The 72,089-nt window shown below is 40.5% G+C and overlaps 1 protein-coding gene and 1 long non-coding RNA gene across 6 annotated transcripts; one reads left to right on the forward strand and one right to left on the reverse strand.

The window, feature by feature from the left end:
• Positions 1–16,728: 16,728 nt before the first annotated feature.
• ZBED5 (zinc finger BED-type containing 5) lies at positions 16,729–22,122 on the reverse strand. 5 transcript variants are annotated; one of them, XM_032360473.1, is made up of 2 exons: positions 21,989–22,122; positions 16,729–20,208 (listed from the first exon to the last, which is right to left on the reverse strand). In XM_032360473.1, exon 2 carries the CDS (start codon positions 18,884–18,886, stop codon positions 16,802–16,804), a length of 2,085 nt encoding a protein of 694 aa, XP_032216364.1. In that variant the 5' UTR covers positions 18,887–20,208; positions 21,989–22,122; the 3' UTR covers positions 16,729–16,801. The 5 variants fall into 5 exon arrangements, with proteins under 5 accessions (XP_032216364.1, XP_032216360.1, XP_032216362.1 ...); XM_032360469.1 differs by lacking the exon at positions 21,989–22,122 and adding an exon at positions 21,763–21,982; XM_032360471.1 differs by lacking the exon at positions 21,989–22,122 and adding an exon at positions 21,609–21,982.
• Positions 22,123–22,615: 493 nt separating this feature from the next.
• LOC116600309 lies at positions 22,616–58,279 on the forward strand. The gene is made up of 3 exons (XR_004289579.1): positions 22,616–23,362; positions 32,303–32,449; positions 57,503–58,279. It is a non-coding gene; the product is annotated as an uncharacterized LOC116600309 (long non-coding RNA).
• Positions 58,280–72,089: the final 13,810 nt, after the last annotated feature.

Here is a 72,089-nt window from a genome sequence, read left to right on the forward strand (position 1 = left end):
GCTTAAGATTCTCTTTCTCTCTGCCCCTCCCTTGCTCTTTCTTTAAAAAAAAGTACCAAAATTATCATCTGGTGTTATCTAGAATGAACTGCCTATCAAAAGTAAAACTCTGGTGGACCAAATGGCTGCTAAATCAGATTATTATGAAATGCATAAGGAATACAAGTGTAGGGATTATGTCTAATTGTGCTAGAAAACCTAAAGAAAATTATAGGCTCAACATTTCACATTTTTAGCTCAGGATATGTTTAAAAAACCAGGGGTTTTCTATGACTGCCCTAAAAACATCCTTTATCACTTAAAAAAACAAAAGATTTATTTATTTGAGAGAGAGAGAGAGTGCACACACAAACAGGCAGAGCACCAGGCAGAGGGAGAGGGAGAAGCAGGCTCCCAGCTGAGCAGAGAGCCTGTGGTGGGGCTTGATCCTAGGACCTTGGGGTCATGACCCAAGCCAAAGGCAGATGTTTAACCCACTGAACCACCCAGGTACCCCATATATCCTTAATCTCTTAGAGCCACAGGCCTAACACACTAAAAATTAGAAACAGAATCTTTAGTAAAATGCTATGTTATGATATAGGTAGAATTAAGAGCTTCACTTGATCTCTCATGTGGAGGTTTCAGTACCGACAGAGTTGTATTCCAAACAAAAATGGTATCCTGTACTGCCAAACTTCACTGAGTGTCCCTTGCCTGGAGAAGTAGCTCCCTTCTTGCCCTGGTCTATCTTCCTTGAAAACTCTAGAGACCTTATAGTAACCAGTCTCCAAGAAGATCTCAGTGATTTGTACCTGTTAGTATTAAATGCCCCTAGTAGTCCCTTCCAACAATGAATATGGCTGACTTTTATATCCTGTAGGAGATCACAGAAATGATGATGTGTGGCTTCCAACTGCAGGCCATAAAAGATAGAAGTATGAAATCCAGGAAAAGGTTTGTGAAGAAAGAAATATTGAAAAGGGTTGTTATTTGTATTGGCTCATCCACCCCTAATTATAACCCCAAAAGGACCTAGAGCACACCCTCTCTTCACTCTACAGCATGAACAAATAGATTGATGAGTCCAGCACAAGCATCCTTGAATGTTACCGTAATAGCTGTCTTCTGGGGATGAAGGTTGCATGTGTTGCCATTCAAATGGGTTTTCTAATCAAGATCAGGTAGCAGAACTTAACGGCTATAGACACAGTGGGCACAATTACCAATAAAAGAGTATAATACTACTCCAAGAGTAGTAAGTGAAAGGTTTTGACCTACAGAGATCTTTGGTGGTGGTTAACTTTATGTATAGAGTTTCCAGTATTAAAATAGAAGAATAGCTGGCTAAGGTCATACATATTTATGTGACTGAACAATCCCTAGGTTGGGAAAACAGTGGCTAGAGATACCACTAAGAGTAATGCAGTAGCTTTCACCCATTTCCTAGTTCTGGAAAGTTCACAAACCCAGAGGCCCTTGAAGACAGAATATGCTAGGTACCTATGAGAAAGGACCACACATCAAAAGAATGATGTGTGAATCTCTCAGCCTTTCCCCAAAGGGACATACAGTTATTTCCTAGCATAAAACTGCACTGGTAGGTGGAAAAAGGGAAGACATGGACAATAGTGTTAATCCCTTGTGACCCAGAATACTATGCACACAAGACTCACTGGTCTTATTGTATATCCTCATCATTCAGTAGCAGATTGCATTTAGAAACTCTCGAGTGGTCTTCTGAAGACTCAGTTCCAGTGTCATCAGAGAGGGAAAAATTTGCAAATTATTGGCCTACAGCAGAGATTAGTAAATTAGAGTCTGAGGGCTAAACCTGGCCCATATCCTGTTTTTGTAGTTTTAAGAATGGCTTTTACACCTTTTTACATTTTACATTTTACTTATTTGAGAGAGAGAGACAGAGAGAACATGAGCAGGAGGGAGGGGCAGAGGGAGAAGCAGGCTCCCCACTGAGTAGGATGCTCAACATGGGGCTTCATCCCAGGACCTTGGGATCATGACCTGAGCCAAAGGCATATGCCTGATTAAGCCACCCATGTACCCCGGCTTTTACATTTTTTGTTTTAGACAAAAACAAAAAACATGTGACAGACACCATATGTGATCCTAAAACCCTAGAATATTTACTATCTCGCCCTTTGTAGGAGAAAGTTTGCCAACTCCTGTTCTACAGTATTATTGTAAACTAGCAACTAACACAGTGTTGTTTATCCCTTATCTGCAGCACAGGAGCTGGGGAGCCTTGAGTGGGATAGACACCTCCCGCTCATACCTATTGATCTATCCATAAAATGTTTTGCTTCCAATTGCCATAATTTTGAGGTTTGACCATTTAAAGAGCTCAGTATCCAAGGGATGAATATGTTTCCCAGAAAACAACGGTTCCACGTAACTGGAAGTTTATACTACAAATTGATTATTTCAGGCTTTTCTTAACAGAACAATAGGGGGAAAAAGAGGTTATATTGTAGGCTAGGACAACTTACCCTTGATACTAAGGGTAAGTATGACTGCTGCTACATAATAGGAGCAAGGATGAGAATGTCTTGAAACCCAGGAGATGCTTTGGGTCACCTCCTAGCATTGCTATGTACAGTGGAAAACAGGAAACTATAGTTATCAAATTCAAGCAGAAGCACCAAGGACTCATTCCTGAAGAATGAAAATTACCGCATCATGTGACAACCTCAACCAGCTGTACATGCTGGCAAAATGAATATGAAATAATGAGGGATGTTATAAAAAAAAAGCCTCAAGACCAGTTATAGAAATGAGGATATAGTAGCTACCCATCTCCTTTGTTCTGTTTTTTATATATCTATATACATTAATCATACCCATTGACATGTTTTCATCCTATTTGATATAAGGTATATTTGCAGTTTAATTAATGGTATTGTATTGATATTAATTTATTAATTTGTGTAATTTTAATACAGTGAATATAAGATGTTAACGTTATAAGAAGCTAGGTGAAGGACATTGTTACTATGTTTGCAGCTTTTCTTTTTTTTTTTTTTTTAAAGATTTTATTTATTTGACAGAGAGAAATCTCAAGTAGATGGAGAGGCAGGCAGAGAGAGAGGGAAGCAGGCTCCCTGCTGAGCAGAGAGCCCGATGCGGGACTCGATTCCAGGACCCCGAGATCACGACCTGAGCCGAAGGCAGCGGCCCAACCCACTGAGCCACCCAGTCGCCCCTGTTTGCAGCTTTTCTGTAGGTCTAAATTTATTTCAAAATAAAAAGCTAAAAAGCACAATTGTCATAAAAACATATGTATTACAATTTAGAAATACATATAATAAAGTGATAAAATTTTAGATGCAACCTGGCAATAAAAAATAAGATGCACTTACTTAATGTTTGACCTTTTTTAAAAATATAAATATCATTAAATTTTTTTCTCAATTACACTAGTTACACCAGGATTTTCTTCTATTATTTCTTCAGTTAATGCTGCCTTAAAATTCTCTCTCATCTCCTCTTAGGAACTATGAGAGAAATATTGGAATCTCTGGATTTTTCTTTCATCTTAAATGACCTCTCCTTTAGTATCTTTGTTCTTTTGGAATAATTTTTCCGCTTATTCTTTCAGTTTTGCTAATTTGCTCTTCATCAAAGTCCACTTGCAGCTTAGACCATGCTTTAATTTTTTAATTTTAATAATCTTTAACTCAACCGTTTTTCAGGAAATTTAGACACAATATTCTCTCATAGGCTCTCATATTTCGCTGGGCATATTCTGCATAAGGATTCAAATTTTAAAGTACACGTAAGGTGCTTATTAGAACAATGCCTGATACCACACCTATTATGCAGTAAATAATTATTATTTCTAAGATCCTCCTCTGCTTTGTCTAATAACTATTTGCTTGGGTGTTAGTTCTTCTGTTGATTGGTGTCAGCCTTTCACAGCATTGGTTTTCCTTGGATATTTGGTGGTTCTTGATTTTGTGTTCATCTTCCTTCAGTATTTGGTGGTTCTTTGTTTTGGTATTCCTTGTTCTCTGTGCATGATGCTGTTCCTTTGCCATAGTTTGCTCTGGTGATTGTGAGGGAGGGCACAGTAACTAATATTCTGGATGTGAAATGAGGCTTCTTTTCTTGGTTATAACCTCCTGGGGTACTGCCTGGTTCATCTGCTACAAGTTTCTAGAGTCACTGAGCTAGTTTAGGGGCAAATACCATTCCAGAGTACCTCTAACTTTGAAGAATGAATGGAAGGAGAAGCCAACTCGACCAGAGTTTTCAAATTCCATTCCCTTATGGTTGCTCTAGAACACTGTGCCCTTCCCCTACAGCCTAGCTCCCTGTTATCCATGGGCTCTGAAGCCTGACTCTTGCTCTTATTTCATATGCCCTCTGACTTTCAAGGAGTCCTCAAAATTCCAAAGCTGCTGGCAATCCTGAGGTCCAAAAATCTTCAATAATCTTGATTGGGTTTTTGTTTGTTTGTTTTTACAATTCTGTGCCTTGGTTCACCCGGCAAATTGAGATTCATACGTTAAGACTCAAAGTACATTTTCTTCTTTGACTCATAATTCTTTAACCGTATTTCTTCTCTGAACTTACAGTTTCTTGTATACACCTTTATTGCTATTTACAAGTCTGTGTCCTCTCCTACTGAACTGAATAAATGAACAAATAAAAGATATGCTGTCCAAAGTTCTATCAATGACACTAGTGTGCCCACTAGATTCTTTTCTTTATGTAGTCTTGAGAGGTGACTTACACTTCATGTCCTTTTTAGATGATAAACATTCTGATATTACTAAAACTTGAAATTTATGGTACAGTGGACCAAAAATGAAAAAAGTTTATCTTGTCCTATGTATGAAGAAAATGACAAGGATGAACAATCCTAGGGAAAACCATTAGGATGGAAATGGCTTATTCTTAGAGAATAGATAATTTTAACACTTTAGAATGATTCATTTCTAGACAAGTTTATGCTAACCCTACATTATTATTATGTATTCAATGGGAAAAGAGTAATAGAATACTGTGGGCTCTGTCTGGTAGATGTGATTTGGACGCATTTGCTACTTACTGGCTTTATCAAACTGGATAAGCAACTCAAACACTCTGAGCCTGTGGGAGGGCAGTCTTCTAAAATGGCTCACCGTGCTCTCTGCCTCCTGATACTCATGCCTCTGTGTAATACTTTTTTGGAGGGTGAGGGTGGGGGATATATTCCCTATGCTTTACTTTTCATCCCTGTGACTTATAATTAGAAGTTTGTATCTCTTAATCTCCTTCACCTATTTTTCCCATTCCCCTAAAACCACTCTTCTTGGGCAACCACCAGTTGGTTCTGTGTTTATGAGTCCGTTTCTGTTGTAATACTCTCTCCTCTTGGATGTGGGCTGGATCTAGTAACTTGTTTTTGGTCATTAAAAATCAATAGAAGTTTAGGGGCACCTGGGTGGCTCAGTGGGTTAAGCCGCTGCCTTCGGCTCAGGTCATGATCTCAGGGTCCTGGGATCGAGTCCCGCATCGGGCTCTCTGCTCAGCGGGGAGCCTGCTTCCTCCTCTCTCTCTGCCTTTCTGCCTACTTGTGATCTCTGTCAAATAAATAAATATAAATCTTTAAAAATAAATAAATAAAAAAAATCAATAGAAGTTTAGGGGCACCTGGGTGGCTCAGTGGTTAAAGCCCCTGCCTTTGGCTCAGGTCATGATCCCAGGGTCCTGGGATCGAGCCCTGCATCAGGCTCTCTGCTCAATGGGGAGCCTGCTTCCTCCTCTTTCTCTCTGCCTACTTGTGATTTCTGTCTGTCAAATAAATAAATAAAATCTTAAAAAAAATCAATAGAAATTCATTTCTTAACAGTTCTGGAGGCTGGGAAATCCAAGATCAAGGTGCTAACAGATTCAGTGACTGGTGAGAGCCTGCAACCTGTTCATTTAGTGACTTGCTTTTAATGGAGAAGACAAGGAAAGTGATAGGATAATTCTTCCAAAATTAGATTGTAAAAGTTTGTGACTTCTGTCTCACTGGCTGGCACTCTCTCACTTGCTCACTTTGATGAAGCCAGCTGGCATGTTGTAAGCAACCCTATAGAAAGGTCCATGTGTTAAAAAGCTAAGGGCAGCCTCCCATTCAGTCCAACAGCCTGTGAGAAACTGAACCCTGCCAACATGAGTGAGTTTGGAAGGGATGCTTCCCCATCGGACCCCTGACTTGACTGTAGCCCTGGCCAGTAACTTCACTGCAGCCTGTGGAAGACTGAAGCAGAGTCTGAAGCTAAGCTATACCTAGATTCCTGACTTCTAGAAATTGTGAGGTAATCATTTGTTATATAGCAGATAATGCAAAGCCCTAGCTTCCTCATCTCTAAAAATGGAGTTGATAGCATACCTCACAGAGGTATCATAATTAAATGAAATAATATATGTAAAGCATTTGGCATCTAATTTATATTTTGGGGGTGGAGTGGGATGGGGGGATGGGGTAACTGGGTGATGGGTATTAAGAAGGGCACATGTGATGCACACTGGGTGTTACACACAACTAATGAATCACTGATTACTATATCAAAAACTAATGATGTACTATATGTTGGCTAATTGAACATATTTAAAAAAAGAAAAGATTTAAAAAAAGTTCTATAGTTGAAGATCTCTGGAAAATAGTGCCTATAATACACACCATCCTCTTAAAATTAAACAATGCGTGTAAGAGCCAAAATCCTGCTATAAAAATAGCAAAATTTAAAATCCTTAAAAAAAAAAAAAAATATATATATATATATATATATATATATATATATATATATATACTTTATTTATTTATTTTACCACCATTAAGTTTTGGGTTATTTATTGTGCAGGAATAGTAACCAGGACATTACTCATACCCTTGTGATAAACATTTCATAAAATATGTGTGAAATACTTAGAAGAGTGTCTAGCGTATGTTAACATTTACTAAGTATTAGGACTTACTCTCCAGGTTAGATACTATTACAGCACTAGAATGCAAACATTCAACTTATGTTTCCCTTTTAAAAATTTGAAAAACTATCGTCCTAAACTTTTTTCCTCCCATTTCTGCCATTTATTCTTTTTTAAAAAATTAAATTCAATTAATTAACATGTATTATTGGTTTCAGAGGTACAGGTCAGTGATTCATCAGTCTTATATAATACCCAATGCTTATTATATCACATGCCCTCCTCAATGTCTATTACCCAGTTACCCCATCCCTCCACCACCCTCCCCTCAGCAAACCTCAGTTTATTTCCTATGATTAAGAGTCTGTTGTGGTTTGTCTCCCTCTCTGGTTTCAACTTGTTTTCTTTTTACCTCTCTTCCCCTATGATCCCGTTTTGTTTCTTAAATTCCACATATCAGTGAGATCATATGATAATTTTCTTTCTCTGGTTGACTTATTTCGCTTAATATAATACTCTCTAGTTCCATCCACATCATTTGCAAATAGCAAGATTTCATTTTTTTTGATGGTTGAGTAATATTCCATTGTGTATATATATATATACCACATCTTCTTTACCCCTTCGTGTCAATAGACATGTGGGCTCTTTCCATAGTTTGGCTATCGTGGACATTGTTGTTATAAACATTGGGGTGCAGGTGTCCCTTCAGATCACTACATTTGTATCTTTGGCATAAATCCCTAGTAATGCAGTTGCTGGGTTGTAGGGTAGCTCTACTTTCAACTTTTTGAGGAACCTCCATATTGTTTTCCAGAGTGGCTGCACCAGCCTGCATTTCCATCAATAGTAAAAGAGGGTTCCCCTTTCTCCAGATCCTTGCCAACACGTGACTTTGACTGATTTTAGCCATTTTGACTGGTGTGATAATAGATACATTTAAAAAGGTAACTATTAACTCAAGCCCACTAAATTTTATCTCTACCAGGTAATGTCTTGTTATAACACTACTTACATTAAAATAATGACTTTTTAATAATGCTATAGCATTTTATAGTGGTTCTACATACATATCTTATTTCTCAGAGTAGGAACCTGATTAAAACTGTGGCATAAGAAATACATGGTTTCAATCCTGGGTTTCTGCCACAGAGTTCCTAAAACTCAGGAAATTTTTTGTCCTTCATTAGGAGTCCTTTCTCAGTTTATGTTAAGGAAGTAACTTAGATAGGGCCCCCAGATAGCCTCAGGATGGGGCTGGTCACCAGAAAGACCTAGTAGTCAAAAGATTGGAACTTTCACACCCACCCACTGACCTCTGGGAAGGGAGAAGTAGGGGAAGGCTACAGATTAACTCTCTGTAAAAACTTGTGAACAAACTGAGCTTCTGGGTAAGTAAACACATTAAGGTGTGGGGAGAATGGGCTGCACAAGAGCCTGGAAGCTCCTTGCTCCAACCTATATACCTTGCCCTGTGCATCTCTTCCATCTGGCTGTTCCTTACTTACATCTTTCTATAATAAACTGGTAAAGGTAAGTAAATTTTTCTCTGAGCTCTGTGAGCAGCTCTAGCAAAGTAATTGAACTGGAGGAGAGGGTTGTGGGAATATATGATCTTTAGCCAGCTGCTAGGTTGACAACCTGGACTTGCTATTGGTATCTGAAGATCCGTCTTGTAGGATTGAGCTCTTAACTGTGGAATCTGACACACTATCTCCATGAGTAGAGCCACGGTTGTTTCAGTGTTTGACTGGCTAAATATTAGATAAATGCTCCATGCATACACCAAACAATTCTTCAGTGGTTTTCATAACAGGGTTTAAGAAAATAAAGTTTGAACTTCAGGCCTTTCTTTCATAAGCTCTATTCATCTCTCATTTTAGCAGAGTTTAGTTGATAAAAGTCTGCTTTTTTAGAGTACAAAATTAAGTGAAACAAGTACGATTTATTGGTGTTGCACTATTTAAGGAGTGCTGGACTTATTAGATGATTTCAGGAACACTGAGAACCTCCTAAGTGGTAATCAATTTACTGTAAAATTAATAAGACTCAGAACTTCAAGCTCACAACAGACTAGAGCTCTGTCTGTATTGTACCTGACTTGACACTGAAGCCTTGAGAGTACCTTGTTTTCTAGAACAAGTACACAGTTTGTCAGAGAAAAATTTCTTTCCAAAGCTTTCCGGGAAAGGGATATTGGCTTAGTTCCCAATGACAGCTGTCTGGTCAATTTATGGTGCTTTGATAGACCATATTTATATTTAAAAGCTGGAATGGGTACTTGAAAGTGAATTGCTGTTAAGGTAGACCTGTTCTAGAGTGATCTTTACTGCTACCTCCTTAAATAGGTGCTTGGGAAGGGGAAAAAGAGTGAATGAACCAATGTTGCTGAGTGAACATGGGAGCTTCCAAAAGTATTTGAGGCTTTGACAATATACATGACTTCTTAATTCTTTTAAAAGATGATGTCTAACCTTTTCATTTATGTAGAATAAAAATTTGCATTTTAAAGGGCCTTCTGTAAACCCAAAGTACTCTATGTTAGCAATTAATTATTCCATAGCTGTATCATGGTTATATAACCTACCACAGAATTGCTTAACACTTATGAAGTGCTCGGGAAATTTACATCAAGAGTGATCTTTAAAAAAATAATTTCTTTTAAAATCATCTCTATATCCAATGTGGGACTCGAACTTACCACCCCAAGATCAAGAGTTGCGTGTTCCACCACCGAGCCAGCCTGCTGACCCCAGAGTGACTTTTTTTTTTTTTAGAGAGGGAAGGAGAGAGCATGCGTACGCAAGAGTGGGAGGGCATAGGGAGATGGCAACAAGATAATCTTAAGCAGGCTCCACACTCAGAACAGAGCCCAATCTTGGGCTCTATCTCACCACCCTGAGATCATGAGCTGAGCCAAAATCAGGATTTGGATGCTTAAATGACTGAGCCATCCAGGTGTCCTCCAACAGTGGTTTTTAAAGTATTGTTTTTGGAGGCACCTTGCTGGCCCAGTCAGAAGAGCATGTGACTCTTGATCTTGGGAGTTGTGAGCTCAAGCCCTGCATTGGGTGTAGAGATTACTTAAATAAATAAAACTTAAAAAATAGAATATAGTTTTTGTAGCATGGTGAAAAGCCTTGGAACAAAATCTTATTCTGTTATTCCCAAACCAATTCAGTGCTCTATCATTAAGACTAGAGTTTCCCTGCATATTTTGGGCAGGGAGGTAGGCGCTACTTCTTTATAAGAAATCCTAAAATCATCTGGTGGAAGGAGTTCAAAATAAAGTTTAAAAATAATTCCAACAGTGAAATTCCCAAGGGTGAATCCCTTTTGCTCTTCTACCAAAAATTCTGGAAGTCTCTTCCTTGAGGGACAGGGGAAAGGTGACAGCAAAAAGGACATGGTGGTAGCATGAAGAGTTTATTAGATGAGGCTTAAAGACCTAATATCAACTCTTCACTCAATAAAAACATATTTAAGGCCAAATCTGTGCATTTTTATACATCATGGACCTTTGTTTGATTAATGCATTACACTTATGACAAAATATTATCACCATTAAATTTTACATGCTTCCAAATTTAGATAGTTGGCAAATTTGTGCCAGAAAACCTAGCATGGAGATATATGGGATGAAAAGAAGTCCAACATATGTTCCCTGTTCTTAAGACTGGAAATGGAGAATCCTTCAACAAATACATACATTTTCTAAAGGGGTCTCTAAAGTCCTGGGTCTCCTCGGAAGTATATTAAGTGCCCAGTATCACCTAACTTTGAGCTCTTCGAAAGATAGGGTTCTACAGAATGGATATTGTCTATACTAATGATGACAACAGCTCTTCCCTCAGTGCCCTCTGACATATTTACAAATACCCCTTGGAGATGATAACCTAACTCCAACCCCTTCTCCTGTTTGAGAACCACAGTGGCTTCCCATTGTACTTGAAATAAAATCCATACTCCTTATACTGGCCTCTAATAACCTAAGAAATCTGATTCATTCCTACATCTTTGACTTCCATCATGCTCATGGTGCTCTTTATTCCATACATTCTAATCTTTCTGTTCTTCAAACATACCAAGCTCTTTTCTGATACAGGGTGCTTGCATTTGCTTTCTCTCCATCTGGAATATTCTTCTCCCAATCCTTCATTTGAAAGGCTCCTTATCGCTCAGGCTTCAGCTCAAATGTCACTTTCTTTAAGACTTCTCAGATTAACTCAGTTAATACTCTCTTATTAAACTTAAAAAAAAATCATACCGTATTTACAAGGGTTTTCAACAAATTAAAGGAAAAATAAACAAGTTTGTTCTCAAGTTAATTTCTAATTTAAAGCACATACCTGATTCACGACTAGCCTAATCTTAGCTAGTAAGTAAAATACATTTATCAAGCTGTCCCACTAAGAGAAATAAATGGCATTTGATGATACCTAATAATGTCAATATATGCATGGATTTTGTTTCTCATCTATAAAATAATACCCATGGCAGAATTCTGAATGATAAAACTATGGTAGATGGTTAAATAACAAGAGATCAGGCTATCCGTTTGGGATGGCACTCATCTCATCATTGTGGTTAAGGTGACCAATAAATTCTAGTTTTATATTGCTTTCCCTTTAGACTACTATGTTACGATGATTGTGCCAATATTAATAGAAAATCCAATGAAACTATCTTAAACAATAAAGGGCATTTATTAGCCTACATAACAAAAAAATTACAGGCAGGATAGTGATGAAGCATGGTTCAGTCAGGGTTCTGGTTTAATTTCTTACTATGTTACTGGCTCTCCCTTCTTCTGTGTTGGGTTTATCTTTGGGCTAGAGAGATGCAATTCTAGGTCTCCCAAGTACATACGACCTTTATTAACTGAGGATACATCTTTTCTCAAAGTCCTTATAATAAACAATCTGCCCTTGCTTTTCACTAGACTGTACTGGGTCACATGATATTCTGAACCAATTCCTGCGGTCAGAGTAATACTATGCCTTAGTAAACTTTGATCCAGGCTTCTGAACAATTTTTGTAAGTGCAATGGCATTACACTGACCAATGTTTTTCAAATGGGGGACCGTAACCCAAGAATGCATCATGAAATTAATATTTGGGTCCTAATCATCATTTAAAAGATTAAATAGATTTGAGATTGCATTGCACATATACTATTTTATGAAACTGGTGCTCACACATACACATCTGGATCATAATGTAAAATCTGTTTCTTATGAATTGGGGTAAAAAAATGTTTGAAAGCCACCATCTTAGGCATAGTAGGTTCACTCCCTAAACTGTAGTGGAGTTAGTTAGCTGTCGCTTAAGTACACTGATTATGTAAGGAAAAAATGGATACCTGAAAGAAAACTGATACAGTTTGGAAGAGGAAAATAGATGCTGGGGATAGCAATTTCTATTGCAGCCTGTCTGACACTTAATTATTTAATCTATACTGGATCCCAATACAGTCATAACCAAGCATATTTTAATTCTTCCAATGTTTTCTCAATTTCAAAGTATATCTCCCTTCCAAAAAAAGCACTTCATTCCCTTCCCAGTTAAGTTTCCATGGTGGGGCAATATATAAATTTTTATCATTTGGTTGGTAGAAAGTATTATGGTTAAAGATTCATTGAAAAGCTTGGCTTCTCCATCACAAAGGATGAATACCCAACTTTTGTATGAACATGGACGGGATTGGAAGAGATTATGCTGAGTGAATTAAGTCAGGCCGAGAAAATCAATTATCATATGGTTTCACTTATTTGTGGATCATAACAAATAACATGGAGGACAAAGGGAGATGGAGAGGAGAAGGGAGTTGAGGGAAATTGGAAAGGGGAGATGAACCATGAGAGACTATAGACTCTGAAAAACAGTCTGGGGGTTTTGAAGGGGCAGGGGGGTGGGAGGTTGGGAGAGCCAGGTGGTGCGTATTATGGAGGGCACATATGGCATGGAGCACTGGGTGTGGTGCATAAACAACGAATTCTGTTACACTGAAAAGAAACTAAAAAAAAAAAAAAAAAGTATAAGTGTAAAAAAAAAAAAAAAAAGCTTGGCTTCTAGGGAAAAAAACCCCATATTCCAAATAACTGAGCAAATCTTTATTGAGGCTTAAATTTAGATCCTATTTGACAAGAACTTTAGAGCTCATTTTAGTTTAATCAAAAACTAAGGACTACAGAGGATGAACTTATCTAAGGTAGTTAATTAGTTGCAGAACCCAAGTCTCTTGACACCTGCTTTAGAATTCTTTCCATTGTACTAATTAATAGTGTAGCTATACCAACTTAAAAAAAATGAAAGTACTGAACATGAATAAATTCCAGAGGCACCTAGATTTACACTGCTGAGAGATTCTTTCAAGAATTGTAGATAAATTATATTTTTGGAAGTAATACTGCATTTTTAGGGAAACATGGGAGCTTACTTACAAAATGTCACTTCTGTAGTCTTTGATAGGCAAAGAATAGTTATTGCTTTGCATTGTTAAGGCAGCCAAAGAACTTTAAAGCTGATTTTTATAATGTTACAGTATAAATTGTATTTCACTTAATACTTTAAGGTAGGGAATTCAATCACTGCGCACGTTTTTTACGATTAGAAACTAAGTTCTATGAATGATTCTAAAGAAGTCCTAGAAACAAAAAATGACAATCAGTGGATTTATATGTGTGTGGTACTAGGAAGCAATCCTCATTAAGAAATCAAGACAATTTCAATTACCTTAATTTTCCTTACTAGTATTTTTTAAGTAAACTGTATGCCCAATGTTGTGCTCAGACTCATGACCCTGAGACAGAGTCACATTCTCTACTGACTTAGCCAGCTAGGAACCCTACAATTTCGGTTACTTTAGATTCAAAGTGGAAAAGTCCTTTTGGGTTAGATAGCACTAGGTGAACTATGTTTCATGCATAGGCAGAAAGGTTAGCTGTCATTTGAGGATGCCCTAAGAGTCTTTTTTTAGTCCCCAAATCTCTTCCTTTAAGAGTTGTTTCCTTTCTTGGGTGAAAGGATTTATGAGACTTCCCTCTAGCTCCAGAAAGAGCCTCTAGTATCTGGAATCTTAAGGAGTACTAACCGTGCTCAAGATTTGCTTTGCTTTTATTTAAGAAAGGCAAAGTCTGAAGGGTAGATAGGGTTTAAATATGAAGGATAAGAATCTTCTGTTCTGGGATTCAGTCATGGTACCTACAGTAGGTTAGGGTAATAAAGAAGTTGCTGTCTGGAACTACATTTGCCCATCATCCAACAGGTCCCAGGCCCACCTTCAGGTGCTAAAAGTCCACTCTCAACTAGCCATACATGGTATCCATAGGTTAGCCTGAGAGGTTACAGAACAGATGAGAAATTGGCATTGAGAATCAAGTTGGGTGGGGTTGGCAATAAAGTAGTCTATTATCAGATAGCAGGGTCCCAGTCAACAGACTTGGGTTTAATGAAGGATCTAGACCCTCAGAGAAGGAGGTTTCAAGTAAAGAACCGGAAAGAAAGAGAGATATTATATCTCAAGAGGATGATACCCTAAACAAATAACTTAAGGGCTCAGGTTCAGTAATCACGAGTCTCATTATCAAACTTGAGGTATCAGCCAGACAGGGATATTATGGTATTATGTGTGCCTCTCAAATTAGGGTAGATTTAATTCTAGGATTAGCTGACAAAAAGTACTGCATGTAAGAGCAATTATGAATCTTTCTTGAGAATAATTTTCCTTGACGGCAACTTAATCCCTATTTTTACACAGTTTTATATTAAAGTAAGCAGTCATATTTTGAAGTAGACAGCTAATTTTATGTGAATCTGGAGAAGAAAATACAGGATTTCAAAGAAATGCCCAGACTTTAGTAGGGAGTTTTAGCTATGCTCCAAAAGTCACTGTTTGATGCTCTTTATAAAGTTTGAAAGGCAATGACCATAAAAAGTACCTTCTATGGGAAAACACTGTTCTTTGTTTTGTTTAGTAGGCTCTATATCCAATGTGCGCCTTGAACTCACAGACCCTGAAATCAAGAATTATATGCTGTGCTGACTGAACCGGTCAGGGACCCCAACATTTTAAATTACATTCTGTTACTTCATATGTGACCTTAGGCAAATTCAAAAATTACTTAATCCCACAGGATTGCTATAAAGATTACTGAGAACATACAAGCGTCCAGTAAGATAAAATGGGTGATTAATGTGACAAAACCTGGGCTAGCAATGCTTAATCTTGCTGCCTTAGATTAGGTCAGGTCCCATGGACTGGAGGACTGTTAAGATGCCAGAGAACAGGGGCACCTGGGTGGCTCAGTGGGTTAAGCCTCTGCCTTCAGCTCAGGTCACGATCCCAGCGGCTCTCTGCTCAGCAGGGAGCCTGTTTCCTCCTCTCTCTGCCTGCTTCTCTGCCTACTTGTGATCTGTCTGTCCAATGAATAAATAAAATATTTAAAAAAAAAATTAAAAAAAAAAAAAAGATGCCAGAGAACAAAAACCCAGACTAGAAGTTAAGGTGTAAGTAAAGTTTAAACGGGACATGATTGGATATAGAAGAGAACTAATATCCGCTGTGTATCTTTTCCTATGACCTGTTAGGAATTTTAGATACATACTCATTTAACCCTATTAATAACCCTCAAAGGCGGCATAATTTTACAGATGTGAAAACTGAGGAACAGGAAGGCTCAAACTACCCAATGTTAAATAGCTAGCTATGCAGAGAAGCAAGTCCCCCAATGTAGTCATGCTACCACATTCTGCTTTGTGAGGGGAGGTCCTTCTACTCTCCAAAATGAAAACTGGGTTTGAATAAGTGAGATTAAATATATACTAGCTACCTACATAGGAGAAACACAAAATATAGGACACTGAGCTGGTGACCTGAGATATGTAGATGTGATGCAGAGATTGTAGGGACAGCAAAGTCAGACCTCCTTCATAGAATTCTAAGGATAAACTGATAGGGGTTTCATATCTAATTATTTTCTTTAAGTACAGTAAAACCTCATTAGTCTACAGTATATGGAATTTACAATACTCTACATAGGAACTGAGAAACAACGAAAATATCTGGTAACATTCTTCATACTTCCCTCCCCCAATAGCTGAGCTCGGATCAAAGATGTGTTATTATTTAGTGACTTCTGCCTAATGACCTGAATTCTAGGTAAAAGAATAAATGAGCCAAAACCACAAAGTGTAACTAACATTCTCTACAATGCAGATATACAAATATAAACTACCATATCCTATTCCATTTTTTGTTGATTCACCAGAATTTTTTCCTTTACTGGGAATTTTACTTTAATAAGGCCTTTTGCTAGGCAATGGACACACAGAGCTGAGTAGACCTTGTAAGAGCTTAGTCCATTTAACACTGGCAATCATGAGGCCACCAAGAGTTCACAACTGGGACACCACAAAAAATAGGGCCAAAACAGAAAGACACAGAGAATTAAAGTACCAATGATAAATTAGGTCAAACTATTCAAAAGCAAATAGGAGTTTATCAGGAAGCAAAGGGAAGGAATATTTTTTGAGACCTGAAAGCATGCAACAGTGTGATGTGTTCAAGGAATGGCAAGGCATTCCATGTGATTGGAGAGCCGGGGGTTTGGCAGGATTCATAGTGATTAGATCCTAAAGAGATACATTATTTTAAGACATATACATTAAGTCTTGTGGATCAACCTTTCCCACAGTTAAGACCATGGATTCTTTGAAATCACAATGTGAAGAAGAAATAACAATAATAATACATACTTAAAACTTCTGATTCTTTAGCTTAAAATCTAAGAGGTATAAAAAATATGAATCATTTTATTTAAAACCCCGAAATAGCAGAGATGAAATCATCTTTTATTTTCATCTTATATTTGGTTATCAAGAGACATGCAAAACCCTCTTAATTTTAATGAGAACAGTGTTTTTGTGTCTTTTTATCACATATCCGCTTAATATTAGGTGTAATGTTGCTAAGTCGAATCCGCATATGAGGTGCAGCATCAAGTCTTTTCCTGTATTTCGTTTTTGTTGCAGCATAATATGAAAATCCCGTTTCACACAGGTGCATTGTAGCAAAAGGAAGAAGTACACGAACTGCACGCCTCGCAATGCTTGGGTACTCTTGAATTAGGCTACTCCAAAAATCATTTAGTGAAAGTTCACTGAAATTTTGTTTCACTTGAGAATCAGATGTTAAATCAATCAGGCTCTCATAGTCCCGTGCTACTAATGAGACTGGCTTAACAGTTACTGTAAATGGATTTCTAACCCAAGTGTTATTGTCATTTGTTACAGGAAAATATTTTAACAGAGTAGAGCGCAAACCCCTTAGGTGCTGCACAATGGCACTACAAATATCTTTATCGACTGTAGAATTAATTTCAGTCAAAAAGTCACTGAGTGTAGGAAAACAATCAAAATTTTCTTCTTCTACAGATGAAGCCCAAAACTCTAATTTTCTTAACAATGATGACATTTTATCAAAAACTGTAAAAACTGTTACATTTTTTCCTTGCATTGATAGATTAACCTCATTTAATTTAGTAAAAATATCTGCAAGATATGCAAGTCTTAGCAGCCAAGATGAATTTGTTAAACAATCAGATAGTCGAAAAGCAGAATCCATGAAAACCAAGAGTTCACGACGAAGCTCAAAAAGTCTTACGAGAACTTTACCTCGGGAAAGCCACCTCACCTCTGTATTCAGAAGAAGTGCTGTGTGCTGGGCACCCATTTCCTCACATAAAATTTTTAGTAGCCTGGATTGATGTGGTCGAGCTTTAATGTAATTGATGATTTGTACTGCCTGATCTAGCACATTTTTCAGAGATGCAGGCATTATTTTAACCGCTAGTGCATGTCTATATAATAGGCAGTGACTACTGGTGCTTTCGGGAGCCACATATTTTATCAAGGTGACAGCCTCAGCAATTTTCCCGTCCATTGCCCTAGAAGCATCGCTACAAACATCAACACATTTTTCCCATTCAATTTCATGTTTCTGCATAAAACTGTTGATGCAGTTGAAAATTTCTTCACCAGTAGCATTACTTTGCAAAGATTCACATAAGAGTAGGTCTTCCTCAATAGATTTATTAAACCTATAACGAACAAACACAAGCAGCACAGCCAGTCCTGACACATCAGCTGATTCATCTAGCTGCAGTGAAAACCCATCACAAATTTTCAGTCTACAAACAAGCTCTTCTTCAATGTCAGCAGCAAGATCCTTAATTCGACGTGCAACAGTACTATTTGATAGTTGTACTGCATCTATTTTTTTACTGTATTGTTCATCAAACATTCGCATCACAACATCTTTTGCACAAGGCTTGATAAGCAATTCTCCAATAGTATGAGCCTCTCCACTCAGGGCTATATGGTAACTTACATTGTATGATGCCTCTGTAGCACTTTCATTATCTGTATTGACGATTTTAGGTGTTGGAGGTTTGTTATTTTCAGGCGAATCAAGATGTTGCTTGAAAAAGCTTATGTCTTTGTCTTTGTAGGCAGCATGTTTAGTTTCCAAATGTCTTCGAAGTTTACTAGGGGCCAAAGAACTATTTGATAAAATTTTCTTACATAACACACACTGAGCATGAGGTGCATCTCTATTTCCAAAGTAAGTAAATCCAAAAGACAAGTAACTTTCATCATATTTTCTTCTTTTTGGTTTCTTACTAAATGTTGTTATTTTGTTGGAATTGGACATAAATTTGACCCTGGAAAGCTCACCTTCTGATTTTTTAGAAACTGAAGGCTGCAACTGTTCATCCTCGCTTTGTAATATTCCAACCTTTTGATCATTTGATTCAGACACAATTTGGTAACAAAAAGATTCTACTTCTTGTTTAAGACTTCCTTGTTTCAACAACAGATCCATAGGCAATGTGTTTGTGGTACAAAACATGGTTAATTTAGAATAAACATTGAGTATCACAAATGTGTTGAAATTATACAACAGGATACACAGAAGATGAGCAATCATCAAAGAGATGATACAGAGCAACACATCAGTTAATTTGTAAATGCTGCCTATGCATCAATGCGCAGATGGAACATCACACGTTCGTGTATCAGGTGATTTCTCATGCGACTTCCTGGTGCTCTCAGGTATGGCACACCTTTTCTTAAATGTAGATTATCACATAAAAATAAAGCTATAGAAATGAGTTTAGTAGTCTTAAACTTATATTTGAAAATAAAGTATAAAGAAAACGATTGTTAGCATTGATCTTTTTCTCAGAACACTTATTAACGTAGAGAGTATTAATGTTCTATAAAACACATCTTGGGAACCACTGGGGTAAGAAATAATGAAGTAAGTAAGTACATTTTTAACGAAGGGACCTTGAGGAATATGTCCCACAGCAGGGGTTGGCAAACTTTTTCTGTAAAGAGCAATACAGTAAATATTTTTTACTTTATGGGCCATATGGTCTTTGCTGCAACTATTCAACCTTGTAGTTGCAGCATAGTAGCAGACATATATAATACAAAAAGAATGGACACACCTGTGGTCCAGTAAATCTCTACTTACAAAAACAGACAGCATGGGCCATAATTTACCAACCCCTTCTCATGGCATATAGCTTTTAGCTTCTGGATACTTACTGCCACTAGATACATTCACTATGGATATTATTATACATCTGAAGCCTCCTACCAGGACTAGTGACTATCTTGATAAACTATATTAAAGACACACAAACGCAGTTCAAAGTTTTGCAGGACACCGAATTCTGTATCCTAAATACTGTGCTAACACTGAAAAATACAATGTAGACCAAAAGTTAGCTACTAATTCTCTGGAATTAAAATCACATAAATACTTATATCATCCAAATTAATACCCATTGAAAGTAATGTATATTTTACTGATTATTCTATTATAGTACATTCTGTTATACTATAGGTGAAGACTTTACCAGGACCTAAAAAAAATAAACTCTTATTTTAATAGGTTTATTCCTCATACAGTTTTTAAAATCATAATTAAAAGAAGGGTAATGCAAATTTTAAATCCTTTAAAGATGACTAGTAACTCTGCAGGCTAAGGCATACATATTTAGTGTATATCCAAATATATCTGCTTTGATTCCTATTTTATGATTGGGCTACAGAGTAAGCTTTGAATTTTCATGTCACATCCTACAGCAAATGGTTTTCCTATTAATAGCTAGATGGTAAGATACCTGAAATGAGAAGTACTCCCTTCTGCAATCACACTCTCCACCTTGGCAGCTTGACATGCAGACTCTTCAAAAGAATAAAGTTAAGGGATGGGGTGGAAAGGGAGTAACCAAAAGCCTAGAATGAGAAAAATTAAAATTAGACACTGTAAAAGCAGAACTAACTATAAACCCCTAAGATGATTCTTCATTACAATTTATTTTAGATCCAGGCAAATGATTCTCCACTGCAATGCAGTGGACTGAAACAGAAGAAGCCTAGCACAGTAAAAATGCTAGTATTTTCATCTCACTTAATACTCTTGTTCTTTCATTGTTTTGAGACACCCTCCCAACCACTGACTTCACAGAAACACGTTAACACTTTCAAAAACTAAATCTAACTTTTAAAAGTGGTCACATTTTAATGTCTCTAAAACCAAGCATTGAAAGTAATCTAAAATAGAGTTATACCGGGAAGTGTTGTATGAAGTACACATTTTTGCTATAACCCTTTTTGTCCCCTCAACCAATTTCCTGTTAGGTTACTAATGTTTATAGAATGATCATTGTTTACTATGACTGTAACTGCTAGATCCCTCATATAGATTATCTCATTTAATCCTTAAACTCGAGAGTCAGGGACTAGTATTGACCAAATTTAAGAGATGAACTAATAGACTGAGAAGTCATCTGCTAACTTAATACATCTTGTAAGTGAAGAACTAAGAAAAGAACCCAAAAAGTTGGCGCTGCAGAGCCCACGCACCTAGCCATTCCTTGTGTGTGTCTGAATAAATTTCCCAAGCACTAACGGGTGGCAGAAGAGAAATGGATTACAACTGCCAGACAGTCGAGGGTTTCAAACTGCAGCAGCAGAAAGCCCTACTCCATTACTGGGAGCAAAAGAGCAGTAGATTCTCATTTCCACAACCCGATTTTAATTTAACAACAGAGAACTTCGTGGAGCTGCTGGTTGGGGTTAGAAGCCCTCTCCCTGGCTACCCGAGGAGGACACAATGGAGTAAGAAGCTTTGTTTTCCTCACGGAAGGCCTCATCCCCACCTCTTCTAGAGGTGCTTTCCCGAATCTCTCGAGGACAAAGAGTCTAGACTCCCTCGAAAGTCAAGTTTCTATTCCATTACCCGAAAAGGCTGGCAGGCGTTGGGGGGTGGGGAGAAACCCTGTTCTTTTGTCTCTTCTCTGGGTTAAACTGACAGGTAACACCATCCCTTCACCCCCACCTTCGGGCTGTTCCAGCTATGAACACCACCCTCAGGGACAGGAGGGCCGGGTTGAGAGTGCAGTCCAGTCAGAAAGCCCAGGCAAAGGTGGGGGCGGTTGCCCTTTCCAGCACCTACATGCTTCTTTAAACGGTCACTTCGATGTGCTGCCTGGGCCAGCTACGCCTCCTTGTCACAGGTGCGCGCTGCCAGCAGACCCGCCACATCTGGGGGCTCGCCCACCCTCGCCTCCAAAACTCTTCTCTCGCGTCCCCGGGCGGTTTCCTCAGCACCCAACACTATCTCTCTACGTCACCTCCATCAGTGATGGAGACCGGTCTTCGCTGCGGCTGGGCTGCTGGGCTGCGCCGCGGTCCCCAGCTGAGTCTGCGGCCGCCATTTTAAACAGCTCAAGGCAGCAGCCATTTCAGAGCGCACCGCTCAGCCGCCGTGGCGGCTCTGGTCCTCACCTTCACCGAGGCCTGAACAAGGTCAAGAGCCAGTCGTCGCAGACTGGAAGGGGAGAGGGAGGGAGGGGGGAATGAAAAACAAAACAGAGGGAGGAAGGATTCGGGGACAGGGTGATGCTCTCAGCTCGGGGATACCGCCTATGCCACCTCCATAGAGATCCGGTTCGCGGCTGGCGCGGTCGTTCCTCTGAAGATAAATTTAGCACTCTGGAGCAGACGAACTTACGGTCTCCACGAGCGGCTCCTCTACCGCCCAATCAGCTCCAGAGCTGCTCTCCGCCACCAATCCACGCGGAGCAGTGGGGCGGGACCAAAGGAAAGGACCAAGCTCGGTTGATGCGCGCCCCGGCTGCCGCGGTGGTGCTGGGTTCGGGCGAGCGGGGTGTCTCCGCTGGTGCAGGACGTGAAGCGATTGTTTTCAAACTTCCCTGGGTTCCCTGTAGCCCGGTTGCTTGTTTAGGATGCAGGTTCCCGGGTACTGCCAGACAGAGTTAGTTGTCCCATGAGGTTGGACTGGGCTCCGGGAATCTGCATGCTTGTAGCACTGGCGTTCTGCCCAAGCGGCGGCGATTTGTGTGATTCGCAGTTACCCCTAGGAGCGCGCGGAACCGCGACTGCGGCTGCTTTCACGACCTCTTTGTTTTCCGAGCCGCACCCTAGGCTCAGGTTTCGCAGCCGCCCCCTCTCTCCCTGGTTTTCCTTCTGGAGTGGGGCTGGAGACGCCTTCTCCTTTCCCCGTGCCTCCCGACGCTGCTATGTAGGGGGCTCTCAGGCGAGCTGAGCCTCGCGCCGGACGGAGCTCTCGGGTGACCCCGGATGCAATCGGGGCTGCCGTGTAGGAGTGTGTAGGGATAGTGGCGTCTCCGCTGTGTCCTACGGCGGGTCGCTTGGCACCCTCCGGGAGGGGGCCTTAGGCCGCCTGCACGCGCCGACCGGCCCGCAGGACTACACCGTTTGCTCTCTGCCGCATTCGGGCGCTTTAAGCCTGCTGCTCTCCCACGCCCCACCGCTGTTAGGAAAAACAGCATAGCAGAGGTTGCGGGCTGTGTTATTTCTCCCTTGGCGATCTGTCGTGGAGACCAGGAGCTGGGTTTTCCAAATTGGCCCCTTAAAATACATACGCGTCTAGGAGTAATTTGTTTAAGTACGAGTAGCATTGAACAGTAGGTCCCACTGTAATATTTTTGCCTTTGTCGGCCCCTGAAAATAGCTAAGTGAATATTGGGTCATGTTTTCAGGCACTGCTCTCAAAGACAAAATCCCCGGCTTGTGGTCAAAAGCAAGGCGGCTTCTGTTTTTCTTAAACACGCTTCTTCCCATATGTGAACAAATCTCTTAGGCGTAGGAAGAAGCCCACCCTTAAAATTTTCAGGAGGACGGTATAGATGATCTCCCTGGACGATAATAGAAGACAGCATTTGGTCCTAAATATTTTTAAGCCAATTCAGCGTCTTCAGATTTTTAACCTATAATAAGCTATCCGTGTATCTTCATTATTAAAAAAAAATTATTTCTGTGAAATCAAATAATCAAAGTTTCAAGTTTGAACTTCATGGTCAAAGGTAGGATGGGAATCAGCGACACCTCGGTGGCTCAGTCGGTAAGTGGCTTTCTTTGGCTCAGGTCATGATCCCAGTGTCTTGGGATCGATTCTTGTATTGGGCTCCTTGCTCTCTGCCTGCCGCTCTGCCTACTTGTGCTCTCTCTCTCTCTCTCTCTCTCTCAAATAAAAAAAATAAGATCTTTAAAAAAAAAAAGGTGGGAATCATTTTTGGGAAGGGCGATGCAGGAGCAAAGAGTTTCCTTTTGTCATTGCAGGAGTTGTCTAACTCGATAATAACATTGGAAGAGTATCCCATAATTTCATATGTTTTATATTTCAGAATAAACTTTTACATATAAGTTCTCCATTTAATCTTCACATCTGGTTTCCATCTTCAAGAACTGAGAAAATCTAAAACATTCAGTTGATGGGAAAAATAGCGCTTAAACAAGTTCAACTAAAGTCTAGGGCTTAACCTATGTCTTAAACATCTGAAGAGTCTGATAATTAAGGACTTGAAACATAAGAGTTTTTTTCTGTAATTGCTTAGTCAATAAATTATCATGTAATGTGGGTCGATGAGTCAGGTTAGAGTATATATAAACAATGTAGTACTCAGACCAATAATGATAATAGCTAACATTTACTGAGTACATAGTACAAGCCAGGGGCTGTTATACACACTTTTTAAGGTTAATTAACTCATTTACTTTTCAAACACAACAACCCTATCAGATGATTGTTCCTATTTTACAGATAAGGAAATTGAGCAGATTGATAATAACTTGCTCAAGTTCCCTCATCTAATTGGTACCAGAGCTTAGGTTACGTGCAATGCTGGTTGTAGGAACTATAACCCTGTGGGTCTAGATGGTGTTTGTGCAAATGCACTTGCAAACTCGCATTAGAAAACTATTGTGAATAAGACTATAGAAAAATATTGGGTAAGTAGGTAGAGCCTTATTGTTAAAAAAGAACTCCGTTTGTTGCAAGTAAAATCATCACTGGAAACAGTGGCAAGAATTTCAACTGATACCCCAAATTTGCAGCTCCTGTTGCTATAGAGGTCTGAGATAGCAATTCTATTTGTTTTGGTTGCATGAGTTAATTTGCTTTGCAGTTAGGTTTACCAGAAGTGTGTGATGAGACAGGAAGCTCTGGAACCAGTAATGTAGGTCAGAGTGTCCCACCCCCTGCCCATCATACTCCTCCATCCTTCAGTATATATGGGCTACCCTGGCTGGGGAAGATGGCAGCCAGGGCAGGCCTGAGTGAGCTGAGAGCTGGGGCCCATCTGCTGATCTTACACTTGCTCCTGAGCAGGGCAGCAAGTCCTTCTTAAAAAAAGATCTCAGTAGTACATCTCCATGTCTGGCACTGTGTATAACCTTTATTAAAAGGTGATAAATTAGTACAGTTTTCATTATTTTTGTGAAAGTTATCATTATTGTGATGTGTATTTTGTCAACTTTTAAGATGTATGAAACACTTAAGAGAATTTAATGACCATATGTAAGAGATTGATTTATTGGTATTATATTTACAAGAGTTATATGGGTGCTTATAAAGATTTCACCAGGGCGCCTGGGTGGCTCAGTGGGTTAAGCCGCTGCCTTCGGCTCAGGTCATGATCTCAGGGTCCTGGGTCTAGCCACTCTTGACTTACCTTCATACTCCATATATACAGACATCAAATTGTTACTTTCTGTGTAAACATGACGATTCACAGACCTGTACCCCTGGGGCTAATAATATATTATATGTTAATAAAAAAATTGTTATTTTCTTTGAATGTTGCTTAGGTGCATTCCCTTCCCTCCATTGCTCTTGCATGTTCTCCACACCAAGCTCCAGAAATGTTCCTTCTAAATTTTTACTACAGTCTTGCTGGCTTCCAGTCTTTCTCCATTTAATTGGTTTTGTATACCAATATTCTATGTTTTATTATCTTCAGTGACTCACTAATTCTCTTCTATGATGGTATAGAAACATAAAACTTTAGAGCTGAAGAGAATCTTTTTTTTTTTTTAATTTCTTTTCAGTGTAACAGAATTCATTGTTTTTGCACCACACCCAGTGCTCCATGCAATATGTGCCCTCCATAGTACCCACCACCTGGCTTCCCCAACCTCCCACCCGCTGCCCCTTCAAAACCCTCAGGTTGTTTTTCAGAGACCATACCATAGTCTCTCATGGTTCACCTCCCCTTCCAATTTCCCTCAACTCCCTTCTCTTCATCTCCCTATGTCCTCCATGTTATTTGTTATGCTCCACAAATAAGTGAAGCCACATGATAATTGACTCTCTCTGCTTGACATATTTCACTCAGCATAATCTCTTCCAGTCCCATCCATGTTGATACAAAAGCTGGGTATTCATCCTTTCTGATGGAAGCATAACACTCCGTAGTGTATATGGACCACATCTTCTTTATCCATTTGTCCGTTGAAGGGCATCTTGGTCCTTCCCACAGTTTGGTGACTGTGGCCATTGTTGCTATAAACGTTGGGGTACAGATGGCCCTTCTTTTCACTACATCTGTATCTTTGGGGTAAATACCCAGTCATGAAATTGCAGGATCATAGGGAAGCTCTATTTTTAATTTCTTGAGGAATCTCCACACTGTTCTCCAAAGTGGCTGCACCAACTTACATTCCCACCAACAGTGTAAGAGGGTTCCCCTTTCTCCACATCCTCTCCAACACACGTTGTTTCCTGTCTTGCTAATTTTGGCCATTCTAACTGGTGTAAGGTGGTATCTCAACGTGGTGTTTTTTTTTTTAATTAAATTTATTTATTTTCAGCATAACAGTATTCATTATTTTTCACCACACCCAGTGCTCCATGCAATCCGTGCCCCTGTAATACCCACCACCTGGTACCCCAACCTCCCACCCCCCCGCCATTTCAAACCCCTCAGATTGTTTTTCAGAGTCCATAGTCTCTCATGGTTCACCTCCCCTTCCAGTTTCCCCCAACTCCCTTCTCCTCTCTAACTCCCCATGTCCTCCATGCTATTTGTTATGCTCCACAAATAAGTGAAACCATATGATAATTGACTCTCTCTGCTTGACTTATTTCACTCAGCATAATCTCTTCCAATCCCGTCCATGTGGATACAAAAGTTGGGTATTCATCCTTTCTGATGGAGGCATACTACTCTATAGTGTATATGGACCACATTTTCCTTATCCATTCGTCCGTTGAAGGGCATCTTGGTCCTTCCCACAGTTTGGTGACTGTGGCCATTGCTGCTATAAACATTGGGGTACAGATGGCTCTTCTTTTCACTACATCTGTATCTTTGGGGTAAATACCCAGGAGTGCAATTGCAGGGTCATAGGGAAGTTCTATTTTTAATTTCTTGAGGAATCTCCACACTGTTCTCCAAGGAGGCTGCACCAACTTGCATTCCCACCAACAGTGTAAGAGGGTTCCCCTTTCTCCACATCCCCTCCAACACATGTTGTTTCCTGTCTTGTTAATTTTGGCCATTCTAACTGGTGTAAAGTGGTATCTCAATGTGGTTTTAATTTGAATCTCCCTGAGGGCTAGTGATGATAAACATTTTTTCATGTGTTTGATAGCCATTTGTATGTCTTCACTGGAGAAGGGTCTGTTCATATCTTCTGCCCATTTTTTGATATGATTATCTGTTTTGTGTGTGTTGAATTTGAGAAGTTCTTTATAGATCCTGGATATCAACCTTTTTCTGTACTGTCATTTGCAAATATCTTCTCCCATTCCATGGGTTGCCTCTTTGTTTTGTTGACTGTTTCCTTTGCTGTGCAGAAGCTTTTGATTTTGATGAAGTCCCAAAAGTTCATTTTCACTTTTGTTTCCTTTGCCTTTGGAGACATAGCTTGAAAGAAGTTGCTGTGGCATAACAGTATCGAAGAGGTTACTGCCTATGTTCTCCTCTAGGATTCTGATGGATTCCTGTCACGTTGAGATCTTTTATCCATTTCGAGTTTATCTTTGTGTATGGTGTAAGAGAATGGTCGAGTTTCATTCTTCTACATATAGCTGTCCAATTTTCCCAGCACCATTTATTGAAGAGACTTCTTTTTTCCACTGTATATTTTTTCCTGCTTTGTCGAAGATTTTTTGACCATAGAGTTGAAGGTCTATATCTGGGCTCTTTACTCTGTTCCACTGGTCTATGTGTCTGTTTTTATGCCAGTGCCATGCTGTCTTGGTGATCACAGCTTTATAGAAAAGCTTGAAATTAGGTAACATGATGCCGCCAGTTTTATTTTTGTTTTTCAACATTTCCTTAGCGATTTGGGTCTCTTCTGATTCCATACAAATTTTAGGATTATTTGCCCCAGCTCTTTGAAAAATACCGGTGGAATTTTGATCGGAATGGCATTAAAAGTATAGATTGCTTTAGGCAGTATAGACATTTTAACAATGTTTATTCTTCCGATCCAAGAGCATGGAATGGTCTTCCATCTTTTTGTGTCTTCTTAAATTTCTTTCATTAGTGTTCTGTAGTTCCTCAAGTACAGATCCTTTACCTCTTTGGTTAGGTTTATTTGCAGGTATCTTATGGTTCTTGGTGCTATAGTAAATGGAATCAATTCTCTAATTTCCCTTTCTGTATTTTCATTGTTAGTGTATAAGAAAGCAAACTGATTTCTGTACATTGACTTTGTATCCTGCCACATTACTGAATTGCTGTATGAGTTCTAGTAGTTTGGGGGTGGAGTCTTTTGGGTTTTCCATATAAAGTATCATGTCGTCTGCGAAGAGAGAGAGTTTGACTTCTTAATTGCCAGTTTGGATACCTTTTATTTCTCTTTGTTGTCTGATTGCTGTTGCTAGGACTTCTAATACTATATTGAACAAGAGTGGTGAGAGTGGGCATCCTTGTCGTGTTCCTGATCTCAATGGGAAGGCTGTGAGCTTTTTCCCATTGAGGATGATATTTGCTGTGGGTCTTTCATAGATAGATTTTATGAAGTTCAGGAATGTTCCCTCTATCCCTATACTTTGAAGCATTTTAATCAGGAACGGATGCTGGATTTTGTCAAATGATTATTCTGCATCAACTGAGAGGACCATGTGGTTCTTCTCTCTTCTCTTATTGATTTGTTCTATAACATTGATTGACTTGCAAAAATCTTTAAAAAATAAGACAATGTAATCAATCCCCCTTTCCCTCAGTTTCATAAAAGAGAAGAATCGATCCCAGATCTATTACATAACTTTGATGTCACATTGATAATTGGTGACAAAACTGGAATAAGATCTTCAGTTGTATGGGGCATGTCTTAGAATTCCTTTTTACCTCCCATTGTACTGGACATAAAACTGTTCATTTGGCAGATATACTGTAAATATTGTAAATCAAGCCCTTTTAAATTCTCTGTTAAAAATCCTCTTTCGGGGGTGCCTTGGTGGCTCAGTGGGCTAAGCCTCTGCCTTCAGCTCAGGTCATGCTCTCAGGATCCTGGGATCAAGCCCGCATTGGGCTCTCTGCTCACCAGGGAGCCTGCTTCTGCCTCTGCCTCTGCCTGCCTCTCTGCCTACTTGTGATCTCTCTCTCTCTGTCAAATAAATAAGTAAGATCTTTAAGAAAAATCCTCTTTCTGTTGCAAATGATAGAAATCCAACCCATAAGTGAAAAGGTTAATTTTTTTGGCTCACATTACTAAAAAGTCTATTGGAACAGGTATGGATGGGTTCAATGGCTCAAATGATGTTATCGGGGCTCTATTGGACTCTATGTTTTAATAAGCCTTCTCTGAATGGCAGGTGTAATGCCTCTGTCATCCCAAAACTTATGATGAAAGATAGAATCTTCCATAATAACACTGGGGGAAAGGTTTCTGGAAAGGTCTTTCATTCTGTTTGGGCCATACCTGTGAACCAAATACCATCAAGGGAAGGAGTACTCTAAGAGGTCAACTTGGGACACTTACCTCCTTGAGTTTTGAGAACATGAATGTACTCTGATTGACCACCAGAATCTCAAGGAATGTTTGAGAGGTAGTCCCTAGAAGAAAGAGATTCTGGAAAAGTAACTACCCACTAAATTTACTCTCTTTGCCCCTCATATCTGATCAGCTGCCAAGAAGTCCTCCACTGTTATATCTCTTTGTCCAACCTTTTCTCTCCAATTCCACTGCCATCCATTTAGTTCAGGATCATATTATTAATCTCCCAATCAATCTTTTGGCTACTGTCAGCCTCTACTTTATTTATTTATAAAATATTTTATTTATTTATTTGACAGGCAGAGATCACAAGTAGGCAGAGAGAGAGGAGGAAGCAGGTTCCCCGCTGAGCAGAGAGCCCGATGTGGGGCTCGATCCCAGGACCCTGAGATCATGACCTGAGGATTTAACCACTGAGCCACCCAGGCACCCCTCTACCAAATTTATCTTGCACGCAGATAAGCAATCTATTTACACACATTAAAGTCATTCCCTTACTCAAAGCTATCCTTGTTGCTGGGGTGATAAACTCCTTGGCTTGGCATTCAAGTTTCTCACTAAACTGGTTTCAATTTTTCAACTTTTTTTTTTTTTTAAGATTTTATTTATTTGTCAAAGAGCACATGAGCATAAGCAGGAGAAGTTTCAGGAAGAGGGAAAAGCAGGCTCCCTGCTGAGCAAGGAGCCTTATGTGAGTGGTGCTCAAGCCAAGGTGGGAAGTGAGGCAAGTAAGGACTGGATTGTCTGGAGCTCCCCCTTTCTTTCGCCGGTGATCACGTAATATCTAGGTTAGTTGTTCTGGCTTAAAGGCCAAAGTTAGAGGTATTTATTTTATAGTTTTTATTTTTATTTTTAAAGGTTTTATTTATTTATTTATTTTTAAAGATTTTTTAAAAATTTATTTGTCAGAGAGAGAGTGAGCACAGGCAGAGTGGCAGGCAGAGTCAGAGGGAGAAGCAGGCTCCCTGCGAAGCAAGGAACCCAATGTGGGACTTGATCCCAGGACGCTGGGATCATGACCTGAGCCGAAGGCAGCTGCTTAACCAGCTGAGCCACCCAGGCGTCCCTTATTTATTTATTTGACAGGGATCACAAGTAGGCAGAGAGGCAGGCAGAGAGAGAGGAAGAGAAGTAGGCTCCCTGCTGAGCAGAGAGCCTGATGAGGGACTCGATCCCAGAACCCTGAGATCATGACCTGAGCGGAAGGCAGAGGCTTAACCCACTGAGTCACTCAGGTGCCCCTGTTTTTATTTTTAATTTTAATTTTTATCCCAAGCATAGTGTTTACAATTTCAAATAGCACTGAAAGGATTATAAATCATAACAACAGTAATTCTTTAGCTCCTTCTTCCCATGCAACCAACCGCTTGTAACATTTTATGCCATATCTTTTGGTATTTGCCTCCATATTTCTCAGTGAATGTGTGTATAAATATTGCTGTTTGCTTGCACATGGCCCATCATCATTCCAACTCTATTCTACTTTACCTAGAATCAATAAAGCCCTCAGTTCATTGGCTCAGTCCTTCAGTGTCCCATTTCCAAAACCCCGAGGGAAGAATCTGGTCCCAAGTTATGTTTTTTCATCAAGTCACCTACCACTGGCCAGCCCATGGGTGGGCTCCCTTAAATTGAATTCCTACCCTAAACTGTTGCCAGGGTGGAACAAGATGGGTGGGTGCTCTAGGCTGGCCCTAATAAGTTGGCGTCTAATTAGGGCAGACCTCACAAATTGAAGCACTCGACTCAATTACAACTCCCTTCCAGCAAGTCTTATTGCTTGAGGCTGGAAACCTAGAGACAATATTTTCCAGAAGTCCTTACAGCTTGGACCGAAACCTACTTTTTCCTTGATCATGAAACCTAGTTTCCATAAAACAGATGTACTTTAATGAGATAGGCAAGTTAAAAGTGAACATTCTGAGATGGAGGCTATATTTCTACCACTTTCGTTATTTATACTGGCAGATACTGGTTTTTCTGAGCCAGCTCTAGCGGGGGCCTCAGTGTTCCATCCCTAAATTTCATAGGTGATGAGAGACAGAGCAGCATATCCACTTTGCTGATTCAGATAATGTCATAGCCAACAGCTATGGAGATGGCTTCCTGATTTCCCAGCTCTATAAGTGTGGCAAGAGCATGGTGCCCATGGTGGACCAGTTCTGGAAGTTGTTCCTGAAAGCATAGTTTCAACTCTGTTCTCCTGGTCCTTCCATTGATTTTATAAATCTCTAATACCTCCTGGAAAATTACTTTCTGTTTAAATTAGCTATAGTGAAATCTGTTATTTACAATTGAATTCTAAGTGAGGCACCTTTCAAAAAAAGAATACTAGAGTATTCTTTAAATATTTGTTCAACCCTTATTTAATGGGGGGGGTGATGAGAAACTTCATTTTCAACCAATTAAAATTACAAACAGGTCCCTAAGGAATGTCAATATTTTGAAGCAATTTGGCAATATATTTCATGGTTTTTCAAGGGTTCTATTCTCTTTTCACTTGCAAATTTTCTGAACCAGACATGTTCTTGGAAGACATATTAAAAGGTTTGGAATTTGTATTCTAAAATTGATCACTGGTTCCTGGCCAACAGCTCTAGTCTGCCTGATCAATTTAATCTAATCATTCTTTCATAAATCCAAGACACAAAAGCATATGACAGACTCAGCTAGACTTGGGGGCGGGGTGCTGTGAGGCATAGTGACTATAGGTCCTAGAAGAAGATTGGTTTCATAGGGCCCCTCCACTCTCTGCTACTTGCACTATCTCGGGCACATCTCAATTTCCTCATCTGAGAAGTGGGTTTAAAAACAATAACATACAAACAAATAATTGCTGGGTTTAAATGAAATCATACATGTAAAGCATTTGATAATATGCCTAGTATGTAATAAATATTGAATAGCTGTTGGATGATACTGTTGTTTTTAGTTTCCTCTTTCTTGTTCTATATTTCCAGCAAGGGCAAATTTCTGTTCCTCCACCTGTGTAAGAATTTGCCTGTGAAAACCTTCGCTGTTTCTATAGTTACTAATTATTCCAGTGATTTTTCAGTACCTCTTATAGAATAAGGACTCGGGCAACTGTCCAACCACCCACCTTTCAATCTGGCTCTGGCTGTGGTTGAGGAAGCATTATGTGAGCAGCAGAAGCTGAAAGAGGAGGCGGTCTACTCAGAAAAGGAATATGGCAGATACTGCAGTGAGTAACAGCTTTAGTATAATCCAATTTAATTTAATTTAAAAGGCTTACATCACTTTGTCCCTTTCAATTGTGACATACCTTACAAGCAAATGCTGCCTTACAAACGTCTCTCTTTTCGTAGACATTGTAGTGGAGACCTGTTGGTCTAGAAAAAAACAAATTATTCAGCCCAAATTGAGAGGATTGAATATGGCAAATCAAACGTCCTCTCGCATTCTGGAATTGAAGGAGTGAGGTAGGAAATATACTTGCATTGAGAGTTCAGGTTTCGTACATTAATAACTGTTTACCTGGAACTTCATACCTCACAGTCTCTCTTATTTGAGCCTCAATACAATCCACGCAGTGAAGAAGGAAGATACTCTTCCTCCCACTTTAGAAATGAGGAATCTGAACTTCAGAGGAATTCATGGAGTTGTGCAAGGTCATACATATAGTTATTGGCAGAGGCAGCGCTTAGATCAATCCATTTCTTCAGAAAGTTTTCAGAATTAAGATAATGCAGTTACAGAGTACTCCTGCTAAGTTATCGATCTTAGGCTAAATAACACAACCCAAGCTGTCATTTGGAAAAACACTGTGTTCTTCTAGAGTTGTCCTCTTATAGAAGGTGAACACTAATCTTACTCTCTTGCTTTCTTTGGAAGGTTGATGTTAAACTTTTAAAAGCCATCCCTTTAAAAAGAATGCCAGACACAGGCAATTTTTAAAGCCAAAGTGAAGGTTTGCAAGTCACTTAAACACTCAGTTACTCAGGGAGAGACTGAAATGCCAGGGGATGGGGTTATTTATGGTGCTGGGCTGGGAGCTAGTGTATATATTTATTCGTACATGAGTAGAATCCTGGCTCTGGATCATTTCCTGACTTGTTTGAAAATCTAGGCAAGTCATTTCTTATGTCTGTATTTTGGAATTATAGCCTTGCTTCCAAGGTGTGCTTTCTGAATAAATGAACCTCTGTTTGTAAATTTCATTTGAATTTCTCTGACAAAAGCTATCAGTTGACAGTTGTGAAGGGTAAGGACACTGAAATAACGATGATATCAGTGTCTTTCTTTTATGCAGTACCAATGTTCTGAGAAGCTTTGAGTGTTTCCCATGTCATATGTATTTTTTTAAAAACTGTAATTACAAACATTTCACAAAAAATTTATTCTTTTTTTTTTTTTTTTAAAGATTTTTCTTTTTAAGTAATCTCTGCACCCAAGCTGGGTCTTGAACTTTCAACCCTGTGATCAAGAGTTACATGCTCCACTGACTGAGCCAGCCAGGTGCCCCCAAATTATTCTTATTATAATTTTTAAGTGAAAATTCAACAAAAAAATACAAGTATGATCTTACTTTATCTCTTCCCAACCCCCATTCCCCTCACTCATTAAAGTTGATCACAGTTAAAAGTTTGTTGTATACACAGATATATATGTATACATACAGATGTATGTTTGATGTACATATTTTACAAATCACTCTGCAACATGTTTTGGCCTTATCAATATGCCTTGAAGACATTTTCATGTCAGCATATAAAACTCTATTTCTTTAATTTTAACAGTTGCAAAGTATTCCAATTTATTTGCTTGTTCCTTTATGGAAAGATTTTTAATTGTTGTCTAATCCTTCATATTAGAAACAATGCTACAATACATGTCCTTGTTTATACATCTTTGTGCATCTACGTGCGCACTTTTGTGGGTTAGAGTCCTCATGTAGAGTCATTAGTTTAAACTTTAAGCCTTCAAATGTATGTACCTGTTACACTGTGCCCCCAAGAGCCTACACCAATTTACACTTCTACAAGCAGCTCATGAGAGTATCTACCTCCCATTCCTGTGCCAACATTGTTTTATACATTATCAGTCTTTCTAAATTTTGCAATTTGATAGATTAGAACTCTGATTTTTAATTTGCTTTTCCTTGATTATTAATGAGGCTAAGCATCTCTTTATAAGTTTATCAACCATATTTACTCTTCTGTAATTTGCTGTTCAGAAGCTTTCTGATTTTCCCTATTGGGAGGTTTTCTCTTTCTTACTGATATGTAAAATCTATTAAAACATTATGATTATAAATTCTGTATTAAGCATGTTTTTTCCCAGCTTACTGTTTATCTTTTAAGACATTGTTAATGTTTTTTTGCTGAGGAAAAGTTTTTAATTTTTATGAAATTGGTCTTTCCACTGATGGCTTCTGGGACTTGTGTCTTCCTGAAAAAGGAAATTCTTCCATCACTTCCACCCAAGATTATAAACAAAATTATTTTTTATTTTTTTCTAGTATTTTTTAAAGCACCAAGTGCTCTTTAATTCCTATGAAGTATATTCTGAATATCTGTGAGAAAGGGATTTACTTCAATATTTTCCCAAACATTTAGCCAATTGTTTCAGGTATATGCATAGTTCATTCTCATCCTAATGATAGGAGATGCCATCTTTCAGAATGATCAAACAGTTACAATTCTTTTGTTTTTGTTTTTTAAAAGATTTTATTTATTTGTGGGAGCCTGGGTGGCTCAGTGGGTTAAGCTGCTGCCTTCAGCTCAGGTCATGATCTCAGGGTCCTGGGATCGAGACCCACATCAGGCTCTTTGCTCAGTGGGGAGCCTGCTTCTCTCTCTTTCTCTCTGCCTGCCTCTCTGCCTGCTTGTGATCTTTCTCTGTCAAATATATAAATAAAATCTTAAAAAAAAAAGATTTTATTTATTTGTTTCAGAGAGAGAGCACAAGTGGGGGAGACAGGTCAAGGGAGAGGGAGAAGCAGGCTGCCCAATGAGCAGGGCCTGATACAGGACTCTATCCCAGAACCCTGAGATCAGGACCTGAGCCAAAGGCAGATGCTTAACTGAATGAGCCATCAGGCACCCCAAATATTTATAATTCTTAATTCTCTTTCTATATAAAGCTATTTGCTCATTTCTACATCAATATTGTATTATTTTATTTTAATTATTTACACAACTTTATCATCTATCTTGATCTCTGGTATAGAAAGTTTCCCCTCACTATTTCCCCCCCAAATTATAAGGCTCTATCTTGTGCATTTTTCTCAATAATAACATTAGAATAAGCTTTTCATATTTGATAATGTTAGGATTTGGGTTGGGATTAGACTTAATAGGTTAAATGTAGGAGAGTTAGCATTTTTTATATTATTTAGTCTTCACGTTCTGGGACATTTTGTGTTTTCCCATTTATTTAGAACCATTATGTAGGTTTCAATTTAGGATTTTCAGTGTACAGTAGTCCCATTTTATCCACAATTTGCTTTCCATGGTATCAGCAACTGGGGTCCAGAAGCAGGTGATCTGCCTTCCAATGTATTGTCGGTAGGTAAGTAGTAGCCTAATGCTAAGTCACAATGCCTCACTTTGTCTCATTGTGTAGGCATTTTATCATCTCACATCATCATACAAAGAAGGGAAAGTACAATTCAATAAGAAATTTAGAGAGAAAGACACACACAGAAGCCATATTCATGTAACTTTTGTTACAGTATATTGTTATAATTATTCTATTTTATTATTAGTTATTGTTGTGAATTTCTTATTGTGCCTAATTTATAAGTTAAATTTTATCATAGGTATGTATGTAGAGGGAAAAGCAGTATGTAGGGTTGAGTACTATATGTGGTTTCAGGCATCAGCTTGGGGTCTTGGAATGCTTGTCGATGTCCTTGGCCTTGAATGAAGTGTTTAGTTCCTTGTCAATGGAAAACAGGATTCTTTTTTTTTTTTTTTTAAAGATTTTATTTATTTATTTGACAGACAGAGATCACAAGTAAGCAGAGAAACAGACAGAGAGAGAGGAGGAAGCAGAGCAGAGAGCCCGATGTGGGGCTCCATCACAGGACTCTGGGATCATGACCTGAGCCGAAGGCAGAGGCTTTAACCCGCTGAACCACCCAGGCGCCCCTGGAAAACAGGATTCTGATCATCTATAACATGCAGTAGGATCTTGATTAGTTAAAGTGTTACCTGTGGTTGCTTGGGAAGAAGTACCTCTTAAAGTAGTGACCTTCCAGATCAAGTGGATATTGCACTTAAGGATTATGATGGTAATGATGACAATGAGGACTATGGGATGGGGTGATAGGACTACTTTAGAAAAATGACAGAAAAAAAAAATTCAAGGCTTTAAATTTGCATTCAGACAATCAGAGAACTTTTATGGTAAACCTAAAAAAGTCTATTTCTTATGACTGGAGGACCAACTTTATTAAAAATGAGACCAGGTGGGTTTCAGAGTTGCAAAAGAAATTGAATTCACTGACCCACCAAATTGTTTATGTGACAATCAATGTATTGGGAACAAGTGGGATTCTAAGACTTGGATTGTATTTGGATGAAGTTAAATGCCCAACTCTCCCTGAGCAAGCAGCCATAGCCCCTCTTCTTATGACTGAGAACATTACACTTTCATTCTTGGACTCTAAAATCACTGTATTGGAGGCAGTTGCCTTGCAAGGGGATGCTTATTCTCCTCGAAGCCCATCCTCACTGTCCATTATTTCCTATTCTAACCCTAAACTAGAGCCAGATCTCAGAATGCTCAAGCAGAACAAATGAAGACTCTGACTTGGGAAAAAATTGCTTAGTGTACAAAATAAATCCAGGAGTTTATAATTCATATTGGTGGAAACCCAAGAATTATGTGTGAGAATAGATTCTAAGGATGTTAAGCCAAAAAGAACAAAATGTAGTTTTGTATCAGGATTAATATATTGATATAGGTACATTTATCGGATCTTCTGGATCTAAAGTGGGTTAGGTATGGGTTAGGTAAAGCTGGAAATGGCTCTAATAGTTGGCTTGGATGGTTAAATTTTACACTCAGTGATGGTGCACATTCAGTGAAATCTGGTGCCAGAATGTCCCTGCTGTGATATTGTGACTTATAAAAGCAATATATATTTAGTTTTCATCCCTGTTTATAGTACAGGGCTCCTAAAACTCTTGGAATTTTCTGCGTGATAAGAGCAATAAAGGTGTTTTGATATCTGTAACAACCCCCTTTCAACCACACCTAGATTTATGTTAATGAGGTGGTTTTTGGAAAGCACTTACAAATGGGGGCTAGTTGCCAAGGGAAACAACTGTGTGACTAGAGGTGTGATTAGAGCCCTACCCCTCTACATTCAGGGAAGGTAGAGGGTTTGGAGAATGAATTCAATCACCAGTGACCAATGATTTAATCAGCCATGCCCAAGTAATTAAGCCTCCATAAAAATGCAAAAGGAGGCTCAATCAGTTCTTGATTTTGGCTCAGGTCATGATCTCAGGGTCCTGGGACTGAACTCCACATTGGGCTCCACATTCAGTGTTAACTCTACTTGAGGATTCTCTCTCTTCCTCTCCCTTTGCCCCTGCTCACAGGCTCTCTCTCTGTCTCTCAAATAAATCTTTAAACACACACACACTCACACACTCAAAAGAAAGTGGTTCAGGGAGCTTCCAGGTTGACAAACACACATCTATGTACTGTGAAGGTGATACACAAGGACAGAAACTCCTGTGCTCAAGGCCCTCTCAGACCCTGCCCTGTGTGTGTCTTCATTTGACTGTTCATCGGTATCCTTCATCATAATCTTTCTTATGCAATAAAGTGGGAAACGTGTTTCCCTGAGTTCTGTGAGCTGTTCTAGTAAATAACTGAATCCAAAAGGGAGGAGGTCATGGATGATTTCTAGTCAAGTCAGACAGAGTTGTGCATAACTTGAGGACCTCCTACTTATGATTGCCATCTGAAGAGGGGGACAGTTGTGTGGAACTGGGCTCCTAACCTGTGGGATCTGATGCTGTGTCCAGATAAGTGGTGTCAGAATTGAATTAAATTTCAGGACACCCAGCTAGTGTCACAGACTTGCTTGGTGTGGGAATAAACCCTCACTTTTGGTGTCAGACCTGTTGGGACAGTGGTGGTAGTGGTGTAAGAATGAAAGAGACACCAAAGTGAGTTTTTCCTACTTAACTGGTATCACCTTCTTGTTGGTGTCCCAACAAGTCCCAGAGGAAGCTTTTTCCCCCTAAAGCATTAAGAAACACATTAGTGAAGAAGATGCTAGGATCTGGGACTGCTCTATGGTGTCTGTCCTCTGTAGCCCAAGAATGATAGTGGAAGATATTGGCATTGAGGTGGATATAACACCACCTTTCAATCACATTTTAATTGTGTCCCTCTACTTCTTTTTCTCTCATAAACACATGTGGAGTCTTACTTTGCTGGGATTACCATAGGAAGTGAGAAGTGTTTGCATTCCAGACCTGTAATATTTTTATCACTGGCTGCTGTATCATTGGCAAGTCACTTTAGGGAGGTGGGAATTTCAAAGATTGCAGACCAGGGCCTGGTGTTCTCAAACCCTGACTTCTAGTTACCAAGAATAAAAATGAGAAATGGGGGAAATTGTGGAAGAAACTACGACAGTGTGTTATCAGTTAGGACCATTAGCCATTCTTCTAGTTCTCCCAGGACCTAGAACTTTATCAAATACGTGCTTCTTAAAATTCCACATTAAATCACTAGAATTGAAATGGAAAAAATGGTTAATTTTATCACTCATCAAAGAAACTATGTTGGACCTTTGGAGAGTGAAGTCATTTTATTGAAAATTTTAGTAGAATGATTTATGGGTTTTTTTTTGAAGTATAGAAACATTAATTAACTGAAATGCTTTTACCTTTTCGCTGACTTAGTAATAATTTATTTACTAGACTGAGAGTAACAAGGCATTTCTAAAAGGAAAAGAAAATTTGTAGTAGATGAAGGACAGCAATCTTACAGCAGATACATATATATCTAAACTTTAAGGAAATTGAATACCAACCCTTTCCTGGTTGCTGAATCAATAGATGACTAAATGCTTAACCATAATCATCTGAGAGAATCTGAGTGCTTGTCGTGAGGCTGCGCCTGTGCCTTCAAACCCTGCATATCACTGCTCCTCATCTTTACAGCCAGGCCCGACCTTATAATTCCTAAAGGAAGAAAGTGGCTGTCACAGTGTACAAACACCTAGTATGTTTGCTTAAGGAGGGGGAGTCATAAACTGAAATCAGGTGATTTTTCCCCCTTTTTTATTATAGGTTATTTATTTAATGTCCCTCCCACCACCACCTTTTCCTCAAATTCATATGGGGTCAGGCCACAAGTTCCATGAGTGAATAGATTGTATGGAAACCCTCCCCTTGCCTCCCTAAGCCTACTCTCAAGCTGTGAGTTTTCCAGAATCTACTGATGGATCATTGGGTGTAAATGTTCCTCAGGACTTTAGACTTATGAAAGATATGAGGAGATAAAGTTAAGGAACATCACTGATAGGATGTGCCTCCTCTCTTTCACTTGGGTGGCAGCTAGGACACTATCAGTGTTCACTTTCCCACTTCATCATCCTTTTTTTCACCTCAGCAGGTAGAAATTAATGGTGGGACACCAGGCTGGCTCAGTCATGCAATATGCAACTCTTGATCTTGGGATTGTGAGTTCAAGCCCCATATAGGCTATAGAGATTATTTAAAAAGAAACTCTTAAAAAAATAAGACTGGGACTCCTGGGTGGTTCAGATGGTTAAGCATCTGCCTTCGGCTCAGGTCATGATCCCAGGGTCCTGGAATCGAGCCCCATGTCGGGCTCCCTGCTTGGTGGGGAGCTTGCTTCTCCTTCTCCCTCTACTGCTCCCCCTGCTTGTGCAATCTCGCTCTCTCTGTCAAATAAATAAATAAAACCTAAAAAATAAAATAAAATACAATTACAAAAAGAAAGGAAGAAAGAAACAGATAGCAAACATGAGAATATAGCATTGATTCTCCAAAATTTTGGTGTCTAGACCACTTACACTTTTAAAAATTATTGAGGATCCCAAAGAGTATTTGTGTTTGGGTTATATCTATTGGTAGTTCTTATGTTAGAAATTAAAATTAGAGAAATTTAAAAAATATTTATTTATGGGGTACCTGGGTGGTTCAGTTGGTTAAACAACTGCTTGAGGCTCAGGTCCTGATACCAGAATCCCAGGATCAAGTCCGGCATCAGGCTCCCTGCTCAGCAGGGAGTCTGCTTCTCCCTCGGACGCTCTCCCCTCTCATGTTCCCTCTCACTCTCCCTCTCTCTCAAATAAATAAACAAAATCTTTTAAAAATATTTATTTTTAAATAACAATAATAACCTCATTAAATTTTTAAAAAAGATTTTATTTTTAAGTAATCTCTACACCCAACATGAGGCTTGAAGTCACAACCTCGAGATCAAGAGTCACATGGTGTACTGACTGAGCCAGCCAGGTGCCCCTAAAATTTAAGTCTTTTAATGTAATTATTTTGAGCTTTCCTCAGCCTCCTCTTCTATATGTCCTTGCTGTACTGATTTTTTTTCTATGACTCTTTTGGGGGAAGTCTCTTCCTATCATCTTCTGCCTGTATTGGGCACTCAACTCTGACATTAATTGCCTCTTTATCAGTTTAATCAGTAAGTCAAATATTTATATCAAGGTATAATTTACAAAGCATACACCAAGTTATATTTACCCTATCTGCTTTGTATCTTTCAGAAATTCATCAAAATTTCTTTGGTGGTGATAACATTCCTCTCAGTTTTTCTAGTACCACTTTGTTTTTCTTTTTATATCTTTGTTATTTCAATGGCATTTGGAAGAAGTGGAAAAAACTTTGATTTTGTTTGTCAATATTTTAAACCCAGAAGCACTCCCTGCATTTGGAAATAATGGGAATTTTGAATTTTCACTAATTTAGATGGATCTTCCCCCCAACTAGATTGACTTGCACAGTGAGGTTTTGGGTACTCTAGGACTTGGAGGTTCACTCTTCACCTCTTTGCCGACTTTGGCTGTGCTGCCTCCCTCCAGAGTTCATTTCAAGGGCAGGGAGGTTATACATGCCAGAGATGTCACAGTGTATCAGCCTTTCTAGTTGGCTCAGTCCCAGAGCAATGTTCTCTTCTTACTCCAAACAATTCTTCATTGAATTTGGCAACAGGCTTTAGGCTTGGCCCTTAAGATCCCATTTAAAAAATGTCTATCCTTTTCAGTATGTTTTCATGACTTCATATTTTCTGGCATGAAATTAAGATAAAAATATCTTTCTTTCCACTGAGCTGTAAATCAAACAAATAAGATGAAAATCTTGTGGGAGAGATGTTTATTGGAAGGGAGGTTACAGGATAGAGGCTGTGTATCATCAGCTGAACAGTGCAGAATTCAGGATAACGTCCTCATTCACCCTCGGCTTCATCATTTTTTGGCATGTGAAAATATTAGCAGCGTGTCAAGGTCTTCAAGGCCAGGGAAGGTCAGACTCTATATTGTATTTACACTGGATATGTTTTACTTTAACAGCGATAAAGTTCATTAAGATTCCTCCAGAAAGTTGAAGTTTTCCACAAGTCAAAGGGATTTTTCTTTTAGGAAGATTTTCAAAGAAGGTATATTCATTCTGTTCCCATTGATGGTGTCAGATTCACATTTAGGGCTTTGATATATCATACGGACATCTTAGAAGATCTCGTTGAGGACTGGAAAAGAAATTGTATTGAAGTACAAGTTCTTGAGAGGATAATATTGCTCCACTAAGAATAAATTAGTAAGTCAACACGTGTTAACTGAATCTGGGTAAAATGGCTTTGAAGAATTTCATATTTCGATGTGGCTTTCAACAGTAGCAGATACAGCAGGAATATGAGTATTAGTCATTCATTCATGATACATCCAACATGGCTAGTAAGAAGACATTATTGTTTAGTACCCATAAGTAATAACAATAGCACCACGGTTGACACTCTTCTCCAAAGGGGGACTGTGGAAGAGTAGGCTATTGTTCAGTGACTTTTCATTCCCTCCCCTCTAACCCTTGTTTTTTTTTTTTTTTTAAATTTATTTATTTATTTGACAGAGAGACAGGAGAAGGAACACAAGCAGGGGGAGTGGGAGAGGATGAAGCAGCCTTCCTGCCAAGCAGGGAGCCCAATACAGGTCTCGAACCCAGGATCCTGGGGTCACGACCTGAGCTGAAGGCAGACGCCTAATGACTGAGCCACCCAGGCGCCCCCCTCCCATCACCCCCTCACCACCCCCACTTCTAACCCTTATGATAGGGGTAAGTATTCTTCTCTTTCTCACTGATGATGGACTTGGCTGTTTGATTTGCTTTCGCTAAAGCAAATGGTATGTGGGCAGAAGTGATAACACAACATTTGAGCCTAAGCCTTAAGAGGAACTGTGTGCATCATTGCTCGTTGCTCTGGGAGATTTTGTGATTTGTGTGAGAAGAAAATGTCCCCAGGTAGCTGTTGGGCCTTCGCCTGACTGTCCCGGCTTCCCTGCACATATACAGCCTAAAGCAGCCTGTCTCAACCAATCTGAAGACCTGTGAACTTGAGAAAAAAAATGCTTATTGTTCCAAGACAGTTTTGTGGTGGTTCCTTATGCAGCAAAAGCTTATTTGTATAGAGATTTATAGAATTTCCTTGACATCATACAACTACTTTCTCTAGGATATTAAGATAGTAAGTAGGTACTATAATTACTGGGTTGCTATGTGAGAACAGAATTTTCTAAATTTTGCCAGGAACTTCTTCTTTGACCCATTGATTTTTAGAGTATGTTTAATGACTATGTAACTGTGAATTCTCCAGACTAGTTTTTGTTATTTATTTCTAGTTTCATTCCACTATGGTTGGAGAATATACTTTATGATTTAAATTCTTTCAAATTTATTATTTTGTGGCCTAGCATAAGATCTATCCTGAAGGCCATTTCCTGTGTATTTGAGATGTGTTGTGGCACCTGGGTGATTTAATCGATTAACTATCAGCCTTTGGCTCAGGTCGTGATCCCAGGGTCCTGGGATCCAGGCCTGAGTCAGGCTCCCACCCCAGCCAAGAATCTGCTTCTCCCTCTTCCTCTGCCTGCCTTTCTCGCTGCTTGTGCTCGCTTGTGCTCTCTCCCACTGTCAAATAAATAAAATCTTAAGGAAAAAAAAGAAAATGTGTTTTTGGCTGTTGTTGGGTGGAATGTTCTGCATTTGTCTGTTAGGTCTAGTGGGTTTATGGTGTTCAAGTCCTCTGTTTCCCAGTTGGTCTTCTAATTGTTCTGTGCATTATTGGAAGTGGGGTATGAAGTCTCCAACTATTACTGTAGAACTATCTACTCTTCCCTTCAATTCTGTCAGTTTTGCTTCATATATTTTGGGTTTCTGTTGTTAGGTGTGTATGTGTTTATATCTATTACATCTCCTTGATGAATTGCCTCCTTTATCAATATATAATATCCTCCTTTGTCTTTCTTATCAGAGGCCCTTTCTGATCTAGAGTTGTAAACTAGATATGCAACCTCTATCATTACCCACTAACATCTGCTCTAAGCATAACTGCATTATGCAATAAATCCTTAACATTTGCTACACAAAAAGTACGAATGTGATGGATATTTCAAGGATGGAAATAAGGCCAGTGTGGCTTACATTTGAGTATCAAGTGGAATCAGAAAGGTAGGCAAATGTCAGATCATATAGGGGCTTTGAAAGATGGGATAAGGATAAGAAATGTATAACTTATTCTTAATGAAATGAAAATTTTAGTGGAGGGTTTCAAGCATAGGAGTTACATTTTAAAAAGTTCACTCTGGGAGCTGAATGAAGAATGGATCAGAGACAGGCACAAGTAGAAGGCAGAGAGAGGGGCGGAATGTCAATGGCTTGGACCAGTGCGGCAATAGTGATGGCGAGACGTATAGACTTTGGAGGTGTATCTTAGACATAGAGTGGATAGGACTTGCTGATGGATTTATGTGGGGAATAGTAGAAAATAGCTTAGTGTAGTTTTTTGGGGTTTTTGTTTGTTAGTTTGTTGTTTCTGTGTTTTGGCTTGAATATCTGCATAGCCCTTCCTGAGACAAAAGGAAGAGTAGTAGAAGGTCTTTTTTTGTTTTGTCGACTGGTTTTTTGCTTGGGGTGAAGAATAGATCAAAGGTGTTCTGTTTGGTCTTGTTAGAGATATCTATTTTAGGTAAACTTTCAAGGAAGAAGGAGTAGTTAGTTGGGTCAAATGCTGTGTGACATCAAATAAGATGAGGACCAAACAGTGATGTCTGCATTGGCAATGTGGGGGTCATTGGTAATTCTGATAAGAGTAGTCTCTGGGAAGTGGTGGGGCCAGAAACATGAGTGGAATGAATGGCCAGAGATTGTGAGATGAAGGAGTGGAGACAGTGTATCCAGGTAACTCTATTAAGAAGTTCTTTTGTGGAGGATTTGAGTAGTTGGTAATAGCTGGTGGAAGTTGTGAGGTTCAAGGGAGTTTTTCTTTTTAAATAAGATAGAACACAGCATCTCTAGCCCCAGCTAAATGCCACAAGGGCTCTCTGCTCATTATGACAACCAAAATGCATTCTCATCCATTTCCAAATTCTTCTTGGAAGGCAAAATTCTGCCTTCTTCCTTTTCCAACTACAACATGTTCGTGTAACGATGCAAATGATGTGGTAGGGAAGGAGAATGCAGGACAGAAAAAGCATAACTGCAAGAGTGAAGACTGAATGCAAAAGGGGATGGGATCAAGATTGGGCAGAGATTCCCATCACAAGAAAGCAGAAGCAAAGAGAATGTGGATTGAGTGGGTAGGTTGGTGTTTTGTTGGTAGAAAGATTAGAGAGAACTGTTAGTTGCTTTTAAAAAAAAATGAGAAAGAATGGATTGTTACCTGCTATGTGTAGAGGTAGAGGTATTGGGAATCATGGATTTGAAGAGGGAGAACATGGGAAGTAGCTGTTTTGAATGATAGGAAGTGAACACACTGGGGAACTGTTATCAGATTGAAAGAAGCTTAAGTCTCCATTTGAGATTTAATTGTTACCCATTTCTTTTTTTTCTTTTTTAAAAAGATTTTATTTTATTATTACTATTATTATTTATTTTTATTAATATATACTGTATTATTAGTCCCAGGGGTACAGGTTTGTGAATTGCCAGGTTTACACACTTCACAGCACTCACCATAGCACATACCCTTCCCAATGTCCATAACCCAACCACCATCTCCTACCCCCATCCCCCCAGCAACCCTCAGTTTGTTTTGTGAGATTAAGAGTCTCTTATGGTTTGTCTCCCTCCCGATCCCATTTTGTTTCATTTTTTCCTTCCCTACTCCCCAACCCCCCCAAGTTGCCTCTCAAATTCTTCATGTCAGGGAGATCATATGATAATTGTCTTTCTCTGACTGACTTATTTTGCTCAGCATTATACCCTCTAGTTCCATCCATGTCGTTGCAAATGGCAAGATTTCATTTATGATGGCTGCATAGTATTCCATTGTATATTTATAACACATCTTCTTTATCCATTCATCTGTTGATGGACATCTAGGTTCTTTCCATAGTTTGGCTATTGTGGACATTGCTGCTATAAACATTCGGGTGCATATGCCCCGTTGGATCACTACATTTGTATCTTTAGGGTAAAAACCCAGTAGTGTGATTGCTGGGTCATAAGGTAGCTCTATTTTCAAATTTTTGAGGAAACTCCATGCTGTTTTCCAGAGTTGTTGCGCCAGCTTTATTATTATTATTTTTAAGTAATCTCTATACCCAATGTGGGGCTTGAATCTACAACACTGAGATCCAAGAGTTGCATGCTCTGGCGTACCTGGGTGGCTCAGTTGGTTAAGCAACTGCCTTTGACTCAGGTCGTGATCCTGGAGTCCCGGGATCAAGTCCAACATCAGGCTACCTGCTTGTCAGGGCGTTTGCTTCTCCCTCTGACCATCCCCCTTCTCATGCTCTCTCTCTTTCATGCTCTCTCTCTCAAATAAATAAAATCTAAGAGAAAAGAAAAGAAAAGAAAAGAAAAGGGTTGCATGATCTACTGACTGACCCAGTCAGGCTCCCCCTGATTGTTGCCCATTTCTACCAATCAACTCTGAGCTCTGAGAGTGCAGAAATGGTGTCTTTTCTGTTGTGGACCACTATATCTGCAGTACCTGGCATGGTACCCACTGCCTAGTAGGTACTCAATAAATATTCAGTGATTTAATAATGCCTGGCTCCCTGTTGAAACTGCTATCTTAGAAGACACCTGCATTTTTTTTAACCAGTATTCCATAGTCCTTGTTTTCCAGACATCATTAACATTCATTCATCACTTCATCTCCTTCTTCTGAGACCTTTGTGCCTTCGGCGGTCTTGAGCTGATCTGCTTATCCAAATGACACAGTCCACTTGCTTATCCACTTGCTGTTGATGCTTTGCTTGGGCTTCCCTTGTGGATCTGCTTGTTGTGTACTTAGTTTCCTTGCTATCTCCTCCTATAAACTCACATATTCTCTGAGGAACTCCCAGCTTTGTGCATTTCCCCCTCCCTCTACTTCCATCAGCATAGGCACCCTCCTCTCTCCAGGTATCAGTTTTCTCCCTCCTTGGGGAATCCCAATATTCACAAGATACACTAGCATTTTACAACTTTTCACTTTTTAAAAAATTACATGTATATTACATGTGTATTGTAGAAAATAAATAAGAAAAAACAGATACAGCATCTGCATACTGAAAGTATCTTTCTCAAACATCATCTGGTAGAGTGCATCGATTGCTGTTTTTCACTCCTTCCTTGCCAGGAATATTATATATCCCTTCCCCCACTGACTTGAAGCTTGGCCATAGGGCTTGCTTTGGCCAATGAGATGTGAATAGTATGAATTACATTATGTCTGAGGAGAAGTTTTAAATGTGATTGTCTGATTTGGCTTGGCCATTTGAGTTTCTGCTTTTTGCCATGAGCACAGCACATCTGAAATGAGGGCAGCTCCTTCCAGCTGGGTCCTGGAATAAGAAGAAATATAGAACAGAACCAATCTAACCCATAACTTGATGCTCTGTAAAGTGAGAAATAAATGTTTCTGTTTATAACCCACTGGAATTTTGTTTTTCACTGACATTGAAGGAAGAGCTAAGACCCATGACTTCCTCTAAGAATTGACTTTCAAGGGGCGCCTGAGTGGCTCAGTGGGTTAAAGCATCTGCCTTTGGCTCAGGTCATGATCCCAGGGTCCTGGAATCAAGCTCCACATCAGGCTCTCTGCTCGGCAGAGAGCCTGCTTCCTTCTCTCTCTCTGCCTACTTGTGATCTCTGTCAAATAAATAAATAAAACCTTAAAAAATAAAAAAAAAGAATTGACTTTCAAGCTCAATGCTCTCAATCTCCAAATCAAGGATGTTGTGCATGGTGCCACACTCTCCTCTTATACCCATTGGTCAGGATATTCTTCTCCACTGAACCCAGATATGACCTCAGAATCCTTGTGAATATGGCATTCCAGGGAGCTACTACAAATCAAGCAGAGATAGCTGGTGAGAGGAAACCTTTATGCTATTCTTCCCCTACTCTATTCTGTTCTCTAAGTTTACTGATAACTTCTGTTTAAATGGGTTCTTCAAAGCAGGAATGCCATTGGAAGTACCAGTCAGATCTGCCTTGGCTCAGAGAACTCATTCTTTATTTTTAATGCTTATCATATCATTAGTGTCTTGGAAACAATAATACAATATGAGAAGGAAACAAACCCACAAAGGTATGACTTGCTCAAGGTCACATATGGCTAAGGGATTCCACTGGCTCAAGCCCTTGGATTTCTTCTCTCTCTGGGCCCCAAACTCTTCATTTCCTGTACTCCAGAGGCACTGAAGCACATTGGTTCTTTAGATCCCCTCTCCTCCAGAGAGCTGATAGCCAACTGTCCTTATGGATGAAGAGAACTGTTATGGGATTGTAGCACAAAGGAATTATGAGTGGGACTAGGAGAGGCACATGACTGGCTCAGGACGCCTGTCTTGCTGGCAAATGCATCTTCCTGAACTCCAACCAAAGCAGCATCTGGGCTTTGTTGAGGAAAATGACCAGGAAAACCAAATTTCCTTCACATGTCATTAAATGTCAACATGTCCATTGAAAAGGCACAGTGGGGTCTCCATCAAAACATGGAGTTGGGGGATGTGGTAACTAACCTCTGTTACTAGTTTTCTGGGTAATGGTAAGGGACAGAGATTCATTGGAGTGGTGGTTCATGGTTTCACCTGCAAGGCGACTCATCCATCTACCCGCAAGGCAGAACCAGTCATGATAATGGGGGTTAATCCATCTGAAAAGAATTCTCTGCTAAAATATAAGGGTTTCATGGATTATCAGGCTAAATGTTCATCGAAGCATTTATAGCTCTGTGATGAGGTTGCTTTTGCCCTGTTTTATGTTTATCCTTCTACTGATGTCATTTTTTTTCAAAGTGGTTATGATTTTGGCCTTGTCACTTCTGTCACCAGCAGCTTCCAAATTGCCCATTCTTGGCAATGTTTAATGCCTTGTCCCCTGTCCTGCTGTCAGGGGCAGCTCATTTAGGCTGCCAAAAGGACCTGCTTTATTGCTCAGTGAGCCAAGGCCTAAGCTGTTTCATGACATTTCAACATGAATCAATGATAGAAATTTCAATTTGTTCCAGAAGAGAGTTGTCAACAGGCCCAGAGATCAGAAAATGAGTAGCCAGCTCTTTTGGAGGCATTGGTTTGAGCGTACAGGGATGAAAGGCATGCTCATTGCTGTTTCAGCTTGTACTTACTCTCTGAATCTCATCCTTATTTATATGTGAGTACTGCTTCTGAAGAAACATGAGTAGTCTTGACACTTGCTCATGAGTAGAATTCCTTCTTATCTACGTTGCTCAACATAGTGACCATAGGTTTTACTTGCTTGTCCCTTTGGTGGACTACCCCTCCTCCACTGCAGTGAATGGAGCTGATTTCAGACCTTGGTTTCATGGGTAAGCGTGTGACTCAGGCCTGTCCAATAAGAAACATGGATTTGACGTAGGCATGGGCATGTTAGCTGTGTTAGTCAGGATCCTACAAACATATGAAACTCTCAAACTGGGTTATCAAATAACCTGCCCACAGAGGTGTGGGCAAAGTATAAGAAAACCCTAAGGGAAAGTACAGTTCCTGGGCTTAATCAGAGCAGGGTGTTGGTACAACACATAGGTTGTAGAGACATGATTGAGGAGCCATTACTTGAGCTCAAAGGGAGAAGGGTGAGTAGAGAGAGCTGAAGCAGGACCTGTGACTACTGACTATGAGACATAGCTAATCCATGCAGACTCTTGCTAAGGGAACTGAAGGGAATGAATGCCCTCATCTCATTCTTTTCTCTTCCTTCAGTCTCCCTCTGGTCTTCCAACGACAATGCCCAAAGGAGAGCATAGGCGAAAGAAGCTACTGATGTATCCACATGGACCAATCTCTCAGCTTCAGAGCAGGGAGAAGGGTGGAGAATGGATTTGAAGGTCAAGCTGAAATGTTCAGCCCATGAGCCAATTCAGGCCACCTGACAGCCAATCCTGGAACTTCGGATGGAACAAGTAGGAAATAGGTAGTCTCCTTCCACTGGGATCTCTGTGGAAAAGAATTTTGGAGCTACTGGGGGTCCTCTTGTCATCACTCCAGAGAGAGGACAGCAGAGCGAAGAGATGGGGACACATTCCCAATGACACCACTTTAGTGATGCATTACTTTTTAAAAATTTAAGTGATGACACACTTGGATCCAGTTACACTTGATGACTACCCCTAGGATTTTCAGTTAGGTGCCAATAACTTCCCTCTCTCAGCCAGTCATATTTCCACACTTGCATTCGAAAGAGGCCTGATGAATACACAGTCTGTGCAGGTTAGTGTACTGCACAACTTAGCTCCTGGAACCAAGCAGATGATCTCCTGCCACACCCAGCAGCCGCTTCTAACCTATTCATTTAATTAAATCTGCTCTCTTTGACTTTGCAGTTGCCAGCCCCTGTCTTTCCACAATACTCTGTAGCTGTAGCTTGTTCCTTGGCAGTCCTGAGATAGCCAGGGTATTCCTGACCCAGATGCATCATGGGATAACATCTGGAATTCTATGAATCCAATGTGTTTGTGACAGTATTCAGTATGGGAGAGGTACTATTTCAAAATAGGAGGCACTATTTCAAAGGAGGTCTCCTTTTGTAGGGTAAAAGGCTAGAATGAATCTAGACTGAGGTTAGATAATTTGCTTTTTAAATTTATTTTAATTTTTTTAAAGGCTTTATTTACTTGACACAGAGATACAGAGTACAAGTAGGCAGAGCAGCAGGCAGAGGGAGAGGGAGAAGCAGACTCTCCACTGAGCAGGGACCCCGATGTAGGGCTCGATCCCAGGACCCTGATATCATTACCTGAGCCGAAAGCAGCCGTTTAACTGACTGAGCCACCCAGGTGCCCCTTTTTTTATTTTTAAAAAGATCTTAGTTTTAAGCAATCACTATACCCAATATGGGGCTCAAACTTACAAACCTGAGATCAAGAGTTACACACTCTACTGACTGAGCCAGCTCAGTGTCCCTGAGGTTAGATGATTTAATTGAGTTACTGAAATGTGTGTAAAGCTTATAAATGCTGGGCCAGGTCACATAATTCCGTGGGAGAACTATTTTAACATAAAGTTCAGTTCACGTGCTAGGCTTCAGAAACACCTGTTCTGAGAGATGCTTTGCCTCAAAGGATGCTTGGTAAGTCAGTGTCTTTGATAGGTGTTGTGTCCTCTATTTACAGCCCTCTCTTTGGAACAATGTACGTGTCCTTTATTATTATGCTTTTCACCAGCAAGAAAGAAAAGGGAAATAGTTTGTGGGCAGAGGGCTAGGAAGATTCAGTCTTCAGAGCAGTTCTGCATCTTGACCTTCTCCTGTCTCCATCTCCAGCATTCTCCCCGGCCATACAGAGCAGAGAGTGAAAAATCCCATCTGTAAATACAGGGCTGGGGGGCGGAGGGAGGCTGGAGCACCATGCGGCGGAGTGCACAGAGCACAGACTTGGACCCAGATGCTTCTGTTCACTAGATGTGCAACCTTGGCTTAATCTCCCTGAGTTCCTGTTTCCTCTTCTGTAAAATGGAGATAATATCTTCCCCAGAGCATGGTTGGGAGGATTAAATGAGATCAAATGAACAAAACTTCTAGCATACTGCTTGGCAAATGTCTTCATAAATGGCCATAGCAACATCGACGACGCCGGGTCTGGGCAGGTCGGGATCGTGGCACAGGAAACATTGACTCTGAAGCCAGCACGATGCCTGGCATTCAATAGCAAATGCTAATTCCTATCTCTTTCTTCACGCTTCCCCAGGAGTGTTTCCTCCCTCCAGTGGAATTCTGTACTAACTGAGCAGGGATGTATGGGAGGATGGAGGCAATTAGACTTTTAAATAGCTTCTTTGATCCCATAACCCCAAGTCTGAGACTTAGCCTAAGAAATAATCTAAAAGAAAGAACAAGTAGCTTGTGCCAAGATGTGTACTACAGGATTATTTAAAATTTAAAAAAAAATACCTGCCAATATGTGATAATGAGGTCAGTTCAGTTATGGTAATTAACTAGGGCTATCCTGCAGTCTTTGAAATGATAACTTCAAAGACTATACAGCAACATTAATATATTATTTAATATAATTTATTAAATTATAAACCCAGTAGATTAAAAGAGACACACAGAATTGTGTTTATAGTCCAACACACTATGACACAAGCTTGTGTCCATATCAGGGCCCATTTGGAATCTCTGTTCCCCAAGTGCTTCATTTTTTCATCTTTACACACTAGGTTTGTATTCAGATGAGGACATTCCCTAACTTTTTAAAATTCAGTTTATTTTTTGACCAGGTGTTAGTATTTTTTATGTATAAACCTTATCCAGGCCAATAAAAACAATGTGATTCTTTGGGGTACCAGGCATCATTATAAGTGTTGATAATGTGTTTTAACTCCTGCTGATGGACACATGTTTAATAATATTTTAAATCAATATTAAATAAAATATATTTAATTATTATTAATAATGTTTAATTAAAATAGACATTAGAATTATGGAATTATCCTTCTGTTCTTGTTTCATTTTGTGTAGGGAACATGAATTATTAGATATTAAGTATTTCGAATAAGGCATGACATAGAGTGATCAATAAATAAGAGCTTACAGCATCACCATTTATTATATACAAGGTACTACTCTTCTATGAATAAACCCTTATAATCCTCATGCCAACGCAGTGAGGGAGGGACTGTTAGTATCCCAATTTTAGAGATGGGGAAACAGGCATAGGGAAGTTAAATTTCTTGTCTAGGGTCACATCACTAGTAAATGGCATAGCAGGAATCGCCCTGGGGTCAGGTGCCCAAATCTCGCTCTTCCCCATTTTATCACAGTGCATCCTTATAAAGGAAAGCTGGCTTATGGAAAAGAAAACCAAATATCCAGCTGAGCTTTTAGGGGAAGTTGGTCTTTGGGTCCCTAAGCCTTTAGGGAAGGGGATGTTGAGGGTCTGGAGAGGTAGAAGAGAGGAGCAGAGGCTGGCTCTGGCCGTTGAGTCTCTGTACCTTCTGGAGTGGAGGGAACAGAGAGGCTGGGAGTAGGGGAACCTTGAACTCATTCATTCATTGGTGGAGAATGTCCATGACAGACATGCAGCTAAAGTCAGACCCATAGTCTGGCAGGCAAAGAAAGGGCTCTGAAGCATAGGGGGGCCACTCTTAACTTCCAGGGACTTAGAACTGGATGCTTGTTTGAGATACCGGGAACGACATACACTCCCCTAGCCCAGACACACAATTTAGTGAGTAGGAAACAAGGCCCCCAAGATGGCAAGTACCTTGCCTTCTGATGCCTCATTACGTTTCCTCTCATCAGTCACCCCAAACTTGCAGATAGAAATGTTTGCAGACAGGTGTGAGCCTCCCCATTCTGAATACGAACCGTCCGTGTGCTGTCAGGGCTCTGCAGGAGGCAGTGTTGCCCTCTTCTCTCAGACCTCCTCTCCCACAGAGGCCGGAGAGCCTCCCTCTGATGGCAATGAGACAGTTGGGGCGGCGGTGGGGGCGGGGTGGGCCTGGTGAGACCCAGGCAAAGCCCGCATGAAATCAGAAGCTGAGCCCAGGGCAGAGCTGTTCCTGGTGAGGGAGGGATTCCAGGAATTAGCACTCAAGTTGGGGCCAGTTGCTGGGAGCTTTATTGGGGAACCCCCAACTACTACAATCGGAAGTCAAAGTAAGGCCGAGGGTCAGAAGCAGACAGGGACCATAGGAGAAAATCCTTACCCTCTGCCTGTCCTGGGAATGATCTGGCTGAAGGAGGAGGATCCAGGGGCTGGGGCTGAATCATGGAGCCCTCACCTGAGACCAGGAGGTAAGCCAGCACTGGCGAGAGAGTTGAGTCAGAAACATGTGAGAGGTTGTGATCTAAAAAGGGAAGCCCACAGGGTCACCAAAGTGAAGGGGCCAGAAGCAGCAATGGCAGCTGGGATATGGAGCCAAGAATCTGAGAACAGGGAGGTGAGAGCAAAAATAGTAGTTCCGGGGTAAACAGGATTGGCCTAGAACAGGTGCGGCTTGTGGTGGGCCAGCTGGGGCATGGTGGGTATGGGTCTGGTAAATTTAAAGGGCCAGGACTCAGTAGTCTAGGGTGGGTCCGAGATGCTCTGGGCACCCTTTGCCCTGGATCTGGAGCTGGCGGGCCAGCTGAGTCTGTGGGGCAGAGGAAGGCAAGGCGAGTATTGGAGATAAGGACAAACCCCGATGGGTATGAGGGTGGAGGAACAAGTCTGAGCACTGGGACCTCCGTGTGGTGGGGCCTGCATGCTGGGGCCTGCCTGAGAATGTGGTCTGCAGGAGAGAGCGGCCCATGAGTCACCAGCCCCAGATGTGGAGCAGATGCAGCTAGCAGCTTTGGCCTTCTCCTTCATAGATCTGACCACTCCTGGACCATCTGTCAGGCTCAGGCCATTGGCCCTGTTCCTGGCACAGAGAAAGCCCCAGAACTTTCTCCTCCGTCAGCGTTCCCTCTCGGAGATGTTTTGTAGCTCCACAGAACCACATTTGGGTGAGCACATGCGTTCTCGCAGCCAGGCCTTACAAGCTGATTTGATGACGCATCCAGGCAGAAGGTGGACCACCCTGGTCATTAACTCATTTCTCCTTGTGGGTGAATTCCTCAGCGAGTGGTTCGTCTGAGGGGTGGAACTTGCTTTTCCAGCACACACAGACCTGTCTGTCAGCGTACACTTGGCTGCTCAGAGGAATCCTTGGCACCTCCGAGGCTGTCCCTGGTTCACCTCTGAGGCCACGTGCTTTCTCTTGCCCTCGACTCCAGCTGCTTCCTGGAACAGCCTGGGAGGATGTGCTGGGGGGAGGGGGGGTTAGGCCCTGCCAGGAGAGGCCTCAGCACACATCTGGAGGCTTAACCCTTGACGTGCTATAGCAGCCAGACAGCTTAATCTGCCCTGTGCACATGTCTGTCCTTTTTAAATCCTAGTTTCACGCAGGCCAAAGGTTTAGGCCACTTTTATCATCCCTGAATAACGATGTGACCATGACTCCAAAGTAGGGCCCCTGGAGCAAACGGCGTGGGCTGGCTGCCAAAGCTGGCAGAATGAGACACAGTACTGGAAATAAATGCGGGGTGTTTGCTTACAGATTCTTCTCCAGCCCATCATGGATGAATCAGATGACTTCTCACCCCAGATTCTGTTTTTACCCACTTTCCTACTCAGAGGCGGGGGTGGGAGGATTTTTATAAAGCCTAAAATATATCCCCAAATTATATCCTGTTTTCTCTTGAGTTTTAATGTAGAGTAGGGGTTCTTCCATGCTTTGACACAGTTAGGAATTTTTTTTTTTCTTTAACTTTTTCAGTTTCCTTCTGTTGTCATTCATGCTTGCGGGAAGAAGACGAAGTAGTAAGTTGAGAGGCTTAGGGTCAGGTCTCCACTCTGCTCGGTGATGGCAGATTCGGGGAGAGTCAGTTCGCCTCTGGGAGCTTTAGCTTCCTCCTTGGCAAATGTGTGTGAGGGGGGTCAGTTCCCTGAGGAAGCTGAGAGCGTCTGTGGGACAGGGTGGCTTCCCCCTTTGTAGCTCTGGAGTCTGAACCCCAGCCCTTCACTTCCCAGGCTTGTTATGACAGCAAATTAGATCACTTGTGGAAATGCTTTGAAAGCTAAAATGCTACATTTCTGAGAGGGGTAATCATTACTATACACCATGCCAAAGGAAAAAGAAAGAAAAAAAAAAAAAAGAAAACATTGGTGTTTCTTCTCTTCAGCCTTTTTCACACTCAACTTAGCCTTGTCAGTGGGGAATGCGACTTCAGTATTCTTGGCAAATTGTTTCACTCTGAACCCAAGCTGGACTAACACCTTGACTCGGTTCACAACACCTTTGCAGCTGCCTGGTTTTTGTTTTTGTTTTAAGAGAGCTCTATAAGAGGATGCTTGGCTTGCTCAGTCGGTTAAGCATCTACCTTTTGGCTCAGCTCATGATCTCAGGGTCCTGAGATCGAGTCCCACATGGGGCTCCCTGCTTGGTGGGGAGTATGCTTCTCCCTTTGCTGCTCCCCCTGCTTGTGCTCTCTCTCTCTGATAAATAAATGAAATCTTTTTTCTTTTCTTTTTTTTTTTTAAATAACTTTCAAACTGCAACTCTGTACTCATGAGGCAGTATTTCCCATTCCCCTTCCTCCCACTTCTAGCAACTGCCATTCTATTCTATTCTGTCCCTATGAATCTGATCACTCCGGGCACTTCATATAAGTGAAATCATCCAACATTTGTCCTTTTGTATTTGGCTTATTTCATTTAGCATCTTGTCCAGCATCATCCACGTCTGCTTCTTTTCAGAGACATAAGTCCCAGAAACTTTTAAGCAATAGGTTGTTTTGTTTTGTTTTTAAAGCCAACATTTTCCCTAGCACTATGAGAAATGAAGGGGGAAAGTCTGAATGGATATATCTGCTTTCTTGTGTGTGTTGTTATAGCTCTACAGTTACAGTTAAAAGTTTGTAGGTGCTGTTTATAACTGCAAAGCGCCTTTTGTAAATAAGAAAGAAAATACATTGTGTATCTGTATCTGAATCTCAGCTGGCCAGGAGCTAAGAGAGTGTGTGACATTTGGAATGTGTGGTTGGGCAACACTCTTCTTCCCAAGTGTTTATTTGTAACCGATGACTTTACCTGGGAACTGGAGAAGTCCTGGGGAAGGAGACTTAAACCATGTCCACAAATGGGGGTCAAGCACTCAGGGTCACAGCTGATGGTTTGGGTTCTGACCTAAGCCAGTTTTCAGGAAGGCAATTTGGACCCTCAAGGGGTGGGGGGGTGGGGATTAGTGAAAGGGAAAATGCAGGCTGGTTCAGGGAGTCACACCCAGCACCCCCTGCCCCCCGGGGGTGGAGGGAGCAGCAACCTGGGAGAAAGGACCTGGTTAAAAAAAAAAATTAGAAAACTAGGAAGCTCTGTAATGCTTTGGGACCCAGTGCAAAGCTGTCAAAGAAGTTCCAGCAGGACGACAGGGGCTATTCTCCTCTTCCCCGTGGCAGTGACTGGGGAGTGGAGTAGCACCGTGGTGGGCCTCAGTGTCTCATCAATCTGGTGTCAGAGAGAGGGTCTTCATCCTGCTCAGCAGGGTCAGCGCAGGGACAGTGGTGGGCTTTTTAGGCGCTGAGATGATGTGAAGCAGGCAGAAATGCAATATCAGGGCTGGGGGAGGGCACAGGGACAGCTCATTTTGCATCACCGCAGCACAGGAGGCCTGAGCTGATTCATGTTCATATGTGAAGTCCCTTGGAGACTCCTGTAAAGTCCTGGAGGAAAAGTTCATAAGATTGTAATTCTTCACAGGCTAGATTGGGGGCTGGGTCACTGAGAGTCAGACATTGATGTGGCCATGACGCTAGTTGTACCTATTGGCTGGTGCAGGTCAGCAACCTTTGGGTTATGTATGTTTTGATTTGTTAATAATGAAATTATTATGTGGTTTATTCTGATGATTACTCATTTGTTAATGTCATTTAATTTAAAATATTTCAAGCAGAGCTTACAAATTGCCTGTATGTTGGGGCTGTTCACCTCCTGCCTTTGGCTTGTTTAATGCATGAATATTAATGCATAAATGCATGAAGAATCCATGAAATCATCATGATAATAGCCTGTATTTTGGATTTAACCACATTTTCAGAAAACAAGAAGACTGAGAAAACAGGAGGCAAGAGAACCTCGGAACCTACGGAATGTCATGTTTCTGTGTGGAAGTTTGCTAACTCACTCTCCACTTCTGGAGTGGCCGAACTGACAGCAATCTCCGTTTCCTCCAATGCTTCATTTATCACTGTCCTAGATGACTGGGGACTGAAGGGGTGTTTGCCCAGGCGACAAGTTTTGTTTTGTCTTGTTTTCTGAGCCATTCTCTGTTAGTTTCCTTCAGGACCATGTTTGGGTTTTTCTATGTGTCATGTGGGTGGGTATTAACTACTTTTGTTTGAAATGGTTCCACTCAGTCCTACTCCAGTATAGCCACTGGAGGGTAGGACCTATTAAGAGCCCCATCTTTCCTTTGGTGGGGCTTATGAGTGTCCTGAGTTGTTGCAAAAAGGATTTTTTCCATTAGGTAGATCTCTTGGGCTAAGAAAAATGCTAAGACAAGGGTGGGTTGCTGGACCACACGTGGCTACGTAGAGGCACCTGTTGGTGGCATGCCTTCACTTGAGGACAATGAGTGCAGCAGAAGGGGCTCATCTGCACAGGCAAACATCCACTGAATTCTGGACTGATCTCTCACGTGGCAACCTGGTCCTGACAACTGACCATGCTCCCTGGGGCCCAGGTAGAGCAGCCTCCTGATGCTCACTCTCAGCTTCCTGCAGCCCCTTTAAGTCCTAGAAGCTTTACTGCCTTCCTTTCCCAGGAACTCTCACCCATGGCAACTCCAATGTTCAATGGATCTGGGGATCTTCATCTGTTCTCTCTCTCTCTCTCTCTTTTTAAAAATTGATTTATTTGAGAGAGAGAGAGTGCATGAGAGTAGAGAGGTCAGCAGGAGAAGCAGACTCCCTGCCGAGCAGGGAGCTGGATGTGGGACTCGATCCCAGGACTCCAGGATCATGACCTGAGCCAAAGGCAGTCGCTCAACCAACTGAGCTACCCAGGCACCCCATCTGTTCTCTTTTCAAGCTATTTTTCTCAACTGCTCATTACAGAAATCTTCAAGCATACAGAAAAGTTGGAGAAAAAAAAAAAACCAACAGAATGGTGACACTTGCATGCACTTGATCTTGAATTAAAGCAGTTGTAACATTTTGTCATATTTACTTTAACAGGAAATCTTAGATATGAAGCACTTCAAAGTAAACTGTAGACTTTTCTGTCCTAAACACTTCAGTGTTCAGTTTGCATCTCCTAAGAATAAGGGTGCTCTTCTACGGAAGGATACCATGATCACTGAAAATTAATAATAATTTGCTAATATAATCTAACATAAATCACATTTAATTTTCCCCATTGTCCCCAGCAGGAAATTTTAATTTATTTTTAATTTTTAAAAATTCTTTAAATTACTTTATTCATTTTGCCTTCTTTTTTTTTAAAATTTAATTTTATTGTTTCAGTGTTCTAAGATTCATTGTTTATGTACCACATCCAGTGCTCCATGCAATATGTACCCTCCTTAATACCCACCACCAGGCTCACCCAACCCCCCACTCCCCTCCCTTCTAAAACCCTCAGTTTGTTTCTCAGTGTCCACAATCTCTCATGCTTTGTCTCCCCTTCTGATTTCTCCCAAGTCACTTTTCCTTTCCTTCTCCTAATGTCTCCATGTTATTCCTTATGCTCCACAAGTAAGTGAAACCAAATGATAATTTATTTCACTCAGCATAATCTCCTCCAGTCCCATCCATGTTGATACAAAAGTTGGGTATTCATCCTTTCTGATGGAGGCATAATATTCCATTGTATATATGGACCTTTCTTCTTTACCCAGTCATCTGCCGAAGGGCATCTTGGCTCTTTCCGCAGTTTGGCGATTATGGCCATTGTTGCTATGGACATTGGGGTACCTATGGCCCTTCTTCGTACCACATCTATATCTTTGGGGTAAATACCCAGTAGTGCAATTGCAGGGTCATAGTGTAGCTCAATTTTTAATTTCTTAAGGAATCTCCACACTGTTTTCCAAATTGGCTGCACCAACTTTCATTCCCACCAAGAGTGGTAAGAGGGTTCTCCTTTTTCCACATCCCCACCAATACTTGTTGTTTCTTGTCTTGTTAATTTTGGCCATTCTTTTTATTTTTTTATTTTCAGCGTAACAGTATTCATTGTTTTTGCACCACACCCAGTGCTCCATGCAATACGTGCCCTCTCTAATACCCACCACCTGGTTCCCCCAACCTCCCACACCCCACCCCTTCAAAACCCTCAGATTGTTTTTCAGAGTCCATAGTCTCTCATGGTTCACCTCCCCTTCCAGTTTCCCTCAACTCCCTTCTCCTCTCTAACTCCCCATGTCCTCCATGCTATTTGTTATGCTCCACAAATAAGTGAAACCATATGATAATTGACTCTCTCTGCTTGGCTTATTTCACTCAGCATGATCTCTTCCGTCCCGTCCATGTTGATATAAAAGTTGGGTATTCATCCTTTCTGATGGAGGCATACTACTCTATAGTGTATATGGACCACATTTTCCTTATCCATTCCTCGGTTGAAGGGCATCTTGGTTCTTTCCACAGTTTGGCGACTGTGGCCATTGCTGCTATAAACATTGGGGTACAGATGGCCCTTCTTTTCACTACATCTGTATCTTTGGGGTAAATACCCAGGAGTGCAATGGCAGGGTCATAGGGAAGCTCTATGTTTAATTTCTTGAGGAATCTCCACACTGTTCTCCAAAGTGGCTGCACCAACTTGCATTCCCACCAACAGTGCAAGAGGATTCCCCTTTCTCCACATCCCCTCCAACACATGTTGTTTCCTGTCTTGTTAATTTTGGCCATTCTAACTGGTGTAAGGTGGTATCTCAATGCGGTTTTAATTTGAATCTTCCTGATGGCTAATGATGATGTTTTCATGTGTCTGTTAGTCATTTGTACATCTTCTTTGGAGAAGTGTCTGTTCATGTCTTCTGCCCACTTTTTGACATGATTATCTGATTTTTGATTGTTGAGTTTGAGGAGTTCTTTATAGATCTTGGATATCAGCCCTTTGTCTGTAGTATCAGTTGTGAATATCTTCTCCCATTCCGTGGGTTGCCTCTTTGTTTTGTTGACTGTTTCCTTTGCTGTGCAGAAGCTTTTGATCTTGAAGAAGTTCCAAAAGTTCATTTTTGCTTTTGTTTCCTTTGCCTTTGGAGACATATCTTGAAAGAAGTTGCTGTGGCTGATGTCAAAGAGGTTACAGCCTATGTTCTCCTCTAGGATTTTGATAGATTCTTGCCTCACATTGATGTCTTTTATCCATTTCGAGTTTATCTTTGTGTATAGTGTAAGAGAGTGGTTGAGTTTCATTCTTCTACACATAGCTGTTCAATTTTCTCAGCACCATTTATTGAAGAGACTGTTTTTTTTCCACTATATATTTTTTCCTGCTTTGTCAAAGATTATTTGACCATAGAGTTGCAGGTCCATATCTAGACTCTCTACCCTGTTCTACTAGAGTCTCAACAAGATCCTAGCTAATAGGATCCAACAGTACATTAAAAAGATTATCCACCATGACCAGGTGGGATCTATCCCTGGGATGCAGTGGTGGTTCAACATTCACAAATCAATCAATGTCATAGGACAAATCAATAGAAGAGAGAAGAACCACATGGTCCTCTCATTTGATGCAGAAAAAGCATTTGATGAAATACAGCATCCGTCCCCGATTAAAACTCTTTAAAGTATAGAGATAAAGGGAACATTTTTCAACTTCATAAAATCTGTCTATGAAAAACCCACAGCAAATATCATTCTCAAGGGGGAAAGCTGACAGCCTTCCCTTTGAGATCAGGAACATGACAAGGATGCCCACTCTCACCACTCTTGTTCAACATAGTAGTAGAAGTCCTAGAAACAACAATCAGACACAAAAAGTAATAAAAGGTATTCAAATTGACAAAGAAGTCAAACTCTCTCTCTTCGCAGATGATATAATACTTTACACGGAAAACCCAAAAGACTCCACCCCCAAACTATTAGAACTCATACAACAATTCAGTAATGTGGCAGGATACAAAATCAATGCACAGAAACCAGTTGCTTTCTTATTAACTAACAATGAAAATATAGAAAGGGAATTTAGAGAATTGATTCCATTTACTATAGCACCAAGAACCATAAGATACCTGGGAATAAACCTAATCAAAGAGGTAAAGGATCTGTACTCGAGGAACTACAGAACACTCATGAAAGAAATTGAAGAAGACACAAAAAGATGGAAACACATTCCCTGCTCATGGATTGGAAGAATAAACATTATTAAAATGTCTATACTGCCTAGAGCAAGCTATACTTTCAGTGCCATCCTGATCAAAATTTCACTGGCATTTTTCAAAGAGCTGGAACAAACAATCCTAAAATTTGTATGAAACCAGAAAAGACCCCGAATTGCTAAGGAAATGTTGAAAAACAAAAACAAAGCTGGGGGCATCACGTTGCCTGATTTCAAACTTTATTACAAAGCTGTGATCACCAAGACAGCATGGTACTGCCACAAAAGCACGAACTTTTTAGTTGAGACTTTAGAAGCAGGATCCAACCAGAGTTCATGCATTGCATTTAGTTGTTATGGATTTTTTTTTAAGATTTTATTTATTTATTTGACAGAGAGAGAGATCACAAGTAGGCAGAGAGACAGGCAGAGAGAGAGGGGAAGAGGGCTCCCTGCTGAGCAGAGAGCCTGATGCAGGACTCAATCCCAGAACCCTGAGAACATGACCTGAGCCGAAGGCAGAGGCTTAACCCACTGAGCCACCCAGGTGCCCAGTTGTTATGGATTTTAATCTCTCTTATTCTAAAACAATCCCCCTCCCACCATGTTTTAAAAATCACATTGGCCTAGTTGTCATGTGGTATGTCTCACCTTCTGATTTATCTAATCATTTCCATGGGCTATCACTTAATTTTTAAAAAGATTTACTTATTTACTTGAGAGAGAAAGCGTGCATGCTCATAAGGCAGGGAGGAGCAGAGGAAGAGGGAGAGAGAAACTTCAGTAGACTCCGCCCTCAGCGCAGCCCAACGCAGGGTTCTGACTCAACCCTGAGATCACTGCCTGAGCTGAAACCAGGAGTCGGATGCTTAATTGACTGTGCCACCCAGGAACCCCTCATTTAATTTTTTTTTTTTAACAGAGCCCAATACTTTCTGTAAACTGGAAATTAATTTTAAAGGCCTCATTATATTTGGTCAACATTTTGGCAGGGTGGTCAATTTTTTAAAAAAAAGATTTCATTTATTTATTTGACACAGAGTGAGAGAGCAAGTGAGAGTGAGAGTGAGAGCATGAGCAAAGGAGAGGGGCTGACGGAGAGGCAGACTCAGGGAGCCTGAGGCAGGACTTGATCCCATGACCCTGGGACCGTGACCTGAGCCGAAGCCAGACATTTAACCGACTGAACCACCCAGGCACCCCCATTTTTTTTTTAAATGAACACACTACAACCTATTCCTTTAAGGGGTCGCCCTCTGAATTTCAGCCATTTCTCTCCCTTTTTCAGTAAAAAAAGCTTAGCTTTGGCAAAGTGCTGTTTTTTTCCTAGCTATCACTACTGAAATATTTCATCAACCCATTTTTGGAGTCTTGTTTGGAGATCTGGAGATTGGAGATTCAGAGATTACGTTTGAAGTCTTACTGCATCAAGCCTTCAAAGAACACTGCCACCTGCCACGGGGGGTTATGGTTTAGGAGCAGGTGAAAAGTGAAAGGGAGCACAGGTCATGCCCCCAGAGGTCTTTCTGGGGGATACACTCTGGAGGGATACACTCTGCAGGATCCCAGACCCTGTTCCTGGATCTGTTTCGTATGAAAACATACAGTTTGGTCATTTGCCAGCACCAGGTCTCAAGCATGAGGCTTCTTCTGCAGCTGCTCACGTTTACCAACAGTACAATTGGCATTTTGTTGTTGTTGTTGACTCAGATCTTAGAGATTAGTAGGAAGATAAATCCTCTAACTGTGAAATTCATCTTCATTCTGTATAGAGTCTCGTAATAGTCTCTATCCTGTGGCGACTTTTTCAGTACTCTCAGGAAATCAGTAGAGAACAGACCATTTGTTTCCATTTTGTAGGAAAAAAAAATTGATCTTGAACTTTTTCTTTTCTTCTTTTTTTTTTTCCTTTTCAGTTCAACAAATGTTCATTGAACCCATATTGTGCACCAGGACTGTACATCAGGGAGCACAAAGTTAACTTGAGCCTGCATGTTGTTTATAGCAGGGAAGAAGACACATAAACTGATAGTTTCACTATAAAATTGCAGAGATAAGCAGTAAGGATCAATAGGTCAAAAATGAATGGTGTATGTTAGCCTTCCTGGAGGATCTGAGCCCTGAACTAAGGCTTGAAGTGTGGGCAAGAGCCGGATGCCAAATGGTGAGAAGAAACTTCTCACCTTGTTCAGTGTGGTTTTCCCAGCATCTTGCACACAGAAGACATTCAGAAGAGTGAACTTATAAAAGAAATCTCTGGGTGCCTGCCTGGCTCAGTTGGTAGAGCATGTGACTTCTGATCTCAGGGTTGTGAGTTTAAGCCCCATGTTGGGTGTAGAGATTACCTAAAAATAAAATCTTTAAAAAAAGAAAGAAAGACGGGATGCCTGGGTGGCTCAGTCAGTTAAGCATCTGCCTTTGGCTCAGGTCATGATCCCGGGGTCCTGGGATTAAGCCCCACGTGGAGCTCCTTGCTCACCTGGAAGCCTGCTTCTCCCTCTGCCTGCTGCTCCCCCTGCTTGTGGTCTCTCTCCTTTCTCTCTCTCTGACAGATAATAAATAAATCTTTAAAAAAAAAAAAAAAGAGATCTCTGCAGAGGATGTGGTACAAGCACAAAAAGGTGTGGGAAATATAAATAGCTTAGAATTAAAGTAGATTAGTGTTTCCCCTTGACCAGGGTCACAAACTGCTTTGAAAAACTGCTGGAAGCTGTGGCAGACAGGTGGTGTTGCAAAAACACACCATGCCCTTTGAGACTCAGGGTAGATAAGCATCCAGTAGAATGCTTCTGCTTCTTGTTCTTGGGTCACTTACCCTTCACTGATAGTAGTTTGCTGAAGGATCACTTACTTATAGCAGATTCTCAGGGTTTTTTCCACCGTGATTGAGTTTTCCTAAAAGCTCCTGATTTCTCAAGTTGGTTCTCTCTCTCTCTTTTAAGATTTTACTTATTTATTTCAGAGGGAGGGAGAGAGAGAGAGAGCACTAGCCAGGAGAGGAATAGTGGGGCAGCGGGAGAAGGAGACACACCACTGAGCAAGGAGCCCGACGAGGGGTTTGATCCCAGGACTTGGAATCATGACCTAAGCTGAAGGCAGATGCTTGATCAGCTGAGCTACCCAGGCACCCCCACAAGTTGGTTCTTTTAATGATTTTCTTCTTGATACTTCTGGCAGGTAGAAAGCAATTACAGTCTGAGAGGCACTTCTGTACTTATAACTTTTTAATTTTCTTTGGAATTTGAAGGTTTCTTCTACTCCCAAAGAACCTGAAAGTAAATTCAATGACTAAATCTTACTGAGAAAACTGTATTTACTCCTTTCTTACTGTCCTCATGAATTCCAAAACAACCATGTACAGGTATAAAGTCAGAAGGCTGTTGCCATATTGCAAAAACATTCTGGGTATGGGCTTTGTATTGTACGTCCTTCTAGAAAATTCTATCCATTTGCAAGAGGAAGAAAGAATGAATACTCTGGCTACTGCTCTGTGTTTTACTTGCTTGTACTCTTCATTGAATAATTTCTTAATTATAGCTCTAGCTGCTTTATATCATATCGGATCCATTTTCATGAAGGATTATACAAATATTCTCTGATATAGTTTCATTAAAAAGAAGGCTCTACCCAGGTGTACAAGCTTAAATATTTGTGTAGGAAGAAATGTTCACTGAGTGATGCTGGGTGGCAGTGAGAGAGCCTGTGCATCTGTTGAACAGAGTGGTGAGTGGTTACGGCACAGATTTGGAGCTCTTTGTTATTGTAAAAACTATGGTTTGTTAACTATGAAAATGGATACACATTTTTCTATGGAGCTATTGTCAAAAAAATGAATAAGAAGGGATGATTATACAAATGTGTGTTGCTGGGGCCCTCTGTGGCTCAGATGGTCTGCCTTTGGCTCAGGTTGTGAGGTCCTGGGGTCCAGGGATGGAGCCCCACATCAGTCTCCTGTCTCCGCAGGGAGTTTGCTTCTTTCTCTCCCTCTGCTTCTTGTCCTTATTCCTGCTCTCTCTCTCTCTCAATAAATAAAAGTCTTTAAAACAACAATAACAACAACAAAACCAAAAAAAACCCAAATGTGTGTTGCAGACTGGTGATTTAGGGAGGCTGACCGCCATGTAGAGCAATGCTTCTCAAACTTTAATTTGCATACAGAGTACCTGGCTGCTACTGAATGTTGAAGGCCCCCCAAAGTCCATATGTTGAAATCCTGAGTCCCAACGTAATGGCATTAGGAAGTGGGGCCTTTGGGAGTTGCTTCGGTCATGAGGGTGGCGCCCTCGTGAATGGTATTAATGACTTTATCAAGAGATTCCCCACAGAGTTCATGAACCCTTTCAGGCAGTGAGGACACCCAAAAGACTAAGAACCAGGAAGCAGGCTCTTACCTTGAACTGCTGGGGTTTTCAACTTGGACTTCCCAGCCTCCAGAACGGTGAGAAATAAATTTGTTGTTTCTTAGTCATTCAGTCTACGGCATTTTGTGATATCTGCTGGAACAGATTAAGACACTGGGGATCTCTTTAAAATGCGAATTCTGATTCAATATATCTGGGATGGGTCCTAAGATCTAGCATTTCCAACAGGTTCCCAGGTGACGTTGATGCCACTGGTCCAGAGACTACAGTTGGCAGAGCAATGACCTAGGGGACCTTATGGAGGAAATGTCTTGATACTGTCACCGTCCGGTTCTCAGCTTTGTAAGCCCAGAGTGCAGTCTAAATCCATCATCTGTGATTTTGAAATCCATAAGCTCTGAACACCAAAGGCATTTTCATCGCTGCTTTAGAGGCAAAACCTGGTTTGAACTCATGGGAGGCTATCTATAATCCTTATTTCTTATTTTGTATGAATATTCATGTCTTCATTGTAAAAGTACTGGCGTATTTGATTACAGAAAGCTTCTTTGGACTCTGCTGGGGATGCGATAGGTGAGGTACACGGCCATATTCTAGAGTATAAAAAACTCTGTCCTGAAACACTTCTCTCAGAGTATGCAGTCCTGTGGCAATTTGGGGGATGCTCGTCTCCTCCATAATCGTCCTTCTCCTTCTGAAAATGGTTCTCAACTTCATGGAGCTGGGCATGACCCTGTCCTCTCACTCCTGGGATCCCCCAACCCCCAACCACAGAGAATTTGGTCAGGGTGGAAATCTGACCCAAACTGGGCCAGTCAGATTCTCCTTGTGGGAGTTTAGACTTGGGATTCACAGTTGTCTGTCTTGGCTGCTGGCACTGAGGCAGGTGAGAAGTAGCTTTTCTCAGCTGCACGTCTGAGAAGCAGAGGAAGCCGATCTGTAAGTGGAGAGGGGGAAATGAAGCAGGTGTGAAGAGGGAGATAGAAATGAGAGTCCATGTAGTCTGAGTGTGAGAAGGAAAGGGAGCGGCAGCGGGAGTGTAAGATGCAGACCCAGGGCGAGGTAGGAGCCTCAGTCCTGACTGCTTTCTGGTCCTGGTCCTAACTGTCATTTCTGGCCCGGAGTTCTGTGACACATCACTTTCATCTTATAATAAAGCCTCACATCGTGTTGGTGCTAGGTAAAGTTTCTTTGAATTGCAACCCAAAAGGCTTTAACTAAGACATGAACATAACTTTTTTTAAGTGCAGGAAAATTTTTTAGACTCCAGAGAACAGACATGTCAGTCAAATTCCCAAGATAATGTTGATTTATTCATTTCCATGCAGAGTAATTGCCAGTGGGACTGGAGTCCTCACGCTCACGGGTCAGTCTGTTCTCTCCCAGTTGGAAAATCTATGTGGGAAGCCAAATTATAATGAGAAGGCTCCCTGATGAGCGCAGGCCGAACCAGATAAGTAGGGGATCTGAGCAGACTGTCTCCACACTATGAGGGCCTGAGGCACTTTTCTCCACGTTCAGGATACGCGGAAACTTCCATGTGGTACGCATATGTGTGTGGTGCTGGGGCACGCTTGGAAAATAGGCCAACTCACTAAAACCAGTTTGTCCATAAGCCAAGACAGCTAATGAGCCATTTACCTGAAATTAGTATTTGTCAAAACATTTCATGTATGATGGAATGGTTTCCAAGCCTTCTGAATATTTTTTCCCCTAAGGTGACTGATGACTGTTTAGTTCTGTTCCCTCTTTTTCCTTTTTTCTTTCCTTTCTCTCCCTTCCTCCTCTCTTCCCCTACACCCCACTCTCTCCCTCTTTCTCTCCTTCCTTTCTTCCTTTCTCTCTACTTTTATTTCAAAGATATTTTTGCCTGCTGGTCTGAGATTATCCGCCTCCTCACCTTCATCTCCTGAGCCCCAAACTGGAAGCTGGGTCTTCAGAAGTGAAATAGTTAAGACCAGAAATAGTGCCCAATGGAGAAAATGGGTAAAGCCAGAGTGTGGAGGAGAGGGGATGCTGGAGGAATTGCCGAGGGCCAGACACCAGATAGTCTGTCGGGTGATTAAAACACAGAGATCGAAACAGCAGGAGCAGGGCTGTCAACCAGGAGACCTGAATGAAGTAAGAGACTGGACTGAAGGGAAAACAGGCTAAAAGCAAGTGATGAGATAATACTATTCTGAATTTCCATTGCCCAGGAGCTATCTTATACTTTTCTATTTCTTTCAAATTGTAGTATGTGCCTTTTGGAAAATTTTGGGCAATGTTGAATTTGCATAAATCTGGAGTTGCTCAACTCAGGGGGTGTTTTATTTATGATTCATCAGCTTTATCCTTTTTTTTTTTTTTTTTTTTTTTTTTAGCTCTTCTTTCCTACCGCTTGTTGTCTGCTTCTCAGACATTTGTGTACTAGATTTCATTATTGAGCAAATTACCCCCAATCCAATGTTTATTGCTCTGTAGTGAGGCATTTCTGTGTTGACAGGGAAAATGAAGAGATGAGACATGTTCATCAGAAACCTATTAAGCTTTATTGCTTTTATATTTTGCAACTTCTAAATGATGAAGTCGTACTAAACTACAAATATTAACCCACACGTTATTTTTAAAGCTTCCTGTAACCAAATAAAACTATAAATTCCACTGTAAAAATGGTATATATTTATATTCATTTTCTGTTGCCTTTTTAAATAACTGCCTCAAATTAAGACATCACAAATTTATTATCTTACGGTTCTGGAGATCAGAAGTTCTAAAATCAAGGTGTTAACAGCTCTGTGTTTCTTCTGGAAACTCTAGGGGAAAATCTGTTTCCTTGCCTTTTCCAGCCTCTTGAGGCTGCCTGCATTCCTGGACTCATGGCCCCTTCCTCCGTCTTCAAAGCCAGCAGTGCAGCCTCTTCAAATCTCTCCCTCTGACCACAACCTCCTGCTTCTGTCATCACATTGCCTTCCTCTCAGAGGGACTCCTGTGGTCACAAAAGATTACATAGACCATCCAGGATCATTGCCCTGTCTTGAGATCCTTAATTACATCTACGAAGTCCCTTTTATCATCGTTTGAGGTATGTATTCACAGGTTCTGGGGATCAGGACACGGACATCTTTTGGGGAGTCTGCAATACTCATTCATACTATTCAACCTAAGAATACTCATTCATAAGGCAATAATCAAATATAGTCCAGAAAAACAGAAAGGAGAGAAAATACAACTCATGGTTTGCCTATTGGAAGGTAAACACAACCAACATGTCCTTCTTTTTAAGAATAAGCAATTTTTACAGTTCTAATCATACTATATATTCAATTTGAAATCCTGATTTTTTCACTGAATATAATATCATAGCCTGTTTTCAAGGTTAGTACATAGTCTGAGCCAACATTTTTATTGGCTACGTAATATTTTATTGAGTGACTATCTCATATTGTACTTACACCTTTCCTTATTTTTTTTGGAAACCGAGGGTTTTTTAATAATTATAAAAAATTCTATGACAAGTGTTTTTGCGCTTTCTTAGAATAGATTCCCAGGTGTAGGGTTACTCTATTTAGTCTTTTTCTTTTTATGGCAAATTTCTATCAAAGGTTTACACAAATTTTCAGAACCATCAGATATGTGTTAGTAGCCATTCCACCACATCTCACCAGCCCCAAATATCATGATAATATCTTTGCCAATCAGGTAAGGGGATAGATAACTTTTAATTTTCATTTGTTTACAGAGGAGAATGAACATTTTTTTCATGGGTTTGCTTGCTGGTTATAATTATTCGTTGATGAATTATTGATTCAGGCTTTTTACTTTGGGGTTCAAAGTATTTCTTTTAACTATTTTATTTATTTATTATTATTTACATCTTTGGGGGAGTCTGCAATACTCATTCATACTATTCAACCTAAGAATACTCATTCATAAGGCAATAATCAAATATAGTCCAGAAAAACAGAAAGGAGATAAAATACATTTATTTATTTGACAGATCACAAGTAGGCAGAAAGGCAGGCAGAGAGAGAGAGGAGGAAGTAGGTTCCCTGATGAGCAGAGAGCCTGATATGGGGCTCGATCCCAGGACCCTGAGATCATGACCTGAGCTGAAGGCAGAGGCTTTAACCCACTGAGCCACCCAGGCGCCCCTCAAAGTATTTTTTAAATCAATTGGTCTGAGATATAGATATTTAAAAAGCTTCGTGTTTATGTTATTTGTTCTAAACACTTTCTCTTGTCTCTTATTTCTATGCTTTTTTATGTCTAGAAGTTTAAATTTGTACATGGTCTAATCCATCCATTCTTTTCTCCTCCTTCTTTGCTTTTTTAAAAAATCCTCTTGTCCCGCTGCTTATCTCCATAGTACATTTACTGTTCTTCTAGTTTTTCATATAGTTTGAGGAGTGTCTCTTTAGTCCATCTGGAATTTATGTTGGCATGTATGAAATCCAAGGGAAGGCTCTGACTACCGGCATAGAGGAGCTCTGGACACAGTGACACATTGTGGCTGCTTAGCTTTTTTTTTTCCTACACTCCATGCTGAAATGTCTTTTTTCAGGGCCTAATATAGTTGGACAGTTTTTGGTATGGCTTGGCTGCAGTCATTTTATTTCATTTCATTTTATTTTGTTTTATTTTATTTTTAAAAAGATTTATTTATTATTTGAGATAGAACGAGAGTGAAAGAGAGAGTACAAGCACGGGGAGCAGCAGGCAGAGAGAGAAGCAGACTCCCGCCGAATGGGGAGCCCGATGCGGGACTCGATCCCAGGATTCCAGCATCATGACCTGAGCTGAAGGCAGACGCTTAACCAACTGAACCACTCAGGCACCCCTTGGCTATAGTCATTTCATTTCGTTTTATTTTATTTTTTTAAAGATTTATTTATTTATTTCTTTGACAGAGAGTGGTTACAAGTAGGCAGAGAGGCAGACAGAGAGAGAGGGGGAAGCAGCTCCCTGCTGAGCAGAGACCCTGATGTGGGGCTCCATCCCAGGACTCTGAGACCATGACCTGAGCTGAAGGCAGAGGCTTAACCCACTGAGGCACCCAGATGCCCCAGCTATAGTCATTTTAAACACAACTCCTCTTGGCACAACTTGGGTGTTTCCCAGTGTCCTCAGCCATGGTTTACAGACAGCCTCCCCTATGGAGGGTTGATTAGTTTCTTGGTCCCTCTCCCCGTCTGACTCTTTCTGCCTTTACCTCTGACATCCCACTCAATGCCTTCTGTTTTTAGAATAAACGGCTTCATTACTTTTTCTGATCACAAAAATAACGATATATACTTGTAAAAAAGAGAAAAGAAAAGAATCAGGCACTCAGAAGGAAAAAAAGGCAAGTACAAATCAGCTGTAGCCCCATTACAGAAAGATAGCGATTAGTCACACTAGGTGGCTTGGTCAGTACTGCAAATATATATTTATGAAAACAGAGTCATGGGCTATATGCTACTTTACTCTTTGACAAATAAGACATCATGGATATATTTGTATTCAAAAATGCAGATGGACTTTGCTTTTCTTCATGGATGTGCAACTGTCCATAAATGCATTTATCGTGCTCTATGTAACGACTTCCTATTGCTAGCCATTTAGGTCATTTCCAGCTTTTTACCCTTATCACTGGTACACCAATGAACACCCTTATACATACTACTTTGTAAGCATATCCTAATTTCCTTTCTTCCTTTCTTCCTTTTTTTTTTTTTTTTTTTTTTTAAGATTTATTTGTCAGAGAGAGAGAGAGAGAAAGGGAGCACAAATGGGGGAGCAACAGGCAGAAGCAGAAGCAGACTCCCTGCTGAGTGGAGAGCCCGATGCAGGACTTGATCCCAGGATCCCACCTGAGCCAAAGGCAGACTCTCAACCGACTGAGCCACATAGGCGTCCCAAGTTCTAGAAGTACCTTAACATTGATTGGAATCTGTGGAGAGGTTCCAAATTTTGAATGAATTAAATTATACACTGTATACTTCGAGATGACTTCATGCATGGGAAAGGGTCTAA

Source organism: Mustela erminea, chromosome 9 (genome assembly GCF_009829155.1).
Source record: "Mustela erminea isolate mMusErm1 chromosome 9, mMusErm1.Pri, whole genome shotgun sequence".
Taxonomy (NCBI): Eukaryota; Metazoa; Chordata; class Mammalia; order Carnivora; family Mustelidae; genus Mustela; species Mustela erminea.

Coding starts and splice junctions, on each gene's coding strand:
- ZBED5 (XM_032360473.1), bottom strand. CDS start 18,886: ATGATTGCTCATCTTCTGTGTATCCTGTTGTATAATTTCAACACATTT.